Below are 72,089 nucleotides of genomic sequence, written 5' to 3'. Positions count from 1 at the left end.
ATTCTCATCCGAGCTAATAAAACACGTTTCACTCCTATTAGGCTACCAATGGAAATTCCACTGTGTCCGACATCCCGAGGCAGCAGGTCTCGTGGAGCGACATAATCAAACTCTGAAAATTAGACTGTCCAAAGTATGTAGAGAAAAAGGTGTCGACTGGATAGTAGCTTTACCGGTTGCGCTCTTTTACATGAGAATGGTAGCACACTCTCGAACAGGGCTATCCCCGTATGAGGTGATCTTCGGTAGACCACCAAATATGTGGGGGACGCCTATACCTCGTAAAATAACTGATGTTGATTGTAATATGCTGACAGATTACCTGGCTTCCTTGATGTCTGCACTACAATCTTGTCGTTCACAGGTAGCTGCAGCTTTTCCCGATAACACTGAGGTGAAGCCCCATGACGTGGTTCCGGGAGATATCGTATTTGTAAGGAATTTCGACAGAAGGAACCCGCTGGAGCCTCGCTGGCAGTCGCCTAAACTCGTCTTATTGACCACAAGGACAGCTGTGAAGATCGAGGGACGTAAAGGGTGGTTGCACTCGAGCCATATCAAAAAGTTTCATGGACTATCATCCGACTTGAATTATCAGCCCTGCATTCCCTCACAGACTGACTCAAAACTCCCCCTGGTTGATAACACCGAAAAACAAAACTATAAACTGAAACTAAGGTCTAGCAAGTCAGACAATTTGATTGTTTAAGTCCTCTCCAAGGTGAATCGGTTGAATTTGTCTCTGACATGTATCCTCTAGACCGAAATAGAGAGAGAAATAGACAGGAACAGCTCAAGAAACAGGCGTACTGTAAATCACTTCGTAGTCACTGCATAGTGACATTATTGATTATGTTTTTTCTAAGTCTTCTGATTATTAGTGTCAGTATATTTTTACACATGTATTACCCTATCTCCAAGCGTGCTTTCAATGCTACTGCCGAACATTCTTTTAGCGAATTACCCCCACATGAGTTGTCCTATAGATTTGCGCTGCGCAACAACACATTCATTAGTATGTTACATCATTCTCATCAGACCAGCAATGCTACAAATTGTTGGATATGTGGCCGACTCCCTCCCTATCAGAAATACAAGGGAGTTCTGCCCCTCTTTCCGTATCCGTTCACACACAATGGCTCCTGTGGAGCATGGTTTAGTTTGATTAATTCCCTAGATTCAATTTCAGTAGTTTATCAAGACAACTGGGTTTGGGGAAACCTGAACCTAGTTTTACTTAAGGTCTGCTACCCTAACAAGGAGGGATTTCCCAAAAGAACAGGAACTGATCTAGAAAATGAAGTATATGGACTAGGTAACTTTACACTTAATCTCATGATCCTGAATGTTGAATCCAAAGCTACACCAATCTTGCCCGCTATGTCAGTATTTCCAGTTAGAGGCGAATTATGTGTAAGAAAGAATGGTTCAATACCCATGGGCCATAGTAAATGTACCACTGTAATAGAATTCAGTGATAAAGGCAAGTCTACATTTAGAGCTTCTCATCACTCCTACTTCATCTGTGGTCACACCGCATACATACGCCTACCCCTAGATTGGGATGGTACCTGTTACATTGCATTCCTTCTGCCACCTGTTTTCCTAGCCCCGCCTGATTACCATAGGAATACCCATTTAGTACACAATAGACAGCAGAGAGATCTCCCGATTGTCGACTACACTGAAACAGCATGGGAGCAATACACAGATTTCAATAAAGGTTTCTTTCCCTACATAGGTACAGTCACTAATAGTAAGCTGATACGTAGATTAACTAGAACCCTTGAAGCAGTAGTGAATGAAACTACTTCCGCCTTAGGCAACTTAACAGAGGAGCAGTCTGCGATGCGGATTGTTGTTCTTCAAAATCGTCTTGTCCTTGACGTCATTCTGGCCGATAGGGGCGGAGCTTGTAGGGTCATCGGATCAAGTTGCTGTGTTTTCATACCAGAAAACGCGCCGTCAGTATATAAAGCCATAACTCGACTTCATAAAATCGTAAGCCAGATACACCAGAATCCAGGCACCTGGACTTGGTCCGGTTGGTTCTGGAGCGTGTTGTCAGCCTGGGGATGGAGGATCCTATCCTTCCTAGGTATTGGCTTTCTCATACTATTCAGTTGTTGCTTGTGTCTACAATGTGGGCCAGCGATTTGTGGTCTGTGTGCCACATCGTGTATCCCGCCTTCAAATTTTCATTCAAGATCCCGGAAGAAGAAAGAAGAACAAATGATGCTATATGAACAGATTGATGGATTGATGAAAATGGATATTTCATAAGGGTCCATAGGGGACAAGGAGGGAATGAGGAAATATGAATTTTATGACCAGTTATGTCCCCTATCTTAGACCCCAACGGCTCCATGTACATGCTACAAGTACGTGTATGTTCCCTCTAGTTCCAGCTATGAAGACGCAAATACATGTGCGTCCAACGCCAACATGTCCTCTTTCAGATCCGCCATGAATGGGTCAAATAGTCCATTCCTAAGTATGATTGGCCACCGACTTTATATGGTTCACTTTTCACGTTTTACAGTTCGGGCGAGTAGGCCCTGAATTCTGTCATCAAGCCTTTTCCTGCTTCTGCCTCTGAAATGCTCCAGCCTGGACCTGCATACGTGTCCATGAACTTTGTCTTACTCTCTGCGCGGCTAACGGTGCCTGACGCGGCCTGTTGCCTGCCAAAAACTGTATTCAGCCTTCAAGTTATCTGCTCCGCTCCTCACCCAATGCATTCCTGTCTAGTAGTTTAGGTAAACATCCTTCCAGCTACCGAGCAAAGGGCTCGGCCTTGCTGTCTTTATACAAGTAATTCATAGCCCCTGTTACCATGGAAGATTCCTGCCCCCTCGCATCTCGTGTAGACACATAGACGCTTGTACATGCACTAACAGTCAGTATAGAATAGATTCCGTCCGAGAGACCTTTCCTTTTGGATAAAACAGTTCCTTAAACAAAGATATTAGATATTATTTGGGATTAGGTTGACCTGACCCCCCAGACTTCTGTCTCCACATGTAGAGCTAAATGTCAATTCCCCTTCACCCTCTAGTTGCACGTCAATCACACGTCATGCGGCTGCGCGCGCATCTCTGCCAAATATTTCTGCTGACACTGCAGGATTCTCTTATGGATCCACCCACTTGTGACATCATTTTAAATGACGTTTCTAGTATACGCCTGTATTTACGCCTATTTTCATTACGTATGTGTATTCTTATCTGTATTATCAGCTGTTACGCCTCCTGCATCTGTCTTAATGCAATGCTTTCCCTATATATATTGTTACTTGTCAATAATGTATTGCCTATCCCTTCCTGAACCTTCGGGGTGATGGAATAAGATTGCCTAGTTCGAACTATAATTCCTTTGTAAGGAATAAAGCCCTTTTCAGAACCTCTAATACCACGGATCCTGCCTCTTATTTTGACTGAGTTATTCTTACTAGACTTTACCGCATAAAAAATAGTACAGGTAATTTAAATATTTGCCACCCTCTCCTACTCCACCAGTAGGTGATTTGCTGCCAGCGGGTTACATTACCTCCTGGAGCAAGCATAGAGCGCTTCGACCTCCGTATGCCTGCCAAGCATCCGGAGTGCTTTTTTTATGATTTTAAGGCTGGAACACAACGCACAACTCATGCCATTCCTATCATGGATTTTTTATGGCAAGAGGAACTCAAATTAATGAAGACACCAGCCTCCATTACTGCCATTGTTCCAAAGCTGGATAAAAAGTACAACGCACCTGAGAATTGCCCAACATGCCTCGTTGGTCATCCTTGACCTGACTGTCATCATACAGGCCTCTCAGAGGACAGCTAAGAATCCTTCCTCGCCATGTACAGCCCTGCCAGACAAAGATGGGACACCAGCTCAACAACATTTGTAAGAGGTTTTCTGCGCTGGTGGCTAAATCCATCAGAGCCTTCAATGCCATGGCTATTTTGGTTAGATATGACCAACAGATGTGGTCCAACATCACGTCTCTGTCGGAACTCCCTGAGGACAAGAAGAAAGAGGCAAAGGACATTCTATTGGAAGGTGAGAAGGCCTCTTTAGAGATAATGTCTATAGCTATGGATATTGAATCCACCACTTTCAGGCAGATGGCTGGAACGGCGGTGTTGAGGTGACAAGGTTGGTTTAAGGCAACCACATTCCACTCATTGATTACAGACCAAAGTGCTAGATAGTCTGTTGGACAGCAAATATCTTTTCGGAAACCATGTTGATGATGCACTACAGTCAATCAAAACAGATGCTGACACAGCTAAATCACTGGGGAGGAAGAAGACAATATCTCCACCACAAATGCAGCAGCTTTTTCAACCTTATTCCCAGCAGGGGTTTTGATCGCAGTATTCGGCTCACGTTTACCAACCAACCTCAATGCCCTCTTATTCTAGAGCATCATGACATTGATAACCAGCAGCAGAAGGAAGGTCTCAGGATACTAACAAGAGACAATGAGGAATCACAGGCCCCTGTCATCGCAGTCCTGCGTCAATTCAGTCCCACCTTATCCAAATTTTTCAATCAATGGAAGCTCATATCTTCCGACAAATGGGTGCTAAACATATTCCATTATGATCACACTTTGGAATTTGTTCAACAGCCTCCAAACTTTCCTTCACAGAAGATATCACATCATCATCTTCTGGTTCTCAGAAAAGAAATCTGATTACTCCATTCCAAAAGAACAATCAAAGAGGTACCACACAGTCTGGGTTTCTACTCCCACTTCTTTCTGATCAAGAAAAAGAAGGGAAAGTGGTGGCAAATAATGGACATCAGGTTACTGAACAAGTTAATCACAAATCATCCTTGCTGCCTCTCCAGAAGATTTTGCTACTCATGGATACGTGAGATTATCTATCCTCCCTTGATTGTCTGGATGCCAATAATAAACTTTATTCGGTGGTCAGACCATAAAAGTATAATACATATGCACAGCCCAATGAATTTTAAAAAGTTGAAAGCAGTTGTAGCATAAAAACAAAACAATTCATCATTATAAACATAAGCCTTAAAAACAATACAGCAGATACAATAAGAAGTGGTGACTAAACAATTCAAGATGCTTAGTGCATAATTGGAACAGCTATTTAGGACTGTATTGCTAAAAGGTGGTAGAGCTAAACTATTATAATTGTGCTTCCACTAGCATGGGTGAACATAAGATCAGTGTCCAATGATTCGCTCAATGATTTGATGCCATTGTGTTCAAACTCAGTTCTCCCACCATCAAGATCTGAACAAGTTAGGGTAGGATCAGGGTTCAGCTCATGGCCCTCCTTCGTATTCCCCACATGTGACCCAGGAACTTCGCAGTTGTGCACACCAATGATAATCTTGTATCTGATTTTAGAATGTGCAAGGCTGCTCGAGGAGACCAGGAGAGTGTCATCTGCAAAGGTCAGAGTTGCGATTTTCCATTTCCTTAGTGAAGGTATGTCTGCTGGGACTGCTGCTAGAAATTCGACCACTTGGTTGATATCTAACAAGAACAGAGTTGGGGCCAAGACGCAGCCCTGACGGACCACGTGCATGATTTTAACAGGATCTGTGACTTGTCCCTGGCCGCCCCATCTTACCCTGGCAAAGTTCTCTGCGTGGAGGTTTATAAGTAAAGACAGGATTTCTATGGGCATCCCCATCTCCTTAAGTACCTGCCAAAGCTTGCTCCTGGGCACAAAGTCAAAAGCCGATTTCAGATCTATAAATGCTATATAGAGACTTCTCTTGCCCAGTGGTACCACCTTCCAGTAAAGTAAAAGAAGGCAAAAGACCTGATCAATTGTTCTAATTTTCTGTCGGAACCCTGCTTGTAGGGGGGAGAGAATGTGGTTATCGGCCATCCAATCTTGGATCCTCACTAGGAGGGAGCGACAAAATAATTTTTGCACACAATCAAAAAAGCTAATGGGCCGATAGTTGGCCGAATTGCTCCTATCTCCCTTTTTGAAAATTGGGATCACTTTGGCTCTCTTCCAAGATGCAGGAATAGGACCCCACCAGCTATATCATTTGAAAGTGCTATTATGTACGAAGCCCAATTGTCCTTGTCTGAGCTGAAAAGATCTCCTGGAATCCCATCCGGTGCGGATGCGTTGGCAAGAACAATCGCCTCTTTGGAGGCCAAGATTTCCTCCTCAGAGAATGAAAGACTTGGTATGGAATGAGGTAAATCAAGAGGAGGTTGCCCTAAATCGTGGCAAAGAATATTCTTGTACAGCACACCAAAGTGCTCAAACCATGTATTGGCCGCAGTATTGTTGGCTAGTTTAAGAAGGTATCCGCCAGGAAACGACTCTCGGAAGCTACGGACACATCACCCAAGAGCTCGTCCAGTGCTGACTGCACTCCACTTACAAGCATAGCTGACTTACCATGTAGCAACAGATGTTCACCTCTTTCGGATCTAACGGAACTTCTGGTTGACACTACTTTGCCAGGGGATCAGGTGGCTAGGGAAGATAAAGAAGCGGACAGGGTAGATAACATGTCTCGGGGAAGGGCTGGAGGGTCGGTGGACCATGAAACTTCAACACCCAAAACAGACCTTTGCAGGGAAATCTTCACTTTGAAAAAGGTCGTAGGGACAGGAAGTCTCACCAGAGCATGCAGGCATGGCCCCAACAGCAACGAAGTGCCCGGTGCTGCAGGGCAGAGACTGCGCTATAAGCATGATGGCCACGCCTCCAAAACCGTCAGCGCCCACAGCAAGGAGCACCCTGTGACAGGAAGTCCCACCAGGTATGAAGGTATGGCCACAACAGCAACAAAGTGTCCTGCCCTGCGTGGGGAAAGGCAGCGCTATAGGCGCGGTGGCCATGCCTCCCTACATTGTCAGCGCCTTCAGCAAGGAGCACCCTGGGACAGGAAGGCCAGCCTGGGTATGCAGGTATGGCCCCAACAGCAACGAAGCATCCCGCGCTGCGGGGGGAGAGGCAGCGCTATAAGCGCAATGGCCATGCCTCCCCACACCATCAGCGCCCACAGCAACGAGCACCCTGGGACAGGAAGTCCCACCAGGGTATGAAGGTATGGCCCCAACAGCAATGACGCGTCTTCTGGATGCATATTTTCACATCCCAAGCACCGAAGGTTTCTTAGGTTCGAGGTGGCAGGGTGCCATTATCAATTCAAGGTGCTTTCCTTTGGGCTGAAGTCAGCACCCAGGGTCTTCACCAAGTGCATGGTGACTGTGGCGGCTTCTCTTTGACAGTCCGACCACCTGGTACTCCCCTACATGGACGACTGGTTAGTCAAAGCTCCATTCTTCTAGGTGGCCAAAAAAATCTACAGACGCCTATCTACAGTTTTTTTAATCCCTAGATCTCAGACTCAACAGGGAGAAATCATCTCTCATCCCTTTTAGGTCACTAGTGTTTATAGGAGCAACTGTGGATACACTGCTTTTAAAGGCTTTTGCCACAGAAGAAAGGATTTCATGCTTGCAAAAGATGACACAGTCACTGTCTTAAAAATGTTGATTTCTGTAAGGATATAAATATCCATGCTAGGGACGATGTCATCCTGCATCCCATTAATCCCCATTTGCCACCTAGGAATGAGGCCTCTCCAGGAGCAGCTCGATGCACAGTAGGCACAGTCTATGGGCTCTTTCGACGACATCATTTCAATAACCTCAGAAATGACTTTGACGATGTACTGGTGAATGGTAAAAGACAACATCTCTCAGGGCATCTCCTTCCTCCCTGCAAAACCAAAGGTGGTAATGCCATCAAACGCTTCCATGGAGGAATGGGAAGCCCACATACAGGATCTGCTAATCCACGGAAAGTAGTCCACACAGGAAGCATTGTGTCACATCAACCTACTGGAATTAAATTCAGTTTTTCCTGGTCTCGAGGCTTTCCTTCCTAGGGTCCAGGGACTGTAAATTTGTCAGAACGGACATCTCTCCCACCATGTTTTACCTGCTTCAACGGGCTGGGACAAGGTATTTAGCCCTCTCAGCCCAAGCACAACAAATATGGGAGTGGCTAATAGACAGCAGAATCCCATTAAAGGTAGAGCATGTACCAGGAGTCCAAAATGAGTGGGCCGACTCCCTTAGCAGGGACAAGAAGTAATGTCACGAGTAGTAGCTCGACCAGGGACAGTTGCAATTTTATTTCAGTCTTGGGGATTTCCAACCCTAGATCTATTCGCTTCATCCCTCAACAGAGAATGCAAACTCTTTGCCAGAAGATTTCCTCAGTCAAGCTCTTGGGGGAACGTCTTCCACATCTTGTTAGAAGGAATGTTTGCCTACGCGTTACCTCAATTTCCTCTTATCCCAAGAGTTCTACAGAAGCTGAAAGAAGCCGTGCCGGCTCAGCCTCATGGCTTCATAGGGGATCAGGCAATACTGGTACACCGATCTGCATCACCTATCAGAGTGCTCTCCAGTTCATTTCTGTCCGACAGGGAATCTCCTTTCTATGAACCAGGGCCAAGTGTTTTATCTGCAGATTAACACTCTCGATTTGTCAGCCTGGCTCCTCACCAAGCGGATTTCGGAGCTTTAACAATATCTGCTCAATGCAGGTCGATACTTCAGAAAGCAAAAGCTCATTCACAAATTGACAAACGCAGGCATCTGATAAGGACACTGGCTCTCGACCACGGGGAGAGCTAGTGTGGACCAGTGTCTGTGCCCAGATGTCCGGCATGAGGAGTGCGGGATTGCTATGTATGGTGTGCATGTCATGTCCTGATTGGTTGAGTGTTTCTGTCTACATGTGGTATCTAGCTTTGTGATATTTTGGGGAACACAAGCCCTTAACCAAACATATTTTATTGGGGCCAGTTTCCTCCGACCTGTTTGTGGTGCAAATATGTATCTGTTTCACTATTGTCTTTAGGTTTAGAGAGACTCAACCTGTGACCTGGTGTTCGATAGGCGTGGGTGTCTTATCATGTATCTCCAACTCTGGGTTGATGGGGAGGGCACCTTGAGTGAATCCAACAGCAATGATAAGAGTTCATTGGAACTCCTGAAAATAGTGTGGCAGTCACTGATACTTTTATTGACATACTTAACATTGGTCATATGGTTTTCATAGTATACATTGACATTGTTCTTACTGGTATTAACACAGTTAAGTTTGCTTAAGTCATAACTTCTATCAGAATTGTTATTACTGGTAACAGTATCATTATTTGAGCATAGATGAGGACAGACATTGATCTAGTCATTTGATCATAGATTATGACTAGGGCTCTCGGTTTTATGGTATTTATTTTTTTAACATTTCTGTCTGTATTTATCCATATTTCTTTTTTGCCCATCTTACTGGTATTTATCCATATTTATTTTGTGTTTTGCAAATATATAGAGTCATAAAATGGTATATTTCACATTTATTTAACTGATTTTAACTTCCCATCTACTCAGCTGTTGTCCTAGAAATCACTAAAAACAGCATAGAGGGTCACCCACAAGAAGCATACTTTTCTGCATTTTCCCACCTTTTAAAATAAATACAGACAGGAAACACTTTATTTTCTGTCCAATTATCTGTAAAAATCAGTAAAAACTGAAACCTGAGAGCCTTAATGATGACATACATTGATCTTGTCATTGTTGGTATCGGTGCTACTGTGTAGGTACAGGTTATGAAATACATTTACATTGCACTGACGGGCACTGGCATGGTCGTGCTGGCACAAGTGTTGGTATACATTGACATTGCATTTATTAGTATTGCCATTGTTGAGCTTTCACACATCACAGTAATTATTGACATCGTATTCACCCATTCCAACAGATGCATAAACATCTCTTCATTTGTATTTAATCCACAAGGGTCCTTTGTGCCCAACTCTAAAATATATTTACTTTCAAGTCTTAGTGCCTCTTCTCTGTCACCGCCCCTTACTGATCTTGGAATTCCACCCACTACACTATAACTCAGTATTGTTGCATTCCCAATATGATGGCTCCAAGAATGCCTAGCTACTGGGTAAGAGTTGTCTCTATTCTCAGTAGCTCGTAAATGCTGTAATATACGTTTATGTACCTGTAACTTGGCACTACTTGGGACATGTTAACATATATCCCACATACTCTGTCTTACATGTTTATCCTTTCAGTGGTTTACAACCCGGTGTTTTAGAATTCTACTATATTTTCAGATTTACTCCATGTCTACATGCTAGACATGTCTAGCATATATAAAAACCCCGTTCCTTCCTCAGCCATATCAACATGTCATCTTACTTTAATTCACTATGAATTAATCTACCTTTCATGGAGGTTGGTTTTATTATCATGTGTCTATTGTTGAGTATACTGCCTAAAATGGTGTCCCTCTTTAAAATAGGCCAATACTTCTGCAAGATCTTGTGGACTGAGTTATGATCAGAATTGTATGTTGTAATAAATGTCATATTCCCCTCCCCGGTTTGCTTTGTTACCTTTGGTTCCTTGAATAAAATATCCCCTCTTGTATTATTGACCCTTTTCGCTGCTCATTTGAGAGCATTTTCTTTGTATTAATATTTCCCCATAGGGAATACTTTCTTTCAGAGCATTTGGATCGAAACTGGGGGTTTGTAAAAGACTTTCGCCCGCTGTTGGCTTCATGAATAAGCTACTGCAGTTCTTATTGCCCTCAATTGTTATTTCCTCGTCCAAAAATACCACTGACTTTTCACTGATGGTACTGGTGAACTGTAAATTATGTTCATTTGATACAATTTATCTTGTCTACAAATTCCTCAGCCAAGGTTCTATAACCCCTCCATACACTAAATCATCAATAAACCTTAACCATAATATTACATATCAGCCATTCTTCCATCTCAGTGCTATGGACAATCCCCTATGCAAATTCACATAGCTTGGGGTGAAACAGGTGACCATAGCTGTCCTGCGTTTTTGTCAGAACCATTCCTTTCCAAAAACAAAGATATTTTCTTGCAAGCAAAACTATTGTTTTCAACAACACAAGTGCATGGTTATAATGCTTCAGTGGGCTTGATCTCATGTAGTGTTATGAAGCTCGCAGCTCTTGTATAGAGGGATGTTACATCCAGTGTCATTAACAGAAAGTTAGGTTCCCAAGAGGTATTAAATGTTTGTTTAAAGAAATCTGTTGTATCCTTTAAGTAAGAGGTTAAATTATGCACCAATGGTCTAAGGAAATTGTCTGTTTGCGGCATGTGTGGCTGTAGATACACATGCTTAGCATAATCCTGCCATCTAGTGTAGGGCTTGTATGTGTGCAAGTTGTTTTTCTTCAAAGAAATTCTTTCGAGTCATGAGGTATATTAACTCCTCCTCTTGCTAACAATGTGCATGGTCATCTACTCCATTGTTAGATTGTTATTCTTCCGCCATCTAGTTCGTACAATAGCTCCTCTGCTCCCGTGTGACAAAGTCGTTGTTTACTTTTTTTAAACGCTACAGTCGGGGGTCGTGGCCAAGATGGCGGCGAGGTAGGACGTGTTGTCAGGAGCTCCTGCCCGCCGTCCGCCGGATCCAGCATCTTTAAGCTTCCCCGGAGCCCAGAAACAGCCTAAGGAGATGCCGGGGGGCCCCCCGGTGGGATTCTCCCCTCGATTGTCCTGACGCTCCGCTGCAGGTGGCATCAACAGCGGCCCAGCAGGGTTCGCGAGTGGAGCGGCGCAGCCTCTTCCTGCCGGCGCCTGGGAACGGTACCAACAATGCGGCGGCCCGGGGCACGGGCCGTCAAGGCCAACATCACCGCCATCCACCTGCCCAGGCGCCCGGACGACACGCGGGCTGCTCGGCACACCATCTGGCTCCGTCCGGCCTCCAGCGCTTTCCGCCCCCGGGGCACTGGAGCCCTTCCTTCGCCTTGCAGCACCCAGCTGGGAGTGAGGTAAGATCCCTTCCCCTCCCACGCTGACAGCATCCGTCTTCATGAAGGACCCCTGCCGCGTGCACCACCCCGGACCGCCGGATCCTCGGCCTAGATTTTGGAGGCGGATGCCCACTGGCTTACCAGCGCTGGGAGAGGCGGAGCTAGCGGCGCGCCCCGCGGAGCGGCTGGCAGAGTGGTCGGAGACTAAACGTGGACCTCTGACGCCCCGGCGCCCGCCGGGGGTTCTTTCCTCCCCCGCATCGTCAGCTGCTGCCTCGCTGAAGGGGCATTACAAGGAGCAGACTGCTGGACTGTTGACCCACCGATCCTGGGATTGCGGTTGCGGAGAGGCCAGCTGCGCGGGGCGCCCTGCGCCCTGACCCTACCTCGTGGCCTTCCACCGGGCCCTCATCGCAGAGGCCCTGCTGTGCAGGCTTGTTGCCCGGGTCGGACATCACTCAGCTCTGCCCACCAAGGGACTGTTCGAGTAGCAGGAGGTGCCCCCACGCTCTGTGATGGAGCTACACCTGGCGCAGTGTGAACGCTGCACTCACAGGGACTGGCCCTGAAACGCACTGGCAGTCGTACACCTCGAACCCCATCACTCACTAGGCCCATCATACTGGTGACCGAGGCGGGGCCTAGCTCTGCACAGGCCACACAGGCCCCAGCCTGCGCCCTTCCATCACCAAGAGGTGCGCCCTCACCAATCTCACTGCTGCCCGTTGGCTGGTGCCCCACACGCTCCACATGCTCACCTGCACAGGTCTGACGCTTCAGCACCCCTTCCTTTGCTGTGGCCCAGCGGATGCCTGCTCCCTCTTGCTGTTTGGTCCACCGCTACCAGGGGAGTATGACCTTCTCCAGGACGAGGAAGGTGAAACCTCTAAAGGACATTTTCGGACGTGCACACTCCACCCCCAACATCGCTGCTGCGGCCCCCAAGATGGCATCCCCACAGCAGTCGGCTAACACCGGTGACGAACCCATCACTAAGGCGTTCCTGGAGTTGCTGTTTCACACCCTTAGAGAAGACCTGCAAGCCGTGAAAAACGATCTCACAGCTGAGATTAAGGAGATACGCAGAGATGTCGACGAGGTGGGGGAACGCGTTGCGACACTGGAGGAGAAGAGCGACACAGTGACGACCGAAGTGGCTATGCTACAACAGGAGATCATCCGCCTCCAAGATCAGCATATCGATGTCCAAACCCACCTGGAATATTTGGAGAACAGGTCACGCAGACATAACATTCGGATCCGGGGGTGCAGGCGTCCGATGACACCAAGGACCTCTTTGCATTTGTCACGGGCCTGTTTCGCCACATCCTAGGTGCCTCTCCTGACACCGAGATCACCCTAGACCACGCGCGCAGGGTTGGCCCGCCTCGCTTGCCCAACGCTCCCCCTGCAGACATCCTTGTGTGCGTCCAAGACTTTAAAAGTAAAGAGGCCATCCTTCAGAAGGCGAGATCTCTCCATCCCATCTCCTTCCAAGGGCACTCCCCAGTACTTTATCAAGACCTGGCTCTGATCACACTCCAGCGCCGCTGCCAATTTCGCCCTGTGACTGAACACCTTAGACAACAAGGAATTCCATACTCCTGGGGCCACCCATTCCGCCTAATTTTCCGATATAATGGCAAACTCCACCAGCTACGCTCCCTTGTCGACTCCTGTCAGCTACTGGGCCTGGCGGTGCCCAACGACCACCACAGCACCAGCTCAGGGCCTGAGACTTCTCGATCTGGGTTGCGGCGGCAGGATCGCAGATGACGCTTCCGAAAGCAGACCAAGGACATAGTAAGAGGCTGTTAGACTTGGGGGTCTCTAGTTGGCACAGATATGCACTTACAAATAGGGACCCTCGCTTCTAGTCAGGGTAAGGGGTTACACTCCTAAAATAACCCCTGCTCACCCCCTTGGTAGCTTGGCACGAGCAGACAGGCTTATCTCAGAGGCAGTGTGTAAAGCATTTGTGAACACATACAGTAATCAAGTGACAACACTACAGATGGACACCACACAGGTTTTATATAAAAAATAAGTCTTCTTTATATAGATTTACCACAAGTCCATTAAACGACAAAAATACACAATACTGCTACTTTAGATGGTAGAAGTTTGCTTAGTTCTCTTTAGTTCTTAAATGCGACACTTTAAGTCAGTGTACCTTTTAGATGCGACACGCAGGGCAACAAAAGTGTTGCACGATGTTGATGCATTGAAGATTTTGGTGCAAAGAAATAAAGAAGTGAAGATCTTACAGACTTGTCACCCTCCCGGTGCAGCCTTTGTCCGTATTGTTTCAAAGTGTATTTGTCGAGTTGGTCTCAAATGTCTGATATACACCCATGGACTTTGTGTTCCTCCCTGAGTTTTTTTTGGCACTAGTTGAGTGCGGTGTCAAGCAGAAGTTGCCTACGGACTCCACATGTCAGTCCCATGCATGTACCCCTCAGGACTACCTTAAGTGCCTCCCATTCTGTAGATCTACCCCCAGTGGAACCCCAATTTGTTACAAAGTAGTCTGTCAGTGAGAGCAATAGGGCCTCCCTCGCCCCTGGGTTCTCCAGGATATCCGTGGGCATCCGCCAAGACCAGGAGATCTACCTCTTAGCCCCAATTGTCACCATGCAACAACCTGACATGTGGTTGGACAGAAAGTGCCCCATATGTGCCGTGTACATCCTCTAGCCTGGGACACCCTGCCACCAGCACCCTATCCAGTCTACTGTGGGTGTTGTGTATTGCAGAGAAGCAAGTGTATATGCTCTGTATAGGGTATTTTTAGGCGATATGGATTTGTCTTTGTGAATATATATGCGTTGCAACACATATAGGCAGGTAATGTGGAGAGATTTCTCCAGAGCTGTGTAACTTTGAACGGCGCAACGATTAAGTGCCATTTTTTTTATAATATTGCATATTTTGCATTATTTCTGAGCATGCCTGCTTTTAGCGCACTCCGTAAGTGGTGCTGCTGCTTTGGACACCGGTTGAACCTCGAGGAATCTGCTCCGGCTCCCCCAGAGGGGACGCCTAATAGGGATATGTATGTGAAGCATGGTCTTTCTTCCATAATGTACAGCACAGTATGGAGGAAATACACGAAGAAAGATCCTGAGTTGCGATGGCCTTCGTATGGATCGTTTGATATACGTAAGATTGAGTATGTGGAACAGTGTATGTGTAAGCGACGTGCTCGTCAGGATATGTTTGAATGTGTGCGATTATGGGTGAAGGAAGTGCGTGAGCGAGAGAAGCGTGAGAAAGCGCTGTATGATAAAGACCAACGAAAGAATGATCATGTGCGAGCACAGGAAGCGAAGCGTCGGGAGGACAAAGAGCAGGCGGACAGACAAGAGAAAGAGCGTAGGCTCCAAGTTTCGGGTCAATATGTTGTTCGCCAGCCACTTTATCCTGTCCTTAATAATCCTGATGATGATTTTTATTTGCTAGATCGCTCTCCGCCCCCTTATGTTGGCGCATCCGCTCCGCGGCCGCAAGATTCTGGCCCGGCTTCGGGTAAGGTAGACACACGGTCCATGTTATCGGCCGAGCATATGGCTGAGCTTCGGAAACTTTCCCTCCGTGCACTTAGGGCAAGATGTCTAAGGAGGAGTTGTTCCATACTTGGGGGTCGTGGCAAGATAGAGAGAGGGTGTATTTTCTGTCTCATTTCGCGGATGAAGTAATTACTGCTTTCCGAAAATATTCTAGTGTCCTTGAGCCTGACGAAGTGTCTTCGGATGCCGGAGCATTACGTAATGGTGTTTTTTCTCCCCCTAAGGCTCCTGAGGCGGCTCGGCGGCTGTTCGCTTTGCGGGACGAGGTGCTGGCCCTTAGAGAGAAAGCACGCCAACAAACGGAGGAGGAGAAGCAGTCGGATTCGTTTGCAGCAGGGGGCCACTCATCCACCTCCCAGTCAGATAAGGATGACGTAGTGCATGCAAAACCAATGCGAGAGGCAGCGCCTTTGTATGTTCCTCCTAAAGGAGCAGGGACTAGCTCGGACATTACCTCCGCCGATGCTAAGGGATATTTCGTGTATAACTGGGTTTACACTCCGTGGCATAGGGCTGATGTTATGGCATTGAAGAATGCGCTGCCCGACCCTCGCAAGAATCCAGCGGCCTTCTATGAAGAAGTTGAGGGGGCCTTGAATTCTTGCGTTATGACTTTAGCAGATATAGACCTGTTCTTTGGCCTTATTCTACCACCGGATATGTGGCGATCTGTACGAAAGGTAGATGATATAGTTACCTTTAAGGCCCGGTGGTCTGAGCTTGAGGATGAAGACAGGGAGAGGAAGCCCGCGCAGAAACCACCGCAGAGTATTTTAGATCTCCCTGCTGCTATTGTGACTAAGCTGAAGACGATTATCCCCCCTAAGAAGATTGATTGGAATATGTTAGCCGCATGTAAACAGAAAGTTGACGAGTCAGTTGCAGATTTCTTCACGCGCTTTGAGGAAACGTTTCATGACTTCAGTGGCCAGTCGCTTACTGACGACACTGGCCGCCACCTTTTCGCGGACAAATATGTGGCTAATCTGCTACCGGCAGTTGCGGCCCGTTTAAAAGCGAGCGAGAGTTCCTGGTCCTCCGCGACGCCGACGGCCCTTCTGACTATCGCTCAGTACTATGAGCGTCAGGAGCACGAGGCGAAGGGCCAGGAGGAAAAGAAATCGAAAGATCTTAAGACTAAGGTAATGTTGGCACAAGTATATGGCCCGCCCCGACGGGGTAATAATAGAGGAAGGGGAGGATCTTATGGTCCCCCTTCGGGCCGATCTGATTTGAATAGGAACCAGTGCGCGTATTGTAAGCAATTGGGCCATTGGGCCAGGGATTGCCCAGTGTTGCGTGCCTCGCGTCAGGGGCATACTCCGGGTGGCCCGAGAGGTAGAGGGGGTTCCTCGAACTTTAGAGGGAATTCTACCGATCATGTTCGTTTCGATACTGCTGGGCAGCACCGAGATAGCTCAAATGTTTTCGATCGCCAGCATCAGTATCACGTATCGGAGATTGATCGGTCGGGATATCATGATTCGCAGCATGCATAGGAATGCGTTGGATGGGGGTCTGAATCAGTTGAGGTGCCGGTCGATCAGACGGGTCCTTATGTATCGGCTGAGGTTTTAGGTTCTACTGATCAGTTCCTAGTAGATACAGGAGCGACACGTAGTGCATTGTCTAGGTACTTGGTTCCGGGGGCTCCCCCATCCGGCTCAGTGGTTACATCGGTAGGGTTTGACGGTACACTCTCCCGAAGCCCTCTTTCACAGCCCCTTACATTTAAGGTTGATTCTTTTTCTGCGCCCTGTCCGTTTCTGCTTGCTCCGTATACACCGGATAACATTATGGGCCTTGATATGTTAAAGCATTTTAGGGCTACGATCCGCTGCTCCCCTGAGGGTGTGAGGGTGATCTTAAATGACAACTACCCCCGGTCTGAGCGGATGTGTACGATATCAGAGGATGCGTTGTTGGCCACCCTCCCTCGAGCTTTATGGGCAACTTCGGACACAGATGTGGGACAAATGGTGATTCCTCCGGTCCACATTAGTGTCCAGGAGGGGGCGGTGTTACCGCGCCTCCCGCAGTATCGTATTTCCCAGGAGGGCGAGGAGGCTCTCATACAGATTGTGCAAGATTTGATCGCAGTGGGAGTAGTGGAAGAAGTTCCCTATAATATCTGTAACAGTCCGATTCTCCCTATTCTGAAGAAGGACACGGATGCAAAGGTCTATCGGTTCATAATTGATTTGAGGGAGGTAAACAAGATCGTGATACCTCAGTACCCGGTGGTTTCCGATATCACGACGTTGCTTACCTTGGTCCCGCCTACGGCAACCATGTTCTCAGTGATTGATTTGAAAAATGCCTTCTTTTCTATTCCCATTCACCCCGATAGCCGATTTCTTTTTGGGTTCACATTAAACAATAGATCTTATCGTTTTTGTAGAATTCCCCAGGGCTACACAGAAAGCCCTAGTATTTACAGTCAGGCTTTGAAACGACAGTTGGATTCCTTTGTTTTACTCGAGGGGGTCGCCTTCATTCAATATGTCGATGACATCTTGTTGGCGGCTGACACCCTGGAGTTGTGTGAGAAAAGCACGTTATCCTTACTTTCCTTATTAGCATCCCACAATCATAAGGTATCTAGGAAGAAATTGCAATTCTGTAGACCAAAGGTGACTTATTTGGGTCACCTTTTGTCTAAGGAGGGACGTGCACTCACACCGGATCGTATCCAAGTAATTCTGGATACACCGAGACCATCCACACAGAAGGATGTGCGTGCATTTTTGGGCCTTGTTTCTTTTTGTAGACAGTGGATATTGGGGTTTTCACACATAGCTAAGCCATTACTAGCTCTTTTGACAAAAGACACGCCTATCCCAATCCCTTGGTCAGATGAGTGTGATGCTGCTTTTCAGCAACTGCGACAGGCCCTTTGTTCAGCACCAGTGTTAGGGACCCCTGATTATGCAAAACCCTTTTCGTTGTATGTGCATGAGAAAGATGGATGTGCATTGTCGGTTTTAGTGCAGATGCACGGCGACAAGCAGCGCCCTTGTGCATATTTCTCGGCTGTACTTGATCCTGTCGCCCGAGCATTGCCTGGTTGTTTTCGCTCGGTTGCGGCGACAGCTGTGTCAATACGCCAAAGCGAGGGAATTGTGTTATCTCACAAGCTGTTGGTATTAGTCCCCCATGCTGTTGATGCACTGCTTAATCAAACAAAGACGCAGCATTTGACCAGTGCCCGTTTGACGGGATATGAGTTGATGCTTTTGGCTCCTCATATCACGTTGAAAAGGTGCGTAACACTAAACCCGGCAACATTGTTGCCATACCCCGAAACTCAGCCTGAGGCGCGGAAAGCGCATGATTGTATTCTTGTGACTGAGGAACAAACAAAGGGTCGTATTGATCTCCAGGATACGCCCTTTCCAGATGTAGATGGAGAACTGTGGGTGGATGGATCCTGTCTGAAGCTACCAGATGGTACGACTTCAGCAGCGTATGCAATTACCACATTACAAACAATAGTGGAGACAGCACGCATACCGCAGAAATCAGCTCAAGCAGCGGAACTGATAGCATTAACACGAGCATGTGAGCTCAGTACAGGATTATGTATGAATGTTTACACAGATAGCCGCTATGCCTTCGGAGTAGCGCACGACTTCGGCCTACTCTGGAAGGAGAGAGGGTTTCTAACGTCACATGGGGTGCAGATAATGCATGGAGAGTCAGTTCACAATCTTTTAACCGCATTGACATACCCAAAGAAAATTGCCATTGTTAAGTGTAGGGCCCATAGGAAAATAGTTGATAAAGTTGGAGAAGGGAATGCGTTAGCAGATCGAGTAGCACGGGAGACTGCGATGCAGCCCGGTGCTACTGCCATGTATGTAGTAAAGTCACAGGTGGAAAGATGGCGTGATGCGAAGGAGGAAGTGCGAGAAATGCAAAGGACCGCTTCTGATAAAGAGCGGGAGCAATGGGCTAGCGAGGGAAAGTTGGATGATGAGGGTTGTTGGAGAAATAAGCAGATGGATAGATGGAAGTTACCCACGGCTTTCGTACAACCTATGGTTCAGATGGCACATGGGCTAGCACATGTTGGAGCTTCCGCAATTGTGAAATTGCTTACTCAAGTTTGGGAGCATCCAGAGATTGCTAGCACGGCAAAGAGGGTGGTGCAGACTTGTATGATCTGTCTGAAGTATAACCCAGGAAAGGGTACTCGAACTCCAGCAGGAGGATTTGCGACGCCCACTGCACCCTTTGAGGTTCTGCAGATGGATTACATCCAGCTTGAGCGCTGTAATAATCTGAAGTATGTTCTAGTAGTGGTCTGCGCTTTCAGCAAATGGGTTGAAGCGTACCCTACGAAAGACAATACTGCAATGACTACTGCAAAGCTGCTGCTGAAGGAGTTTTTCCCCCGATATGGCGTTTGTAGACTTCTGTGGAGTGATAATGGCCCTCACTTTGTAGCGGATGTTATAAAGTATGTCTTGAAGGGTCTAGGCATCACTCAGAAGTTCCACGCCGTGTTTCACCCTCAGTCTGCAGGCCTAGTCGAGAAGTATAATGGTACACTGAAGCTTAAAATAGCCAAAATTCAGGCTTCGACGTCTTTGACTTGGCCAGACGCCCTGCCACTGGCGTTATTGTCAATTAGATCAGTACCGCACTCTCGAACTGGCCTTACGCCGTATGAAGTGGTATTCGGACGCCCAATGAATATTTGGGGTCCACCAAGGCCTAAGGCTGTGTATGATGTACCTTGTGTAATGATGAGCGATTATCTGGCACAGTTAACGGATAACTTGGTTTCTATTCATCAACAGGTCCGAGAGGCGCTCCCTGATCGGTCTACCGGTGAAGGACATGGTCTCCGGCCTGGTGACCATGTGATGGTGAAAGTCTTTGACAGAACGAACAGCTTGGAACCGAGATGGGTGGGCCCTGAGCAAGTCCTCCTTGCAACGAGGACGGCTGTGCGAGTCTCGAACAGGAAGAATTGGATCCATTCCTTGCATTGTCGAAAGGTACCGCCCGGATTGGTGGAGTCTGCCGTGCTGACCGATCAACGAGAAATCCTTGCAGCAGAGACAGGCCGTGCTGCAGAGCCAAGTGACACTGAGGAGCTCTTTCCGGACCACGCGACTTCTGGAGGAAGGCGATATCATCTTCGACCGAGGAAGTGAGGTTTCCAGTACCGGGACATACTGTCAGAACGGCCCTTGGGTTAGTGAAACGGAGAGCCGATGAGGCAAGGGGGGGGGATCAGCCCTGCATTAGTGTAGCGACACCCGTCTTGGCCCGCTGGTGAAGAAATCAACCGCTGCCCAAGGGGAAGAGTTCTGACAGACTTTTTAGTTTCAGGAAGATATCAGGGTATTGTTTCTTTTGACATGGAGAAGAAGAAAATCCTTTGTGCGTTGGGGTTCATGCTAACAGTAGCTATTGTGGGGATAACCACATGGTTTGTAGAGGAGGTAACTCCTGCTCGGAAAACACTTGTGTTGACGACTCCGGTGCCTGCGGAGCACTACTTCTATACATTACCGTATCAAGAGTTGAAGCATCGACAATCTTACTTGAACAACACTTTCATTCAGATGCTGCATCATACCCACGTTGCTACAAACGCTACGAACTGTTGGATATGTGGGATGATGCCGGCCCATCAGAAGAAAGGAGGTACGCCATTCATACCACTTCCTTTCTCTCATAATGGCTCTTGTAGAGCATGGTACACCTTACTGTTTGCCACTAGGAAACCGACAGTGGGACGATTGCTTTTTAGACTTAATAAAGAATGCCATCAAGACAAGAATGGGTATCCACAAGCGAATGGGACAATTTGGGAGTGGGAAGAGTACCGACCAGACAATGAATCCATTCCCTACATCTTCACGAACACCAGAGACACTGTGGGGAAGGACAAATTCGTGATCCAAGTGGCACAGGCTCAAGCGGACCTGTGTGTTCAGAGTGTGGGTTTTATCCCTGTTGGTGTCAGTGATTGCTTAACTGTCTTGAACATTGATGGGTTGAACAACAGTACCTTCCTAGCGTCCCATAATACCTATTTTGTGTGCGGAAATAAAGGTTATTACCGTTTGCCGGCTGGGTGGTCTGGGGTATGTTATGTATCCTTCCTATTACCTCCTGTATTCCTAGCACCAGCATCTTACCATAAGGACTTGAAATTGTTGAATAATGTGACTGTAAATAGGTATAAACGTACTTTACCGATTGATGATGTGGATCAAACTGATACCAGCTTGCAGCAGTATATTGATTTTAACTTAGGACTGTTTTTCTTTGTTGGAGCCGCTTTGAATAGTAGGAAGATCCGAAGATTAACAAGAGTGGTAGAAGCTGTGACAAATCAGACTGCTGCTGCTCTTGGGAATCTTACGGAAGAGTTACAAATAACTAGGATTGTTGCATTGCAGAATCGTATGGTATTAGATGTAATGCTAGCTGATCGAGGTGGAGCCTGTAAAATTATTGGAAGCAGTTGCTGTGTGTTCATCCCTGATCATACGCCATCCGTTTATAACGCCATTAACAAGTTGCATAAAATAGCAGCTAAAATCCACACAGAAAACGGCACTTGGTCCTTTTCTGGATGGTTTTGGGCATTGGTTACTGCCTGGGGATGGAAGGTCTTAACTGGTCTCTGTATTATTATAGCAATTCTGTTCTTTTTCTGTATGTGTGTTCAATGTGGACCATTGTTCTGTTCTGTATGCATTTCATTCTGCATTCCAGATAAGAAAGCTATTGCCGATGTTGCTCATCAGAAGCGTCTAGCCAAAGAGGTTAAAGGAATGATGATAATTGACATATATGATGATTTTTGGAAACCGGATGTCTTCAGTAAATGCTGAAAGGGTCGTCTGTTGTAAATTAGAACAGCAATGTGATTAAGCATTTACTGACGACATTAATCCTTTTGCTTTAGATCATGTTTTCTCCGTTATGTTGACCGAAGTTTGGACTCCATTTTGTATTGTCATGCTGCCACGTGTTCGCCACGAGGAGAGTCCGACCTTTGTGTTAGTTGCTCTTGTAATCTGCCTAGTAACAGTCTATAAATAGCTCTCTCTTGTCCATTTGGCGCATGCCCAGACTTGACCACATCTGTTATAATTAGCCTTGCTTGACCATGTGTTTCGCGGGCTCAAGGAGTGTGTTGGCTCCGCCCATGTATTGATTCAGTATCGAGAATGACCATAAATGGTAATGTTCTTCGGCCTCATGTTGTATCCACCCACTTATGAGCCCCTCTGGTGTGTATAAAAGGGGACTGTGTACGCAAGTTCTTTGTGCTACTCTATGCAATACTGAAGGGTATTGTATGGATTGTAGGGACCACCCTTAAGGGTTAATAAACCTTGTCTTTGTACTTTGCAGTTTCCGTGCCAACTTCCTTATAGATTCCATTACAGGAGAGCGAACCCTTGTGCTTTGCGGGCCTAGCTGGGGCCTGTATTCATCAATATGTTGACCATGACCCCCCCAGAAAGTTGCCGTCATGTGAGATTTCGTGCCTGTCCTAGTTGAAGTCCTGTCTAAATTAGGGTCCAAAAGCAGTTTAAAGCCCCCAGCCACAGCAGGGGCAAGTGGACATCTTCGTGATCAGGCCTTTCACTTTTGAGAAAGAAATCAGAATCATCTGTATTGGGGGCAGTCACGTCCATCTAAAGCACCCTGAATCAGGACACACCTGCCTCCCCCATTAGCCTCCATAATATATGTAAGAGAGTAAGGTACACCCAAAGCCACCCTTTTCAAAGTGCTCCTAGCACATGAGTTTTTCCCAGGGCCAGAAAGTACAGTCTGTGGGGTGCCCAAGGGCTGCACTGATGCCAGCAGGGTGGCAATAGGATGTCTGGGTGGGTCAGGGATTATGTAAGGAGGTGTAAAAAAAAAAATGTGCAAGCTTTTATTTGCAACTAAACACCTTGTGCTGCTGTTCACCAGGGGGGCCATATATGAAGGTCAAGAGGGCTGCAAGTGGCCCTCAGGCCGTTCTTTGAGCATCATTGTCCTAGCATATGTGGAGAAAGAAGCATGATGCACTTTGCCCGCCATTTCTTGGCTAATCTGGTGGCGCCTCTTTCATCCAGGTAAGTTTCCTGTAGGCATGCAATGTCAATGTTATGACGTTTAAGGAAGGAGAGAACCCTGTATCTCTTCTTGCATGTTTCCAAATCCCAGATGTTCCATGTTAGGATTTTATAATCACCCCCATCCCAGGTTTGAATTTGTGACGTGTTCCCCCTCCCATCCTGCTCTACCCTTCTGCTGCTAAAGAAATAAGAACTCTTAAAAACTCTTAAAAACAAAAAAAGTAACAACTCCCCCACCCTCGGACAACAATAGTGCAACAATACGACTATCTGAACCCACCCCATGCATGGGACAGGACGTGAACTGCTTCCCCGCTGGTCCAACGGGGCTGGCTAGTGGGCAAAATCGAACAGCTTCCTGGCTAGTCATACTGATCTGAGTATATCAAGTGTTTCAAAACGTATTTGTCTATCCTTCCAATCAATACCACCTCATATGTCGACCAGCGCCCAAATATGACCACCTATATTTCCTCCCAGCTAGCAATCAACCCATTTCACACCTATTTCTGTGACATTGGCTCCTATACAACAACAAGGTCACCTCTACCATCATGTATGAAATGGACAACCACTCCTGGCCTCGCAAAATGTCGCTCCACCCAGATATGTCCCACTGGAACCCATTATTCAGTCACTGCTAGGCCCCATCTCCATAGCAATCATAGTGTTGGGCACAGAGTCCGGCTGGGGGCCCCTGTGTCAGCTCTAGCAGTAGGCGGCTACAAATCTGAGCACTCTTCGGTGGCGAGCAGTTCTACAGTGCTTAGCATCATGGTGCCATCCACGCTAGTTGTTACTTTTCGGGGGCCCAGGGGATGACAGTTAGGGCTGGTTGCCCTTGCTTGGTTCTGCCGTGAGGGTCTGCGAGTGTGTGTCCCCCAGGTCTGAGAACTACTGGCCCTCGACAAGGGGTCTGTAAGTTCGCCTTTGATTTTGAGCCATTCCCAAACATCATCTGGGCAGTCAAACAAATTAGCATTTTCCTGGTACAAGACTTTAAGCTTTGCAGGGTACAGGAGCATGTACCTAAGACCTATTGGGCAGTTTTCTCAAACATTTTGTGTTCTCAAACAAGGGGGCCAATCCCTGTCGCACTGGTCGGAGAATACAGTCTCTGTCACAGTAATTTAAGATCTTGTCGATGGTGGCTTGTGGAGGCCCACCGGGCGTGGAGGCGGCTCCTAGGCCCTGTGTGCCCTCTCTACCACGAACAGATCAGATAAGACCTTCTATTTAAATTTCATCCGGATCCAGTTCTCAAGGAATCGCTCCGCCAACGTCCCTTCTACTCGTTCCAGGAATCCCAGGACTCGTATATTACACCATCGAGAGAGACCTTTTGTGTCCTTGGCCCACCATTCCAGGTCTGCTGTGACAGTCGTCATCTGGCATTTGATGACTGCAACTTTTCCCTGTAGTTCAGTTCTGCTGCCCTCCAGGTCTCAGCAAGGCTCATGGATAATATCCACACCAGACAAGAAAGGGAGCTGGCGTGGAGGTGAGGCTGCGGCTCCTCCTGCTCCCACTGTGTTACAAGTGCCGGACTCGAGCGCACCATCCTGACAGTCAGAGCGTGACGTAATGCTTGGAACAAAGGCACCATCAGGGGAAGTACAACAACTCCCATGGGGCCTTGCGTGTCACGTACGGCGCAGCAAGGACAGCCCATATAGGAAGTTGCCGAACTCGGGTTGGTGTCGGAAATTCTTCCACCAAGATTTGTGCTGGGTGCAGTGACCTGATCCACGTCTGGTAAGGGTGCTTTTCGCACAAGACCTTCGTTCTTAGCTCTGTTTTTGTAGGCATCCCCTCCTCTGTTGGATGAGCAGCTGCTCGTGCGAAGGAGAAATACGCCCGCAGTATCTCGATCGGCATTGTCGGCCGTTTCTAAGTTGTTTCCTCCGTTGGAGAGCTTGCAGGCTTGTAGCTCGTGCGGAGGACGGTATTACACCTGTGTTCACTTCTGAGGTTACTTCGATCGGCATTGTCGGCCATTCCAAGTCGCGTCCTCCGTTGGAGAGCGTGCTGCTCGTGTGGAGGACGGTATTCAGTCTCGAGGTGCCTTCGCCCGGTATAGTCGGCCGGGGGCTCTTTCAACATTCCTAGATCAGTAACCTCTTTCCCTTTGGTTAGGTATAGTCTGGGTTGTTCATAGGGTGAATTAACCCTCTTTAGGAAGTCTTTTGTTTATGAGCACCTTCCTTTTCTGTTATGTTACACGACTGTTGAGTCTCATGGTAATTACTCTTGGGTTGTACAGACTCCCTTTTCAACAGGAGTTTTTACGAGTATTGTATCTCGGCTCTATCCCAGGGAAGTGCATTGGAGGAGAAGAAAGGGTAGGTCTTAGAAAGTCATATTTCCCCTATCATTGGTATGTTTAATCTGCATCATACATAAGGGTTTATATTCATGGTGTGTTCTCTATTGTGTTTGTTTCCCGCTGCAGCTATAGTACACACAGGGTGTTACCACACAGAAGGCACGACATGTATGGAAGTATCTTCTTCTACCAGTACGGTTCTTTTTTGTTACAGTTATAGGAGAGGACATTGCATTAGTCAATATTGTGTGGTAATGATGGAACTTTGAGGATAAGTTATATGATTCTCTTCTTTGTTGTTTCAGATCTCCCTCCCTGCTGTTCCCTTCCTCTCCCCGCTTGATCCTTCCACTGACCTGTGCCATTACGGCTATTTAGGCTTGGTTAGATCAAGAGGTGGACCATTTTAAGCATCAAACCGATCCTGAGGACCGACAAAGTAACAGAATTCCCGACCCACGAAATAGTGTCCTCCCGGTCGGGTTGTGCTGGGAATGGCCACTCGTGATGATGTTCTGGCTGCGCTTGCCACGATTCAGGTGGAGTTAACAGCGTCTAGGCAGGAAGCCGCAGATTTGAGAGCCAGGCTGGATGGTATTCAGAGGAATCCTTTCAGTGCAGGAGCGTCAGCCGCAGCACTGCCTAATGCGGTAGTGGTAGAGATGCCGGTTTTTATACCATTAGCTACCCCAGAACGGTATCATGGGGATTCTGGTACAGTACAGGTATTTTTGACGCAGGTCATGTTACACTTTTCGTGTAAACAAAAGTCGTTCCCCACTAACCAGGCAAGGGTAGCTTTTCTTATCTCTTATCTAGCAGGAGATGCGGCGCAATGGGCAGTACCACTGGTAAACCGTGATGACCTTCTCATACATGATTGGGAAGCATTTTGAGCTGAGTTTTTGAGGGTATTTGACAGGAGAGCTGAGTCTTACACGGCCGATAGGGAATTGTTGGAGCTCCGACATGGTAACAAGACCTGCTGGTGTACTTGAATTCCTTTTGGCGGCTTGTAGCAGAAACCAAGTGGCCTGAGTCCAAACAAGCCGCACTTTTCCATCAAGGGTTACGGGAAGACCTCAAGGATATAATTGCTCAGAATGATCCCCAACCTGCAACGTGCGAAGACCTGATCAATCTGGTACTACGCTTAGATCATAGACTAAGCGAGCGTAAGGGTGACCATAAAAGAAAAGAGAGAAACATACCTTCTTATGGACATCAGAAATCTACGGAATCCAACCACGCTTCAGGGTCTGAACCTATGGCGATAGGAACGATAATGGCTGCCTTTACCACTGCTGAAAAAGACCTCCGCCGTAAACAAGGGCTCTGCCTATATTGCGGCAAGAAAGGACACTTCGCCAGGGAATGTCCTGTAAAACCAAAGATGAATCGGTTCCGCAACGGCAGAATGACGACAGCTGCCTTAGACAAGGTCGCAGAAAACTAGATGACTCAAAGAAAGGTGAAGGGGTTTCTTGGAGTCATGCATACATCCCTTCTTTACTAAACAAGGATCCAGCAGGAGCCAGCCATCTATTCATCGACGTAATGTTGCTGATACGAACCAAATGGATTCATATGGCTGCCATGGTAGATTCTGGAGCCACGTGCATGTTTATGGATCTGGGAGAAGCTAAGCGTAAAGGCATATGTCTTGTATCTAAAGACACGACTGAAGAAGTATACGCAGTTGATGGGAGGAAACTGGTCACAGGACCCATTGGATATAATACAGAAGACATCAAAGTTCAATACGGATCCACACACAGGGAATTTATCACATTCAACATCATCCATGCCCCTCAATATTGGATCACATTGGGGTTACCATGGCTGCAAAGACATAACCCCGAAATCAATTGGGTTACCCGAACTGTGTTGATGAACTCACTTTATTGCTGGGAACATTGTTCCAGAATTCCAGAACACCCTGCTACAGCGTTGGCTTGTGGAATGAGTATTGCCACCACGGCGGAAAAGGAGGTACAGTTGCCCACTGTATATCAGAGGTATGAGAAGGTATTCAATGACGTCCAGGCAGAAGAACTTCCCCTCCATAGACAGTATGACTGTCAAATCGACCTTGTTCCTGGGGCAGTCGTACCAAGTGGGAGACTTTACGCCTTGACGGAACCAGAGAATCTCCATCTCAGAGCCTATTTGGATAAACACTTGGAATTAGGTTTTATCCGCCCATCCAAGTCCCCTGCCGCATCACCACTTTTTTTCATACCAAAGGCTAATGGCGAATTGCGAGCTTGTGTGGATTTTAGAGCACTGAATGCTATAACCATGAAGAACAGATACCCCTTACCGCTAATTAATGTGTTGCTTGAACAGGTAAGGAAGGCGAACATTTACACTAAGCTGGATTTAAAGGGGGCCTGCCACCTGGTTCGCATGAGGAGTGGTGACGAAAGGAAGATGGCCTTCAAGACCTGATATGGTTTATTCGAGTACTTGGTAATTCCGTTCAGGTTATGTAACGCCCCTGCAGCATTCCAATACTTTCTCAATGATGTACTCCGGGAGATTTTGGATCACTACGTGGTAGTCTATATTGATGACATTCTCATTTATTCAGAAACTGAGGAGGCACACATACAGCATGTGGAATCAGTGCTTTAAATCCTGCAGAAACACCATTTGTTCTGCAAATTGAGCAAATGTGACTTTCATGTGACCACTGTGGAATTCCTTGGAGTCATGCTGAGTCCATCAGGCCAAGAAATGGCGGAAAGAAAGATCACTGCTGTTAAGGATTGGCCGTCCCCTCGGAACGTTCGAGATGTGCAATGCTTTATTGGCTTCGCCAATTTCTACACACGATTCATCAACCAATTTTCCAAACTAGTTGCTCCAATAACCCAACCACTGAGGAAATTACAGAAATTTGAATGGAATCCCGAAGCCCATGAGCCTTTTCTTGCCTTAAAATCAGCTTTCGTGACAGCTCCATTCTTGTCACACCCAGATCCGGAGAAACCATATGTGGTAGAAGCTGACGCCTCCGAGGTGACATTGGGAGCCATACTATCACAAAGACACCCCTCCACGGGGCAATTGCATCCAGTGGCTTATATGTCTAGGAAGCTTAATGAAGCTGAAGGAAACTACCACATTGCTGAAAAATAACTTTTTGGCTATCAAGGATGCTTTTACAGATTGGAGACATTTTTTGATGGGAGCCAGACATGTGGTCACTGTGTATACTGACCACAGGAACCTTCAGTTCATGAGCGCCAAGGCATCTCACACCGCTGGATGCTTTTCTTTTCAGGGTTTAATTTCATCATAACCTACAGGCCAGGTTCGGAGAACAAAAAAGCTGACGCTCTTACTCGTCAGTCCTCTACCAGGAACCCTGGTATCACACCGGATAGTTCCATTATTAACCCATCCAGAGTGCTGTGTGTGATACAACCGGAGGCCTTCCTCCAAGATATACTGAAAGGAGTTCGCTCGTTCACTTGGAGGACCTGGCTTCAAAGCCATAAGGAATGGCAAATCACAGATGGTTTCCTGATGAATAATCGCCGTCTGTTGGTGCCTACGCTGCGGCTGAGGAAACAAGTATTCAGCGGGTGCCATGATTCTCCTAGTGCAGGACACATAGGGATGGAGAAGACAATTGAACGCATCAACAGACAGTTCTGGTGGGCCTCTCTTAGGGTGGATGTGAAGGAGTAGGTGTCTTCATGGGAGGTTTGTGCAACAATGAAATCTGATCACTGTCACCCGCAGGGGTTGCTGCAACCTCTCCCTACCCTACCAGCCCTTGGGAGAACATTCCATTGGACTTCATCGTCGGGTTGCCATTGGATCAAGGATGTACAACGATCCTAGTACTCATTGACTATCTAACGAAAATGGGACACTTTATAGCCTGCAAACAGGTGCCTACAGCTGGCCAGCTGGCAAGGTTGTTGATGGTACATGTGGTACGTTTGCACGGCTTACCGAGTATTATCGTGTCCGATAGAGGCTCACAATTCACGGCCCAGTTCTGGAAAACATGGTGTTCTTCTTAACATGTCACCTCGGCTTTGTTTACCAGTTTCCACCCTCAGATGGATGGACAGACGTAACTTCTCAACCAAACACTGAAACAGTATCTGAGATGTTACGTGGACAACAGCAAGGAAGAATGGGTGGATTATCTGTGGCTCGTAGAGATTGCCTATAACAACGCTACTCATGGCTCTACGTGGGCATCCCTGTTTTACTGCAATTATGGCTTCCATCCACGGTTTCTTCCTTTCCTCCATCCCATCAAGGACACTAACATACCTGAGGTGGCCAAGAGGGTGTCTCATATTAAGGAAACTCTTATGAAGACTCAGGAAAACCTAAAGGCAACCAAGATTGCCTACAAATCCACAGCGGATAAACACAGACGTCCTGGACCTTTGTACCAAAAAGGGGACTCCGTCTGGTTGTCCACCAGGAATATACACTATCGGAAACACAGCGTATTCAACCCTAGATACATTGGGCCTTACCAGATCATTAAATGCATTAGTCCAGTGACTATGAGACTAAAACTGCCTTCGCATTTACGTATCCATCCTGGGTTTCACGTATCTTTACTGAAGCCTTCATTGTCCCCTGTGAGGAAACTGCCTTTACCTCTCCTGGTCAATGAGGAGATGGAGTATGAAGTACGGGGTATACGTGACTCGAAATGGCGTGGCTGCAAATTGTGGTACTTGGTGGCATGGAAAGGGTATGGCCCGGAGGAGAACTCATGGGAGCCTGCATCCGGGTTGCACGCACCTAGACTGGTGTCTTCTTTCCACAAGAAATTTCCTCTGAGACCAGGTCCCTTGTTGTGCTCTCGTTAGGGAGGGGATTTACTGTTACAAGCGCCGGACTCTAGCGCACCATCCTGACAGTCAGAGCTTGACGTTATGCTCGGAACAACAGCACCATCCGGGGAAGTACGACAACTCCCATGGGGCCTTGCGTGTCACGTACGACACAGCAAAGACAGCCCACATAGGAAGTTGCCGAACCCGGGTTGGTGTCGAAAATTCTTCCACCAAGGTTCGTGCTGGTTGCAGTGACCTGATCCACATCTGGTAAGAGTGTCTTTCGCACCAAACCTTAATTCTTAGCTCTGTTTTGTAGGCGTCCCCTCCTCCGTTGGATGAGCGGCTGCTCGTGCGGAGGAAAAATACGCACGCAGTATCTCGATTGGCATTGTCGGTCATTTCTAAGTCGTGTCCTCCGTTGGAGAGCTTGGAGGCTTGTAGCTCGTGCGTACGGTTTTGTGTTTATATCGATCAGCATTATCGGCCGTTTCTAAGTCGTGTCCTCCGTTGGAGAGCTTGCAGGCTTGTAGCTAGTGCGGAGGACGGTATTACACCTGTGTTCATTTCTGAGGTTACTTTGATTGGCATAGTCGGCCATTCCAAGTCGCGTCCTCTGTTGGAGAGCATGCTGCTCGTGCGGAGGACGGTATTCAGTCTCGAGGTGCTTTCGCCCGGTATTGTCGGCCGGGGGCTCTTTCAACATTCCTTCCAAGATCATTAACCTCTTTACCTTTGGTTTGGGATAGTCTGGATTGTTCATAGGGTGAATTAACCCTCTTGAGGAAGTCTTTTGTTTATGAGCACCTTCCTTTTCTGTTATGTTACACGACTGTTGAGCCTCATGGTAATTACTCTTGGGTTGTACAGACTCCCTTTTCAACAGGGTTTTTTACGAGTAGTGTATCTAAGCTCTATCCCAGTGAAGTGCATTGGAGGAGAAGAAAGGGTAGGTCTTAGCAAGTCATATTTCCCCTATCATTGGTATGTTTAATCTGCATCATACATAAGTGTTTATATTCATGGTGTGTTCTCTATTGTGTTTGTTTCCCACTGCAGCTATAGTACACACAGGGTGTTACCACACAGAAGGTACGACATGTATGGAAGTATCTTCTTCTACCAGTGACGTTCTTTTTTGTTGCAGGTATAGGAGAGGACATTGCGTTAGTCAATATTGTGTGGTAATGATGGAACTTTGAGGATATGATTCTCTTCTTTGTTGTTTCAGATCTCCCTCCCTACTGTTCCCTTCCTTTCCTTCCCCCGCTTGATCCTTCCCCTGACCTGTGCCATTACGGCTATTTAGGCTTGGTTAGATCAAGAGGTGGACCATTTTAAGCATCAAACCGATCCTGAGGACCGACAAAGTAACACACTGACTCTACAGCTGTCGAATCCCAGCGAACGTCACATCAAGGGGACGTCAAGAGGGTCATACCGGGCCCAGGTCATTTTCTTCCTCACCAGCCCCTCTCTATCCTCGTGCTCAGGAGGAATACTTGACTTTTTGCGAGGATTCTGCACATACACAGGACAACAGAACCTCGGTGTATAGGGGTTGTACCTTCCTACCACCTTAGTATCCAAATCCCAAAACCGACTAGCTATAGTGTCTCATTCGTTCTCCTACATAATCACGAAGCTACAAATGATTGGACAACCCAGAACACAACACTCCCGACTCTCAGGAATCGCTGTGGCGACATTCCCTTTCGTTCACTCACTCGTACTTATCCACATTAAGAATGGTCAGAGTCACTGTATAGTTTAAAATGTTTATTTTAACTATCCTGCTCTATAGTGCAGTATACGGGCCACTACTAGCAGCAAAATGCATAAACCCAGTACAATTACCATTGTTACAATTCCAGAGAATATAAAGGGGACGTCATCATATATAGACAGTGGAAAAAGGACTATAAGGCCTAACCATCCTTCCCTTGGTAAGAAGAAGTTTATTATGTAAAGGATGATCTCTGGGCTTTGTCAGCAGACCCCATACCTTAGTGCCTAGATGGAAGCTTTACATCATAGCAACAGCATAGCTCTTCTCCCTGGAAAACTCTCTCTCCAAGTGTTTCTTTGAACAACATTCATCCACAAGTTTCAAGCATTGCAGCTGTGTTTTGCATGTTTTGTCTAGGTGCTAGGGACTGACCAGAGCAGAATAACAAGGGGCATTGTTTATCGACCTTGCCCATCGTGTTCAGACTAAACTCCAGGAACTAGCAGAGAACGTGAAAAGCAGACAGTTCTCATGTGAAATGCACAACCAGAGTCTTGCAAAATAAAGTCATGTAGTAACGTGCGCAAAAGCAGCATCTAACACCCTCCCCCTGGTAAGGTCATAGTACATAGATAAAGGACCAAAACAGAGTTCAAATGATAGGCTGAGTTCAGAAGCATTTGAAAAAATTCAAAGACAAACAAAGAAATTTGTATGTTGTTTTAAAAGATCATCGTATCATGGAAAACGTGGTTAACATGGAGGTGGCAAATCCATCAAAGTACGTGAACTTGAGAATGCAATTCCTTCCAAAAGGTCATCCCTATCATTAGTAGAAATAAGGGATGCCATCCAATCAAGTAGGTCGAAGGAACTGACATGCTCCTCGTAATCTGATGCTTCCAAGAGCATATCCGGAGAACTTGAGTGATATGAAACTCCGTTACAAGAGGTTCTACGCAGCCCCACAGATATCCCATTCAGCCAAGACTCCAAGTGCAGCCGCACGTGCCATATGGCAAATCCCAGAACAGGCCTGGTAATGGGACACTAAGGGACACTAAGGGACCCATTAACTGGTCAAAATCTGTGTCTGAGAATGACGTATTGGAGAGGCATAAATCCAAAGCCCATAGAAGGGGCACCACTGACAGCAGAACACTGGTTGGATGCGTGTGAAGTAGACAAAGCGAAAAGTTAGTCCATAACTCACGCTAAGCATTGCTATTGGCAAGCATCCAAAAAGTTGTGCATTCGATCATAGTACAGTTGCAATTGGCCTGGACTGTGCATTACCACAAGATGAGCAGCCATTGCGTAGCAGGAACAGAAGAAGCAGGATTCGACAAGCTAGTGCCAGTAACAAAGGGAACCCGCCGAATACGCTAGAAAAAATGGAAAAATAGAATGAGTAAAAGCCGGTATTACTCCGAATATCATCTGAAAAGATGTCACAAGGCCGGATCCCACAAGCTTGAAAAAATGTGCAAGGCCTTTGATGTCAGACGTATTAAATATTTGATGTATAAGCTCCCCAAAGTGAAGTGGGAAGTTTGTATTCAGAAGTGACTGAATCTCGCTAGATGTTCTTGCCACCTGCAATTCGAAGATCTCTCGAGCTGAAGTGAGAGCCACTTCTTTTTGAAAGAATAGCGCTTTGAGTATGTTTAAATCTGTTTTCAAAGTCGGAATGGAAGGCCAAATGGAACTATCTACTTTACCATGCGGGGGTGGAAGAAGCACATTGCTACAACAAGTAACACGTTGTGAAACCTTTACTATATACAGGATACCAGCCTGTAAACCACAGCAGTTGTGGATGTTCAAAAGAAGATAACTGCCGTTAGTAAGCAATGTAAAAGTGGGAATTATTGCCGGGACAGGAGTTCCTTTAAAAACAAGCAAGATTAGGTTCAGATACATTACAAGCGCCGTGCAACTTAACATGTTTACAAACCAGGGAATGTCCTACTGTGAAATCGCATTACTCCCCTTAGGAAAACATCCTTATCCTCCCTTTGACATCTGTAAGTGAAAGGTAGGGACCATAACTCATGGAGAAACGCACTACCCAGGGGGTTAAAGCGGCCTATGAGGAAACGTTACATACATGATTTAAATTGAACCGGGGAAGAAGGGAGAGCGAGAACCCCATGAATTAACCATACAGTTGAATCAGTTTCCGCCACAGAGAATGGCAAGTGTTCTAAACGTTCAATGTGTGATAGCATGTATGTAGCATCTTTCATGGACATAAATCTCTGTTTATCAGTCAGATTAAATGGTAAAAACAAAGCAGAAGCATTCAAATAATCCCAAGGGACTTTTCACATTTTGAGAGTCTGCAACGTCCATGCAAACTGCATAACTGATCGTAATTGATTTTGACCATGATATAACACAGATACATCATTCTGAACAATATCAATCACCGATGAAACAATATTATCCAAGGTATAAATGCATGAAGAAAGTGTATTGGTATCCACCCATGCACATAACAGCAAAGAACTCTTCAGCACCAAGGAGTTCGCCCAACCTACCAGCGAGTCCACCGACATCCCACCCTCACAAGACCTCTGCGACAAACTCAGCACATTTCTCCACCACAAAATCAAGAGCATCTGCGACAACTTCGACGAAGGCAACCAACACACTGAACCCTCACCAACCACCCCCGACACCATGAAGCCAACGATTGACAACTGGACAGCCCTCACCACCGAAGACACACTGAAGACGATGAACTCAATCCACTCCGGGGCCCCCATGGACCTCTGCCCCCACCACATTTTCAACAGAGCCGCGGACACCATCGCACCCATGCTCTGCCACACCATCAACCGCTCCCTGGCAATTGCATCGTTCTCCGACGACTGGAAATACGCCAATGGCATCTTTCCACTAATCATAACCCTGTATGGCCAATTTAGTTCTAAAGGAACTGGAATAGATCAATTTAGTGTGGGTCAGAATAAATTTGGGTCGGGATGACATTTGCAATTTAAAATAATTGGATTCTGGATTAGACGTGTCATCATCTATAAAATAGGTGAACTTATCTGTATGGGTTTTAGAACTCCTTTTTACAAGATAAGGGCAATGTTCCCATTGCGTGTAACTAAAAACAGGTCTTAACATGTTTGTTTTATGCAAGAAATGATGCCCATTGCGTTGATAACAGAATAAATCAGCATAATTGGCATAATTTAAATATAAATCCTCAGCATCAAAAGCAGCATAATATTTTAAATCAGAAAACAATGAATGCACCGCTTGTACGTCCCACTCATCAGAATGTATGGCCTGTGTTATCACATCTCCTAAGGAGACGCGAAATACGTATGGTATCTTGAGGACTTCCATCGGGCCGTGCAGTTCAAAAGCTACTTTGTCCCAAACTATGCTATCTGCAACTGGGAAGGCCGAAATGTTCACAAGAGTTTGATCACGTTTGATGATATGGGACGATGTATGAGGGGCCAGAATTCCATCGACCAATTCCACAGCAGAGCGTTCTGGCAAATAATGACCATTGATGAGCAAGAAAAATTGACATGAAGAGGAAAATCAGGATAAGGACCAACCAGATGTAGGTCCATGGGGGGACCAGGTAAGCCTTTTTGAACCAAAAGATGAAAATACGTATTTTTGTTGGTGAAAGTGTTGAAGTAGAAGATCTGGAGAATGAGTCATAAGAGAAGCTGGCATGGTCCCCAAAATAACCACTTGCACCTATGTCCATTGAAGAAGGTAGGGCAGCAGCAGCTTGATGTTGTCGAGGACTGTTCGGCACTTCACCGTGGGACTCATCCGCAGGGTAAGTTTATTCAGCCTCTGTGTTTGAAGAGGATGTAGGCAGAACAGGCAAAAGGTCAATAGTTGTTTCCACCTCACCTCCAGCAATATGTGGAGTAGAGATGAATTCACTGGATTCAAAGAGAGAGCGTTGCATGAGACTGCAGATGTTATACTACTCAGAATTGGCCAAACGGTAAAGCTTGACATTGTACTCTGAGATATATCTGTTGTCTTTGCGACCAGGTAAGGGTGGTAAAATGACTGTACGAGTACCCTTCAATCCAAGCACCGGAACTGGTGTACGATAAGTGGGACCAAATTCCTTTTTGTTCTCAAGCTTTTCTCGTATCAGATCTCCAATATTAGGAAGCCAGCCGGCAACTGGAGTCAGCAGTGCTGCATCATTGGAAGAGGGTAAATGTTCAGTTGCACAGCTGTCACAGGTCTTTTATAGGTCCTGTAACACAGTAGAATGATTATCTATGTCAAAGGTTGCGGCAGCCGCCACAACGTCTAGACCATCAAGGTCTGGCACAAATATCTTAATACCAAAGAACATTTTGTACGGGGGGGGCCTACCCAGAGATCTTCTCTGTAGATTATTAGGTGCACAATGAACGCCATACAAATAGGCCAGCCAGTTCCTGCCATTACCTAGGACCCTAGCTGTCAAAGATTGCTTTTAGTCACGGTACATTCTCTCCACTATAGAATTGCCCTCAGGCCTGTATGGAGATGAAAACTGCACCAGCACCCCCATCGACTTCATCGCGTCCTTGTACGCCTTAGAGGCAAATACTGGACCTTGGTCTGAGTGGTAGGTGCCAAAGGCAAACATCCCGACAAAGACACGCAAATCTCTAATGACATTTCGAGCGTCAGCACTGCGTTGTGGTCAAACCCAAAGGAATCCAGTGCACGAATCAACTGCAACAAAAATATATTTATATGCAGGATCAGAAGAGAATGGACCACAGTGATCAAGATATACACAGCCAAACGGCTGATTGGAAATACATAGCTGTGTTTGTGGCAGATGTGAGACCGTAGACGGTTTTATTTGCTGACAAATGTAACATGAGAGTATATAACTATGGGTCTGTTTATATAAACCACGCCACCAGTAACGTTGCTATAAAATAGAGACAGTCTCAGATTCCCCGGAATGTGCAGAAGCCATGCCTTCGTGTGCGGCAATGATCAACGCAAGTCTGCTTTCCATTTTGGGAATCTGCCAATCCCCAACTGATGGTACCTTGGCATAAGGGACTTGTTCGGGAGATAAATGATAAGAATACTTCAAAGGAAATCCCTGTGGATAAGCCGTTCCATCCTTCGTAGCAGCAATAGCTGCCAAAATGGCATTATCTATCTTAGTCATGGACCTTGTAACTGCTGCAACAGATCACGTGGCTACTGCGATTTGGCTGCTTCGTCAGCCAGAGAATTTCCAGCAGCATGTGCTCCCACACGCTGATGGCCAACAGTATGTATGTATAACCTGTATGAGTAGCAGACGTTCTTTAAGTTCCGCCACTCAAACCTATAGCATTTTATGCTTTATTGCGCTGCCTTTAGAGTCTTGATAGTCATTCTGAGATCAAAAGAATAAGTTGTCATTAAAAGACTGAACACAGTAGTACGAATCGCATACAAATAGAGTATTCACATTAGGATTAGCAAACTCAAGAGCTAGAACAAGAGCACGCAAATCCACCCATTGCGCTGGACAGTCGCCAAGTGCCTGTGTATGCACTATGGAAGACTTAAATTCTCCATTAACAATTTTACCAGTCACAATTGCGCAAGCCCCTGAATAAGAATGTTTGTAACCGATGGCCAGTTGAGCCGAGCCATAGGTATAAATGATACATTCTTACGCATCCAAAGGAAGCAACAACAATGGAGGAGGATGAACATAAAAACTCCTGTGTCTGAAGGGCAGGAACAAAGATAAACGTGACATCGGAAAACGTCAAAGAAGTAGCCCATTGTATCAATGGGGATGTAGTGACTTAGAGTTTGGTACACTCGCCTTAGTCACTGCTTCTAAAGCAGGGAAAGTTGTGACCATAAGAATGCTTTTTCCCTGCACCAGGATGCTTTCCTTAAGAATCGCCATCTGGACTGCCGTCAAAACTTTCTCAACATTCAAAAATTGCATTTCAGACACCGTATACAAATTTGATTTGTATGCAATAGGTACTGTGTCTCCCTCATTGAACGTCAAGTACGTGAAACCCACTGTCCCAGGCCCTATACGTATCACCAGGTTTGTGGAATTATCATGCATCAACAAGTAGTTAGTAGCAAGCAAATCTGATTGCAAAGATTGTAGTATAGAGGTATATTCCGGAAACCAGCTGGCAGAAAAATATGTTCGTTGTATCAAAGCATAAAGCGGTTTGATAGGCTGGGCATAATCGGGGATGTAAGTCCCCCCGAAATTCAAAAATCCCAGCAAAGACTGAAGTTTCTCCAGCGTAGACAGTGGTCGCAATTGTGCACACTTCTCTAGAAAGTGGGGGGCCAAGCCCCTACCTTCAATTTTGAGCTTGTAGCCCAAAAAGAGCACCCCAAAATAAGCAGTGTGATTTTGCAAAATTAAATTTGTATCCATAGTCGGCAAACAATAGAATAATTCGGTCGACTCGGACAAGATGCAGCATCAGCTCATCGTCCATCAGATAAATATCAACGTACGAGAACGCATCAGGGTCTATGCTGTCCAACAAAGAGACAACACGTGCTGCGAAAGCCCCGGGGCTGTTTTATACCCCATTGGCAAACGTCTAAATTTTTTCTGATTTCCAACGGCGGTAAATGTTGTCAAGTCACGGCTCTCAGGAGCCAATTTGTGACTATAGAAACCATTGGATATATCCAGTGTAGGTTTGTATTTCTTACGAATAAGACTGTTCAGTAGCGCAGAGCTATGTGTGTTTTGTACCGCAAATGTACGACAATGACTATTCAAATTTCGATAATCTAATACAATGCGATGTGACCCATCGGGTTTTGATACCGTAAAAAGAGGATTATTCATCGGTGATATACACATGATTCAATCACTCCTTGATACTGCAACTGTGTTAGAATATCAGAAACGGGAGCCTTAGCTTCTCATCTGATTGGATATTGGGACTGTGTCTGTGGCATAGACCGTAATGGTATCTTATGTGCCATTGAATCCCTATCCCAGCCCACCTGATTACGGTACACCGCCGGGGCAATGGCCAAAACCCACTCAGATGCTTAGGCCTTTGCATGTTCCTCAGGGACGTAACGTGAAAAACTCAGAAGTATCACGTCTTCCCTCTAGAAGCTGCTAACACAAATGTTGGAGGCCAATCTGCCTCTGCTAACAAAATGTTGTGTAAAGAGGGGAGACTTTCCCAAAAAAAACCTGTGATTGTACATGGTATATCACCTTCAATTTGGAAGACAATCTCATAGAGCCTATCAGGGGGTGCAACTCGTGTATCTGCTGTTTCTACTGTAATAAATGTATCAGTTGCTCTCGCCTCCAGACAAGGATGCAGTGCCTCCTGCATTATGGTTACCTCCGCTGCGCTTTCGAGCAGAGTCACCGACCAAGGCCAATCTAGAAGCCGCGTTCTCACCATCTGAGGCTCACTGTTAAAGCTGCAACTTTCTTCTTCTGATACGGGGGTCCAAAATGAGGTAGATCCTCTTGTTTGGCTTGTCAAGGTTGATCCCATCCCTGTTGTGTGGTCGGACCTTTACCATCATCCTGGCGTTCCACTCCACCGGCTTGAGAGTCCGATGTGTCCTGCAAAGAACGAGGAGAGCGCTGATCAGAATCTTCATTTTCGCGTGGTCCCGCAAGTCATAAGTACGCTCAGTAGACTCGGGTGTTGGTGAACCAACACTCGAACCCTGCTTCTGGTTCTGCTGTCCATGTTTTTTATTTTTCCAGTTCTTTATAGGAAAGAACAGGCACCCATCTTTTTCAGTCTGGGTTTATTGTTGCGTTTGAGCTTGAGTTTGCATTTGCGTAAAAGGCTTAATTCCCAGACCATTATGCCCTAAGGTCTTATATGCTTTAGCAATAATCTTTGGCAATTTGCGAGGCTTGTCCGTGTCAGCAACAGCCTCCAAGCGTTGCGTCACCTGCAAGCTTACTGCATCACCCTTAGCATTAGCAAGGATCATATCGTAAACAATATCAAACACTCCCACCAGTCTCATTCCCAACTCCAGGGCTGCCTCGGCCCCATGGTCATCCTGAACACGTCTAATGGCGGACGGGAGTACAATCACTGAGGGGGTGTCGAAACACATCGAATACACCACTGCAAACACTTTACCCTAAGTATTACAATCAGCTATTTCGGGAACTAGGCCTTTAGGCAAGCTCACGGTCAAAATCCTGTGCTTCTCCACAGGTGTCGTGTTCGGATAAACAGCTTCGAGTTGTCCAAACTTTTCAGTAAGCCAATAAGAAAGTTCATCCTTATTTTGCATACGGGTGCCCATCACAGAAATGATCATTAAGGGACTGATTATCACACCACCAGATGCAGGTGGTTGCACAGCAACACCAGGTGGTCCCACCTGGAAGTTGTGCGACATGAACTGAATAACAGCTCTATGTGCTCGTATTAATGAAGTATGCAATACGCGAAGCTCTGCGATCGTAGCAGTTAGATAACGTGGGTGTGGGGTATACCCAGACAAAATGGGCCATGTGGCCCCATCTATCAATAAGGAACCTAAACAGACCGGCGTGATCGGGTGAGGAAGGGCACCATTAAACCATATTTGATGTTGTCAAGCCGTTAGCGGAACTTCAAGAGACCTATCAGGACGATAATTCTGAGGAAGGGCCGAAGCAGTTTATCCGTGAAACAAATTGTCTGTCCCATCAACTGCCGGAAAGGTGACCCAAGAATAAAACACCTAGAAGCGGTAGGCTGCATCTGCTTCTACAACAAAAATGAGCGCAATACCAGCATTTGGGACTCCATTTTGAGTCAAATAAGCCGTGACTGCTGCCCTATAAGGCGGCGTCATAACCGTCAACATAATCAATAGTAAGAGAATATTAACCTATGCATGGCACCACAATAAGGAGTCAAACAGAAAAAGAAATACCTTTTAAAATTCAAGCTTGAAAAACCTATACAATTTCAAAATATATTGGAGGCTACACCGTCACAACCGTCTCCCGAAACAGAAGTGAGGGGATTGTGGACAAGCACAATCACTACTCAGGAGTCTTGCAAATAAGAAAAAGACCAAACGTTGGCGGCGCCATGTTGCTGGGATTCTGCACATACACAGAACTATGCGCAGGAAAACATGACCTGGGTGTATAGGGGTTGTACCTTCCTACCACCTTAGTACCCAAAATCCCAAAACCGACTAGCTATAGTGTCTCATTCGTTCTCCTACATAATCACAAAGCTACAAATGATTAGACAACCCAGAATACAACAGCCCACTCTCTCAGGAATCATGGTAGCAAGACATTCCCTTTTCGCTCACTCATTCATACTGGTCCACAATAAGAATGGTCAGTGTCACTGTATAATTTAAAATGTTTATTGTATCTATTGTGCAGTATACAAGCCACTACCAGCAGCAAAATGCATATACCCGGTACAATTAGCATTGTTACAATTCCATAGAAAATAAAGGGGGATGACGTCATATACAGACAGTGGAAAAAGGACTGTAAGGCCTAACCACCCTCCCCTTGGTAAGAAGTTTATTATATAAAGGAAGATCTCCGGGCTTTGTCAGCAGACCCCATACCTTAGTGCCTAGATGAAAGCTTTATATCATAGGAACAGTATAGCTCTTCTCCCTGAAAAACTCTCTTTCCAAGTGTTTCTTTGAACAACATGCATCCCCGTAATATCAAAGCACGTTTCCAGCAGTGCAGCTGTGTTTAGCAAGTTTTGTCTAGGTGCTAGGGACAGACTGAAACAGAATAACCAGGGGCATTGTTTATCGACCTTGCATATTATGTTCAGACTAAATTCCAGGAACTAGCAGAGAACGTGAAAAGCAGACAGTTCTCATGTGAAATGCACAACCGGAGTCTTGCGAAATATAACCCTGTAGTAACGTGCGCAAAAGCAGCATCATGGCAGCAAAGCTCATGCTAACTTAGCAATGACCCTAACAGCCATATAACAGACTGACCTTGGGAGCTAAGTGATAAGCCCCCAGCTGGATCTGCCTGGGGGGGAGGACTGGAGGATCAGACCAGATCTGGGCTACGAAGAACAAACCTATATACCCGATCTGTCGGGGCACGTGTACTGATCAAGCCAAGGCTCCAGGTATTGGGCTTCTCAAGATGGCGACTGTGCTGCTCTGACCACCAAGGGTGTCTCCTTGCCCAACGAATGCCTAGAGACTGCAAGTCCAACTAGAAAACCACACGTCCACTCCGGAGAGGTGGCTCTCCTCCTGAAGTGTAGGATCATTAGCGGATTTGTCCATGACACTGCCTCGGCGACGGTGAACTGGGCGCCCGTCTGGCAGGCCGCTGGGGCATTCTTGTGCAGCATGGCCAGTCAATAGGTGCACAAAGATACCATCCACACCATGGAGCGAATACTGTCGGTCTAGACTTGAACAGAGCATCTATTTGCGACAGACAGCTAAATACTCCCTCTCAGCATCACAGTCTGGTGCATCACATCAACTGCCCCACGATGCCCAACGCAGAGCAACTAGCCATGGGCCTCCTCTGTTTTGCCACCCAGCAGGTGGGGACACCTCGAGACTCAGGGAAAGGATCATTCTTTAGGACAGATAAGCTCATAGAACCTCAGCGCCCTGATCTCTCAACTAGAATCAACTCTGTACTAGCGGCAGTGGAGAAGATTGGCACTCGCTGGACCAGACGTGTGCATCTCTTGAGACCAGTATAGATAAAGTGGTATTGGACTTTACACTTTTGAGGGCTGATCACCAGAAATTATCTGAAAGAGTGCACAAGGCTGAACTCAAGCTTTCCGACCTACAACCCAAAACCCGCAATCACACAGCTTCTCTACAGGATCTACTGGACCGTGTCTGTATCCTTGAAGATAAACTAGACGACGCAGAAGGCCAGTCCTTTCGTTATAATGTGCGTGCGATTGACCTCCCAGAGGACGGGAAGAAAGGAAAAACCAGGTTGAGTATGGAGAATTGGCTGAAGAAATTGCTTATGGCTGGGTACTTTCTTCTCAATTTGTGGTGGAATGTGCTCATAGAATACCAGCCCACCGACCACCACCTAGAGCTAACACACGACCATTCCTGTCCTGAACTTTCTGGAAAGAAACACAATACTGAGGGAGGTTCGGAAGCACCCAGGGCCCATAGTACAAAATGCAACGGTCCTAGGCAGTGAAGCGTCAGCTGCAAGTACCTAGACCTGCGTTACACTTTGCTATTTCCGGCTTGACTACCGGTGGTCAGAACCTACCACTTTTTTGACCCACTGTCTAACGCTTGGGACTTGCTGTAAGAAACGGGCTAGTTGCCATGTTTCGGCCCGTCTGTTTGGGTCAACCCCCGTTAGGGTTTTGCTCTGATGCAGTTCCACACCTTAGCTGTAGATATTTGGTTTTCCCCGAACAGTTTTTGATATCTCTTGTGAAACACTGCTGCACCATGCACTCTTACATTTTGCGACTGCTCTGAGGTCAAAATCTCATCACTACAACCCTTCCTCATGGTGCGTGTTAGCATCATCACCTGGAATGTGAAAGGGATTCATACCCCCCTCGCACAGGTATTCCATATATGCATATCTTCAGCACGGATCCACTGGTATCGCCTTACTCCAGGAAACACATCTGACAAATATAGAAGCAGCTCGGTTGCGACTCCGCTGACGGGGTCAGGTATACAATACTAAACTTTCTTCCATAGCACGGGGCGCACCGATCTGGGTGAAGGCTGGGATCCCTTGGGATGAAGAGGTGGTAGTAGATGCCAGCGGGCGCTATGTATTCATCAGGGGTAAACTCAATTGGCAGTCCATTTTATTGGGTTCCATATACACCCCCAATGTAGACCAGAACACCTTTCTTTGTGGCCTGTCTACAGTCCTATCTCAATGGAGCGATATCCCCTGGCTCTTAGGGGGTGACTTCAATTCAGTCCTAAATATCTCACTGGGCCGCTCTTTCCCACCCCTCATGCGAACAGCAGCATCATCTAATGCACATGCTTTATGTAATTAGTTAGGGCATTGGTCAGTGGCGGCTGGTGGCATTTGAAAGTGGTGTGGCATAAACTTATTGTGGTACTGCACTGCAGTGAGCCAGCGTAGCGAGCGAGCCAGAAGAACCTACAGGGGGTTGTGGGGGTTCTCCCCCGAGAAAATTTTGAAAAAAGAGTGGACAAATAGTGCATTTTCAAGCAAATTTGAAGAAGCAGGAAGGTTAATAAAGCAATATAATTGAATTATTTATCATTTAAGAAATTGCCAATTTTTATGAGTTATGGAGGACAATCTTTGCGGATGCTGATGTTATCATTTGCCCATATTAACTTTTAAACACACTGATACACTTGTAATGGTTTTGTGCAATATAAAAAACATTTGCTCATGCAATGCAAGCAAAAACACTCATAGGGAGCATGAAGGATTATGCCCAGAACCGGCGTCTTATGCACACACGGTCACACTTTCCACTTTGGAGTGGCATTGCACCTTTCCGCACAGTGGAGTCTAGAGCAGAGATAGAGCTTCTTTGGGATAGGCGCCGCTCCTTTGTCTATAGTACACACTCAGTCCCTCGAGGAGAGAAAGAGCTCCCTTTTGCACATACATTGACACCTTAGATGTAAAATATCGCTCTTTTGTACGCTGAGACCCTGTCAAAAAGATAGATTTATGTTGTGACAAATTTACTGACATCATGGAGAAGAAGGAACTGCTTCCTTGTGCATACCAAGAACACCCAGGAGGAGTGGCAAAAATGTTCTGTGCACCCAGGAGGAGAGCTAGAATTCCCCCTGTAGACACTCAGTGCGAGGCCCATTTTTTAAGCTTACACAAATATTACGACTCCGAATAAACTCTGTGGTCACACTTCACATGCACCCCACGAACACTGTCAGCATGATACACACATCCAGCCATCGTAACTGTGAAACATAATGGCCAAGTACTGTAAAAACGACTTTGTATAAACAGCTTGTTCGAGACAGGCCACAAGAACACTGTGAAACACAGTAAGTGGTTACTTTCGCCCTGCTCTATAAAAACTAATTGTGCATGCGTTGAAGCCATCTCTACCTAGTCTGACTACAATAACATTTTATCTTACCACTGAGCACGCACAGCAGCAAGCATTGCATGATGCACACAATTGTACATTGTAAATTTTAAATGTATTTATATAGCACGTACGACCCCTGATGAGGCTAATTCACGCTTTTTAGGCGAGTAGCTCACAATTCCGGAACACCAATCATGCAAGCTGTTTGCAAATGCACAAAGTACGTTGCAGACAAGTTACGAACCAACAATTAAATATGCAGACGGTAGATGTGCGTCACTCACAGACTGACGGACTCAGAAAAACACACAAAAGCATGCCTACACTCAGTAAAGGTATGCAACACAAGTGCACATGCAAAGCACATAATGTACACATTGCAAGCATGCACATTACAGAAGTAATTAAGACATATGAGGGGCCTACAATGATTAAAAATATAAAGCAAATTCCCCAAGCAGGACAGAATGAATTACGGGTTCCCTGCAGCCGGGATGAAAAACGATACCGACAACCTGACCGCCACCTGGAAACACAGAGACCAATCATGCTCCAAGTGAAAATGGAGAACTGGATAATGTATTGAGGAGACAGAACATTATATGGGGATAAACTGTAATGTATTTGAGACAACACATCTGTAACATTTATTGAAGAATGGAAGAGAGAACGAGGTAATTCCCAGTTATACAACAGTCAACAGACCACGTTGGAAAATCCCTGGTATTGTACTTCAGCCATCTTGTTGCTGTATTTGCAGTTATCAGAGTAGTATCTGGGATTGTCTACCTTACAGTAAAATAATCTGTTTCTGACGTCGATATTAGAACATTAGAGTGTTGGTAGCTCGGCTGTCCCCAGAAGGGTGGTGGAGGAAGGGAACTATTCTGCTAGATAGGTTATGTTTACCTCAAATATCTATGAATACATACAACTTTCCTTAAAAAAAAAGTCTTGTTCGCGCTATATAAAACAAAACAAAAATAACAACAACAAAAACATATAACTTTAAAAAATGCCCGCCTGGGCCTTACCTGGGCTGGTGAAATGCTGACTCCTGAGTTCACTTTATATTATTTATTTATATGCTCTTTCTAATAACCTTTAACCTCAAAATAAAACAACACCCCAGTGTCCAATTTTTTTCAGCTATTATTCAACCTTTATTTAGCACTTTCGATAGTAGTGTATCTACTCCATGGGTAGGCAGATGACCATTTTATTACTCTCACAAAACACTTTGGCATCCCCGTGTATTTGCCAAAGGTTAATAAAACAGTGCCAGCCCCTGCACCCTCTTTTACACCCCCCCTCATTCTTATTGATATAAACTGCGGCCTTTTGGTAGTTCAGTTCATTGGGACCTGAGGAAGGGTCATGTGAGCCTACGAAAGACTACATAGCCATCTGTAACATCGATGCACACTCCTTGCATTGGTGCAATTAAAGCGACAACTTCTGCAGGCTACGCTAATGTTACCAGGTGACAACAACATGCTTCATTAAAAGAGCAGAAATGTAAAGTAGGTTTACAAATGGCAGAGCCATAACAAACCTTTCCTCGCAATACTGGGTTACTCACACAAAACAATGTACCAGCCATGAAAAATGAGGCTCGTTAATGTAACCAGTGGATGTCTCTAGTACCTAATTTGGACAAAAACATGATGTTCCGGCTCCGTAATGAAAGACATCTTTTCTGGGTGTCCCGCCATAATGTTGCGTTGTGGCGCCCGGGGATTCCATAAAGATATATGGCGTGTTTTGCCGCTTGTTAAAGTAATCAGATGCAATTATCAATAATGCAAGTGAAATGGGGACTGAAGAATCAGTGCAGGCCACAGAGAAAATAAATTAGCTCGGAGCGCAGCGTCCGCTCCCTCTCTTCCTTGCGGTACCATGAGGTATGGAATCTGCATTAAGGCGGGTGGCCACAACGGGTTTGAATGATACCCGTCAATTGCTGAGGGTTGCCCCCATCCAGTTCCCTGTCCTCAGGAAGATCAGCGTGGCTGAGGTTGAAAATTTCCTCTCTTTGCCGACAAGTCGGATTGAAACGTCGATGCTATCTCCCATTTAACCTGGACCATCAATCCCCTTTTTGCCTCATTTCTAATCACAGGAGATATGTCCCTTGACCTTTTTGAGAACTATATGAATTAAGTGTACATATTTTGGGTCTGGCCAGGTTATGAAGACTGTTTATTTAGTATCAGTCCTTCATAGAGTTTTGTACATATATGCCCCTCAAACCTTCTTGGGAATTCTTCCCCTTTTTTGAATTTCCTTTCAACTCTTTACACACTTGAACACCCTTCCTGCACGTTCCCCCTTGGGAGCAACCCCCTTTTCTGAATCTATCTGGTTTCAAAAATTGAGTTTTGTATAACGAAATAAACACATATTGTCATTTTGAAATAATTGGTTGTTGCACATCTTATATTGTCGAATGAAAATGGTTTCTTGTAACCGCGAGCTAAGTTTCTTATGCTCCAAATGTTTAGCGACAAGGAAAATAATTATTACTAATTCAGAGCAGCAGATGGGATAAGAGAGAAGCAAGACTCAGCTTTTTAGAGTAAGTTAAATATATGTCAGCAGCAAGGAAAGCAGGGAAACGAGGCCTCCAGAGAAATACTTTTCTGGCTAGCCATGTTGTCGGAACAACCGACAAGTATACATGGAAGATACTTTGATTCTTAACAAGTGGGCTTTACCTGGGCTGGTGAACTGCCGACTACTGAGTTCACTTTAGTCCGGACATAAACCTGCTTCCATCAAATGGCTTCCTTCCAGTAAGTTCCACCATCACCGTGGAGAGTGCAGACTCACACGGGAAAGCAGTCTGAGGTTGAGTCTGCACAGACTCGATTCCTCGGCTTCCCGCCTGCCACACCCCTTTCCTAACTCGACACAGAGTGGGTCCCACCACGCCCTGTAATGAGTTGGGAAAGGGTGGGGTGACAAGCTCTCCACTCTCTGATTGACGTGGAGGGTTAGCAATACCGGGCTTGTTTTTAAAACGCCTGGGTCTATCTTTGCCTCCACGCCATCAGGGGTGGAGACTGGGCCCTTAAGCTAGGTCTTTGCTGAGCTGATGACATCACTGCCTACAGGGCTGTGAGGTTGTCAGCCCAGCAAACACTTAGACTTCTTTGGGCCCGCCCGGGGAGCATGTAAGGAGAGTCTGTCACGTCACATGACATGTATCCAGACTCCACAACGGCCACTGTCACAGCAGCGGTATTGGTGAGTGGGGCAGACAGTGCCCTGTGTTCACTACTGGCAGTGTATGTATTATTTAGAAGACTACCAAAAATGGGTATTTTTTTATTAAATAAAATATGAGCATTGAGCACTTTTGTTGAATGTAACGGGGCGGACCACCGACGCCCTCGGGGAGAAACCACCACCGGCATTGGTCCCTGTGTGATGTATGGCGAGCCCGTAATCTGGACTCCCGTATATATTCCTTCTCTGACCAGTCCACAACCTACATGTGCAACTGGACCGCATACTGGCTTCAGCTGCACTGCTCCCCTTAATCCAAGATACCAAAAATATTGGCCGCACACATTCGGATAACAATCCCCAGATCATGATGATCATCTGGGAGAGGAGACCTCCCCAGATCCCTAACCACTAGGCTGCAACCGGCAGTACTTCAAGATCAGGCTTTATGGAACGTCACTGCTAGACTTTTTCAAATGCAATGTCGACTCCACTGGCTCCCTGACATTATAGAGAGAGGCTTTCAAAGTCACGACTCGGGGGCACTGCCTGGGCCTAACATGGAACATTCACAAACAACTTGACACTTCCCTAGATGTTCTGGAATTAAAATTCTTATGACATGGATCCATTTCGGTTACTCACCCTGAAGCCAAAGCAAAACTCAATACAATGCAAGCAGACCGGCTTAAACTCTTGGAGAGGTTATGCTGTCATAACTTCTTAGCTCTCTCCACACGTACACATGCCGCATCTGACAGGGCAGGTAGATTGCTTGCTTATCTCATACGGCAAGAACTCCTCCAACACCCAATTCACGCTATACGCAACGATTCGGGACATATGCGATAAACGCAGTTGGATATCCACACAGCCATGACTTGCCACTATTCTACTCTCTATGCATCGCAAGCGCATGGGAACCCCCAGCAACTCAGTGCCTTTTTGGACACAATTGAGTTACCCACGCAATCCCTCAAACAACACCTGGCATTGGACTTCCCCATCACAATAGACGAGGTGCGGGAGGCACTAATGTCATTGGCGTCGGGGAAGGCGCCAGGGCCGGATGGGCTCCCCGCTAGTTTTTTAAGACATATGCTGATACATTTATTCCACACTTACATGCCCTCTTGTTCTGCAATAGACCGCTCCACGCTGCCGCTTTCCTTATACATGGCCAATGCAGGCTCCCTACTGAAACCGGGTAAAGACCCCACAACCTTGGGTTCCTACAGGCCCTTAGCTATCTTAAACACTGACTATAAAATTATTGCAAACATTTTAGCTAATGGAGTCGCGCCCTGTATGCCCACCTTGGTCCATTATGACCAAAATGGGTTCCTCCCTGTCTGTAACACCTCCCTTATTCCTTGCCGCTGTTTTAGATTTGCGGAATATGCTTTGTTTTAGATCTAGAGAGAGCATTTAACTTTTGAGTGGATTATCTGTTTGCTACCTTACCCAGATTCGGCATCTGGACGTGCTGTACAGACATCCAATCATCCAGGTTAAACCCATCCCTTACATTTCTGACACCAAAGGGGTAGGTCGCGTGACCCGGCTAGGCTCCCCCTATTCCCCCTTCTTTTCTCCTTAGCAGTGGAACCTCTTGCGGCATGTGCCCGTGCTCGTGGGAATTCCCCTCGGGGATGACCCACACACAATTTCTCTATATGCAGACAACATTCTGCTATATGTTTGGGACTTTCACTCCATCTCTCCATCGCTGGATTTGACGCTGTCATCATTTGTTACAATATCTGTGTTGCGGATCAATGCGCCAAAGTCCACCCTTTTCCCCTTCTCTTTGACTACCCCAGTCCCGGTATACTCCCTGAGCGGTGTCCGGTGCCGTGGTGTGTTGACACCTTCTGCTATTTAGGTATCCATATCTATCGGTGCAAAACCGATCTTTTTGATGGCAACATCACCAGAGCTGTGACTGCTATCCGATCCCAGATATCCTTCTGGGGGACTCTTCCGCTATCCATCTCTGGCAGAATGGCCCTCGCTAAAATGGTGATCCTGCCTCGTCTTCTTTATTATTTTTATGAACCTACCTCTCTACCTACCTCCTGTCTTCTTCAGCAAATTTAAGAAAACAACTAGAGACTTTATTTGGGGGACATCTAGACACAGAGTTTCCATGAAACAGCTCTACCTACCTACCAGACAGGGTGGCCTGGCCACGCCTAATTTTGAGCACTATTATCTGCCCGCTCAGATACAGTGGATTGCCAGGTGGCTGACATCCCGTCATCTTTCAAGCATGGCCACTCTATGCCCCTGTGCTTCGCACTTCTCTCCTACATCTGTTTCATCCATGTTCGCAGCCCAGAGGCTTAGACTCCCTGCTACTCTCAGTGGCCAATAAATGCTTCCGAAGAAGCATATTTATCACCCGCGCTACAAAACTGTACACCCCCACTATACCCCTTCTGGGGAAGCCCAGGGAACAAAAAATCACCACGGCACCCGAGACATTGATACTTACTCCAGGAAGGTGCCCTTATCCCATACACCGAGCTCATGGCAGAAGAGGGTCTCCATCCAGGGACTTCTTGTTGCATCGTTCAATTATCACATCCTTATCATCCAGATGGGGTGGTCTATCCACATGGCCTCCCATGCACCATACAATCCAATACTTACATATCATGGGTGAAGGGGGTCCCTTGATCAGATGGTTCACAAAGTCACTCAGTCAGCATTCTGCAACTTCCCTAATCCACTTAAAGCTACAGTGAGAGGAAGATTTGAGATGTTCCTTCTCGGAGTCCGACTGGACAGCCACCCTGGAAAGCCCCCACTTGCATCTCCCGCAACCAGCGTTTCCGACAGAGTCAGTTTTTTATTCTACACTGAGTATACTTCAACCCAGCCAAAATTAATAAGTACTTTCACTGCACAGACATTGCCTGCCCCAGATGCTACTTAGTCAATGCAGACATCCTACACATGCTATTGCACTGCCCCGACCTCACTGAGTACTTGAAGTGGCCACCACACTATACCGCTGCATTCCTTTCCAATGGGAGGCCTATCTCGTACACTTGTTCAAAAGGGGCAGGAAACACAGGGCTACCTCCAGCTTCCTGGACCTAGGCCTAGCCACCGCTAAACGCCTAATCACAAAACGCTGGAAAGCACCAGTTGCTCTGCATGCAGTAGTGTGGTACCACTCTTTGCTTAACTGGGCCAGGGCTGAGAGTGTTGCCTTCTGCAGGTAGGACTTTCTAGGCCTCCGCAAATTCCCCCTGGGCGTCGAATGGGGGACCATTGTAGCTGACCTGCAGAAGATAGATGCAACATCTGTGGATTCCTCCACAAGGGAAGGGGATCAGACTGCTGCAGCAATATAATTAGCAAGGCCCATCAGTCACTTCACCTTCAGAGATATATTTAGGACAGCTCCCTACCTGGGTCAATTAATGGGATAATACATACCTACGAGAACTTTCCCGCACATATCATACGCATGTTGACTGGTACTTAGAGGAGAGCAAGCAGCGGCGTTTCATTAACAGTTCATTTCCTTTCCTTCAACTTACTTTGTCCTCATTTTGTTGCATCCCACTCCCACTGTTCAGATTTGTGACATAACACTCTTGGACTTCATGCCATCCCATGTACCACCCTACAGAATTTGTGTTACAATTGATGCTAACAAATAACCCTCCAATGTATGTGCTTTGATTCTCATTTCTAGACACACCATATGCTTAATAGAATTGGAGTTGCTCTGGGGTTGGGGGTTGGTCTTCTGACTATTATGTGTGCACTACTGTTGTTTTACTCTTGCTGTGCTACTATGAAATGTCAATAAACAGATTTAACAAAAAAAACCTATGGAATCGATGACCATGTGCATTACCAGCAAGAGAAGCTATACCATGTGACTCTAAAGATTTTCTTTGCAGAAAAACAACTTGCACACATCCGAGCTCAACACTAGATGACGGGATAATGCTACGCATGTGAATCTACAGCTCTACATGCCACAAACCGATACCTACTGGGTAAGTAACATTTTCCATATACTTTGATGTTGGCACTAACAGGCTTCCTTGTGCTGATATTATTGGTCTTCCTGGGAGGTTTGTTTTGTTTTTGTGTATCTTCAAAATTAAATTAAAAGTAGGTGCCTGTGGATGTTTTGCCTTCAAGTATTTATATTTTTCTTAACTTAGCAACTCCCTCCACCTCCAAGCGGCTAATTTTTCATGATATGTGGAATTGGTAGCTATGAATTATGGTGCAGGTATTAAAATGTTTAGTACCTTCAGATCTTGGTTATTTTTAGTGAATAGTGTCTTTTTGGCAGCTGTTGCATGGAGTGTGCACTCTTATTAGTAGATATTTTTAGTGTATCTTATGAAAGTTTCAGTGTTTACAAACAGTGTGATATAAAGCTGTAGAGTAAGCACTGTTGACAGTACTCAGTTCTCTACTGATATCAACTTCATTTCTCAATCTAGGTTCGGTGTGTGTCAGGTTTGATACAGATAAAAGCTGTCCATGGTAGAGCATTTGTTTTGGATTTGGCATTCACTATTTTGGCTTTCTGTGAACAGTTGTATACAGATTCAACACCGTACTCTTTGAGGGTTTCTCATATATCTGTGGGTGATTGTTAATGTGAATTATGCTACGTATAAAGCCATATCCATTTATTCAGCAATATGCAGAAAAACTAAGCTTCGATGATGTCATCACTGATGCAATAAATATTGTCATAGACCATGCCATGAACAATGTCATATGTGAGGTCATAAGCAGTGCATGGTGGGGGCACAAGTTATAGTTAGCGCTGGTAACCATAACTGATGAATTTCTGTGGTTTTTTTTAGTTCAAAACATTAATGTGCACTCTGATTAATTCACCTAACTATAACGTTACTTTAACCTTTGGATTTTCAGTGAATTTCTAGGGTTGTGTTTTAAACAAAAACATATCTTTTTCTTACACCTTACTATAACATTATGTTAACCTTTGTTTTTTTCAGTGAATATCTGTGGTATTTTTAAAGTAAATTCATTATTTTTTGAGTTTATGAATAGTAGAATGACTTTATCATATATGTTGTGTTTTGACATTATTTTAGTAAAAGAATGTTTTTTTTTATTGTAGCAAAACAAGATACGGTTCACAGTTTGCAAAATCTTTGTAAAATGTGTTTGAGTATTAAATAGATATTCAGTAGAAATTGTTTATTTGCTCAGTTATTGCAACTCTGATGTTAAGAAATGTCACAAGCTATTTTTCTTTTAGATGTCATTACTCTCGCAATAACATGTGTGCATAGTTGGGTGTGTAGAGAGACTAGCCTCTGTGCTGGGACCTCTCTCTGTAAATATGGGTGTGCATAGTAGGGTGTGGTGAGGGACTGGCCTCTCCTTTCAGACTCTCTCTGAGATGACGGGTGTGCGTAGTAGGGTGTGTGGAGGGATTGGCCTCTCTGCTGAGACCTCTCTCTGTAATGATCGGTGTGTGTAATAGGGTGTGGGAATAAACTGCCATCTCCTTTTGGACCTCTCTCTCAGATGGCAGGCATGCATTGTAGGGTCTGCAGAGGGACTGGCCTATCTGCTGGAACCTCTCTCTGTAATGATAGGTGTCTGTAATAGGGTGTGGGGAGGGACTGGGCTCTCCTTTCAGGCCTCTCTCTCAGATGACGGTGTGCATAGTAGGGTGTGTAGGGGGACTGGCCTCTCTGCTGAAATCTCTCTCTGTAATGATGGTTGTGCTGAGTAGCGTGTGCAGAGGGACTGCCCTCTCCTTTCAGACCTCTCTCTCAGATGAAGGGTGTGTGGAGGGTCTGGCCTTACTGCTGAGACCTCTCTCTGTAATGATAGGGGTACATAGTAGGGTGTGGAGAGGTACTGGGCTCTCATTTCAGACCTCTCGCTCAGATGACGGGTGTGCATAGTAGGGTGGAACTGTTCTCTCATTTCAGACCTCTCTCTCAGATGACAAGTGTGTGTCATAGGGTGTGCAGAGAAACCACAAGGAGATGATGGACGAAGTGCTGAAACTTTTCAGACACTCACCCCCAGTCACAGATCTGTGTTGAATCCATCACCATTCTTTAGCTTACTTTGCCACCTCAGTTCAGACCCAGCTATATGCAAATCAGTCTTGACCCTGTGCGTCATGGGAACAGTCCAGCCCGAACTGCCAAGCCAGGTCTTCCCCGATCCGGAAGCAAGCATCCTGGGACCGGTTTCTGGGTAACATCCTTCATCAGCCAGGCTAGCTTGAATCCAGTGGCAAAGTGAGCAAGGACCCACGTCTGGGCATACCCTGCCAACTTAGGGAGAACAAAGCAAACACAAGAAGATGATGGACGGAGCACTGAAACTTTTCAGACACTCTCCCCCAGTCACAGATCTGTGTTGAATCCATCACCATTCTTTAGCTCACTTCGCCACCTCAGTTCAGACCCAGCTATATGCAAATCAGTCTTGACCCTGTGCCTCATGGGAACAGTCCAGCCCGAACTGCCAAGCCAGGTCTTCCCTGAACCGAAAACAAGCATCCTGGGACCGCTTTCTGGGTAACACTCTTCATCAGCCAGGCTAGCTTGAATCCAGTGGCAAAGTGAACAAGGGACCCACGTCTGGGCATACCCTGCCAACTTAGGGCTAGCAAAACAAATTCAAGGAGATGATGAACTGCCCTCTCTTTTTGGACCTCTCTCTCAGATGACAGGTGTGCATAATAGGGTGTGTGAAGGGACTGGCTTCTCTGCTGAGACCACTCTCTGAAGTGATAGGTTAATGTAGTAGGGTGTGGGGAGGGACTGGGCTCTCCTTTCAGGCCTCTCTCTCAGATGACAGTGTGCATAGTAGGGTGTTTAGGGGGACTGGCCTCTCTGCTGAAATCTCTCTCTGTAATGATGGGTGTGCGAAGTAGCGTGTGCAGAGGGACTGCCCTCTCCTTTCAGACCTCTCTCTCAGATGAAGGGTGTGTGGAGGGTCTGGCCTTACTGCAGACACCTCTCTCTGTAATGATAGGTGTACGTAGTAGGGTGTGGGGATGTACTGGGCTCTCATTTCAGACCTCTCGCTCAGATGACGGGTGTGCATAGTAGGGTGGAACTGCCCTCTCCTTTTAGACTTCTCTCTCAGATGACAAGTGTGTGTTGTAGGGTGTGTAGAAAGACTGGCTTCTTTGCTGGGACCTCCCGCTGTGATGATAGTTGTGTGTACTAGGGTGTGGGGAGGGACTGAACTCTCCTTTCAGACCTATCTCTCAGATGAATGGGTGTGCGTAAGGACTGGTCTCTCTAGTGAGACCGCTCTCTGTAATGATGGGTGTGCATAGTATGGTGTGAAGAGGGGCTGGCCTCTACTTTTAGACCTCTCTCTCAGGTGATGGGTGTGCATTGTAGGATGTGGGGAGGGACTGCCCTCTCCTTTCAGACCTCTCTCTCTCAGATGACAGGTGTGCATAGTAGGGTGCTGGAGGGACTAGCCTCTCTGCTGAGACCTCTCTCTGGGGTGATAGGTGTCCATAGTAGGGTGTGGGGAGGGACTGGATTCTCCTTTCAGACCTCCATATTAGATGATGGGTGTGCACAGTAGGCTGTTTGGATGAACCTTAACTCTACTCACAACTCTTCTCAAACCAATGAGCATATCTAGTAGAGTCTGATAAATGCCATCTCCATAAGACTGCTTCATACAGTAACAAGTGGGCATAGCAGAGTGTGTTAAAACATCACCTACTCCTTCCTACTTTTGATGATCTCACGAGATTGTAAAATTTTTCTAAACAAAAGATTTAACCTTCTAATCATCGTAGTACTTAACAACCACAATTTGCATTCCTGCTAAAGGAGTGTGTTGACAACTCCTTTTTAGGTCGAGCCTTTGCAGCGCATGCTGTATTCAGGCATTGACTTGAATCTCTGCCCTCTCTCCACCCATATTTTTCATTGGATTGTGTCATCGTCCTTTGTAAACTGTGACTTTTCATTGGTCAATAGGCTTAGTAGTCCCTCCTTAATACTGCCTTGTCTCATCTTGTAACCTCCCATAAGGACTGGTCCTCTTACATGTGTTGTTTCTCGGTAGGCTTTAATTACAACCTCCGAGCACTATTTTGTTAAATGTTTTTTTACCTACCTGCTATTGTAGGCAAGACACTCTCTCGTAATGCTTTTTTTTAATAGCAGGGCACACCACAGTGGCCGCTGCGCCTTTAGTTTATTTGCGGCGCCGAACGCTGCCGCATGTTTTTTCTTCTCCTATATATTCACTTTTTTTGTTGGTTTACAAGCTCTCCATACTGGCTTTCATGTTAATGGAAGCTGCACCCCTTTCCTTAGACGAGCTGCATCTATAGAAAGGCCTGGGGCCGCTATTAATGTGAAACCGCGGCAAGGAGCGCTTTTACAAAAAAAAGCATTTGTCAACTTGACAGATACATGCTTTTTTTAATAAAAGCACCCCCTACTGCCTTTGCACGGTAATGGCAGCCCCGCCCCTTTCTTTACATGCGGCTCGTCTAACGAAAGGGGCGTGGCCTCAGTTAACGTGAAATCGCGGCATGGGGCACTTTTACAAAAGAAAGCATTTGCAATGCAATAGGTCTCGCATTTGCAAGACTTTAAGCTATTGTCATTTATAATACCAGTAGCTCAGTCTCGTAAATGTGAGACCTATTGCATTGCAAATGCTTGTTACTATTGTTACTATTCTCACAGGAGTCCAGCAAGAATGCAAAACTTACTTTAAAACAATTTACATTTATAATATTCACAGTAGCTATCCCTTAGACACCCCCTCTATACATTTAGGAGGACAGCATGCCTTACTGATGCCCCCTTATACAGCTCTTTTATTTAATTTCCACAACACCTCCAATTTTTCACAGTAAACGGTAATGGTGGCCATTTAGTTTCTAACATTCCAACAGCCAGCCAATCAGAGAGCTCATACTTGCGAGACTCATGGGAGCCTCTCACTTCCATGAGAGCGTGAAGGCTCAGGTTAAAATTTGCCTCTGTACCAATCAAAGGGCTCCAAATTTGATGTCATTCTCTCACAGGAGGCTCATAGGCCTCTTGGGTGCCCAAGAGACAAAAAATACATTACTTTTTTACCCTTAATATCTCAAAATCTACTAAACATATTTAGACCAAATCGGAAAAAGCACAATCTATGTACCAAGAGCTAGCTTCCTGCTGAATGTGTTTTAATTCTGTTCAGCAATTCTTGCTAAAACCTGTCTTAGAAAAGTCTATGGAAAATGCATGGAGGTTTTACGTTTATCTCGACCCCCACTGTATGGATTACCCTGAAACTTTCCAGAAAGCAGCTGAAGTGAATGAGCTTTTGTTTTGGAAAGTTTCAGGAAGATTCATCAAACGGGCCAAAGTTATCAAAACAAAAATTGTCAGTCTATGAAAAAGTAGACCTAGCTATAACTACCTACTGGTGACCACCAGTAGGTTACTTACACAAACATACCACCACCCACCTAACCACCCATACACACACAATAAAATACCTGTTATAATGAGGACCGGCCATTGACCGTAATGAAGTGTGTAGTTACTATTCTAACTCAACGCGCGCTTTGATAGTAGGGTAGGTTAGAAAGTGGACTGAAGAAAATACAAACGACACTTTTCGTTTTTTGATACACTCACTCGAAAGTACCTAAACCACTATAGGGACCGGTCCTTCTAACACACAGGTCTCCACAAAGATAGTGTATGTCTGGTTCAGTCAAGGTCTACCCACACTACAAGGACTGATCTGATCTGGTACTCACAGCGTGGGTTATACATGCACACACACACACACACACCCACACGCACACACACACACTTGTAGTTAGGAGCTAAAGCATTTTTAGTTTTTGCTGAAAATGTTGGCACCATTTGACAAACCTTCACAAAAGTTTCAAACTATCATGGCACTCACTTCAACTGCTGTTTGGAAAGTTTTGGGGTGGTTTGTCAAGTAAGGGGTCTTTAAATCCATTTTCCCTGTGCAATTTCCCATAGGGATTTTAGTCACAACTGCAGCTCAAACCGCTGAACGGAATTACACAAATCTTGGCAGAAAACTAGATCTTGGTCCAGAAAGAGTGCTTTTTGTAATTTAGTATAAATCTATTCAGTAGTTTTGGAGTAATTAAAAAAAAGATTTCTGTATATCTAGAGACAAGGAGGGTCTGTGGATTCGACAGATCTCATGCTGATCTGATTGGCTGCCACCACTTCAACCACGGGACTCAGACTCAGCCAAGTTCCTAGAAAAAAGGCCCCAAAAAACACAACAGTCAGTGTAGGAATACCTTAACACCCTAAGCTTTGTGGTGGTGTCCCACAAAAATCCCGCCTGTGGGCAAAAATGTTTTAAAAAATATATATATTTTGCAGCAGATTTCTGAAGGATCTGCCCCAGCAAAATAAAAACAAAAGCAGTCTTATGCACATTTTCTTTTTACTCGGCTGGGTGGACCAGGTCCCGGGGGGAAGGGGCAATAGATATATTTTCGGGCGAGGGGGACCCCAGGGACCCCATCTTTTGGGGTCCAGCTGTCATTAAAAAGCATTGCTATATACATTGTTTTTCCTATTTGATAAATTATAAGCTGTTTTTGTTGGAAGTTGTAGCTTGGTGAATAGCTGTGCAATATAATACTGAAAGTTTGTTCACGTTTTAGGACTTGTTTTTTAAGAAAGGCAATATATTGTGCTGTTACTGGTGTTATTTAACCCCTTCGATGCTCATGACGGAGCGGTTCCGTCATGAGCATCGGTTGGGCTGTGCTCATGACGGAACCGCTCCGTCATGAGCACAGCCCCTGGGGGAAGCGCTGGCGCTCCCCCCCTGGGGGCTCGATCTTCGCACCAATTGGGGGGTTGGCAGCGGAAGAGTTTCCGCTGCCACCCCCGAGCCCCCCCACGCTTCCTGATGACGTCAGCGCGCACAGCGCGCGCCGACGTCATCAGGAAGCGTTGGACGCGCTGGAATTAATTTCTTCCAGCGCGTCCAACGGAGCAGGTAGGTGTTTGGCTCCGGTGTGGCGGGGGGGGCGGAATTGGGAGGCCTTGAGGCATCGGGGGAGAGGAAAGAGTATTTCCTCTCCCCTGATGTCTCAATGCTGGGCATTCCTGTCCCACGATCGTGCACAGCGTTGCGATCGTGGAGCAGGGATGCCCCACTCGACACCAGGGATGTGTTTTTCTTCATTTAGGAAGCGACCCCTTGGGCAAGGGTCGCTTCCTTGGGGGCATAATTTACAGTAAGACTTTTCTGCCCCCCCTGGGGGCAGATCGGTCGACTTTCGGTCCGTTTCTGCCCCCAGGGGGCAGAAAAGCCCACTAGACACCAGGGATGTCTTGTTCTTCATTTAGGGAGCGACCCCTTGGGCAAGGGTCGCTTCCTTGGGGGCATAATTTACTGGAAGACTTTTCTGCCCCCCCCTGGGGGCAGATCGGTCGACTTTCGGTCCGTTTCTGCCCCCAGGGGGCAGAAAAGCCCACTAGACACCAGGGATGCATTTTTTTGCATGAGGAAGCGACCCCTTGGGCAAGGGTCGCTTCCTTGGCGGCATAAATTATGGGAAGACTTTTCTGCCCCCCCTGGGGGCAGATCGGTCGACTTTCGGTCGGGGGCAGAAAAGCCCACTAGACACCAGGGATGTCTTGTTCTTCATTTAGGGAGCGACCCCTTGGGCAAGGGTCGCTTCCTTGGGGGCATAATTTACTGGAAGACTTTTCTGCCCCCCCTGGGGGCAGATCGGTCGACTTTCGGTCCGTTTCTGCCCCCAGGGGGCAGAAAAGCCCACTAGACACCAGGGATGCATTTTTTTGCATGAGGAAGCGACCCCTTGGGCAAGGGTCGCTTCCTTGGCGGCATAAATTATGGGAAGACTTTTCTGCTCGGTTGTCTTTCAGTCTGTTTCTGCTCCCAGGGGGGGCAGAAAAGCCCACTAGACACCAGGGATGTGTTTTTTTGAGTAAAGGAAGCGGCCCCTTGGGCAAGGGTCGCTTCCTGGGGGCCCAAATATTTTTCAAGACTTTTCTGCCCCCCCTAGGGGCAGATCGGTTTTTTGTGTAGCCGTTTCTGGCCCGGGGGGGCAGAAAAGCCCACTAGACACCAGGGAATTAGTGTAAATAAAAATGGAAGTGACCCCTTTGGCAAGTGTCGCTTCCAGGGTGCAATTTTCATAACATGTATTTGGCCCACCCGCCCCGGGACAGAGTAGCCTTGTTTTTTTTCCTGCTGTTTTCTGCCCCACCTGGCACACAACCCGATTGACCATTTGGGTAGTAACATAGCATGTTATAATGTTTATTGTTATATTTTTTGTGAATTGCAATAGTAATTTTTTTTTTTTTACTTTTTTGTTCTAGGTGAAGGCTTTTGCTCTTTTCAGTTTGCCGTGTTGTTACTGGTGGTTCTGCTGTTTGTGTAGTTTGGTAAGAGACTTTTTTTTGTACAATGTAAATGTGTTTGATTTCTCTGCATGAATTCTTTTTGCAAATGGTATAATAATAGCAGTATGTTTGTTTTTTGAGTGTCAAAAGCTTTTTGCATTGGTGCTCGATGTGTATTTTGTTGTCTTGTGAGTAATTTGTTTTTATTTCTTCTTTCTAGTTGGATATCGTCGGTTTTTGCTGTGTCACTGCAGAGTTGGTTTCTGGTGAGTGCAGCTGTCTCTTGTAATTGAATTGTATAGTTTTTGAGTACATTGATCTTTGTGATAAAGGTACACATTTCTTTATTTACTTGGTTTGCACATTGTTGGTTGTTGTTGACTTGTTTGTGCAGTCTTCTATCTTAGTAAGTATAATGGCTAGCCGCAGGATTACTGCTCAGCAGGTTGTTGGTTTGCTGTTTGAGTCTTCCTCTGACCATGGTTCAGAGACTGACTCTGCATCTGAGGGAGAGGAGGCAGGGGACGATTCTGGCAGTGAGTTTTCTCTCCGTATGGAGTCATCGGATGATGAAGATACTCTTAGTGCGGATGAAGTGCCTGTGTTAGAGGAGGAGACTGATGTGCCGATAGTGCGGCAAGAGGCATCTGGGCTGCAGCCTGGGGCTGCAAGGCTTCCCGTTGGTGTAGTGCGGCAAGAGGCTTCTGGGCTGCAGCCTGCGGCTGCAAGGCTTCCCGTTGGTGTAGTGCGACAAGAGGCATCTGGGCTGCAGGCTGGGGCTGCAAGGCTTCCCTTTGAAAGTGATGACCTCTGGGTTGCCCCTGGCATGGTGCAGTCGGCATTGCCAGAGTTTACTGGTGTTCCAGGGTCTAGAGTGAGTACTGAAAACTTTTTGCCGGTAAATTTATTTCAGTTGTTTATGGACGATGTGTTTTTGGCAGAGATTGTTGAGCAGACTAATTTGTATGCCGAACAGTTTTTGAGGGGCAACAGTGCCAGTCTTAAGCCACACTCTAGAGCTACCCGGTGGACTCCCACAAATGTTGAAGAGATGAAGAAGTTCTTGGGTTTAACTTTTTTGATGGGCTTGCTAAGGAAGCCATCAATGTCTTCATATTGGTCTAGCAGTCCCTTGATGGCAACGTCTATTTTTCCGGCAGTCATGAGTCGTGACAGGTATTTGCTTCTGCTTCGGATGATGCATTTTGTTGATAATGGTTTAGCGTTGCCACGAGATCACCCTGAGTGTGACCGTCTTTTCAAGATTAGGCCTGTCCTTGATCACTTTGTTGATCGATTTTCTGAGATTTATGCCCCTGGGAAAGAAATTGCAGTGGATGAGTCTTTGGTGTTGTTCAAGGGCCGCTTGGTTTTTAGGCAATACATTCCTAGTAAGAGGGCACGCTATGGAATAAAGCTGTATATGCTGTGTGACAGTAGGACTGGATATGTCTCTAATTTCAGGGTGTACACCGGTAAGAAATCTAGGATTAACCTCCCTGGTTGTCCGTCCACTTTTGAAGTGACTGAGAAAATTGTTTGGGAACTTGGTAGAGGATTTTTTAACAAAGGCCACCATTTATATGTAGATAACTTCTACACTGGTGTGCGGTTATTCAGGGAATTGGCCAAAGTGGACACTGTTGCTTGTGGCACAATCCGCTCTAACCGTAAAGGTTTCCCGAAAGAACTTGTTTGTCAAAAGCTTGTGCGGGGACAGTGCAGTGCGTTGCGTTGCCAGGAGCTTCTTGCTGTGAAGTTTTCAGACAGGAGAGATGTCTACATGCTGACTACCATCCATGATGAAAGCACGCACCTGTGACTGTTTGCGGTCAGGTCGCTGAAGCGCGCAAACCTGTGTGCATTTTAGACTATAATAGGCACATGGGTGGTGTTGACAGAGTAGATCAGAGGTTGGAACCTTACACTGCTCTTAGTAAGGCTTACATTTGGTACAAGAAGTTGGCTATCCATCTTTTCCACTTGGCAATGTTTAATGCTTTTGTTGTGTTCCAGGATTCTTGCCCTGAGTCAAAGATGACTTTTGCTAAGTTTCAGGAGTCTGTAATAGGCAGCCTTGTTGTAGTGGAACAGGCAAGTGTTCCTAGAGTTGGAGTGGTGGAGGATGTTGCTAGATTGAAAGATCGCCACTTTCCAGATCACATTCCTCCCACACCCTCAAAAGATTTTCCCAGTAGGAGATGTAGAGTCTGTTGGCGAAGAGATACGCGGAAGGAGAGTCGTATGTACTGCCCCATCTGTCCTTCTCAACCTGCACTGTGTGTCCCTGCTTGTTTTAGAGCGTACCACACGCGGCAAAAATTTTGGGAGCATTCATGAGTGGTAAAGTGAACTGCCTGGTCTGTATTCTTTGGATAATTTGATTCTGTTTCAAGGTTGGTGTTAGTGCAATGTATTTAGTTGCTGATTTTGTGTTTGAAGATTTGTATCTATTTGCGATTTGTTTGTGTTTTTATTTTTTTCTAAAAAAATCCTAAATGTGATGGCGGTGTGTGTAGGCTTGCGCTTGGCTGTTGGTGTGTGTGGACTGGCACTTGGTTGGTGGTGTGCGTGGAATGGTGCTTGGCTGGCGGTGTGCGTGGACTGGCGGTGTGCATGGACTGGCGGTGTGCGTGGACTGGTGCATGGCTGGTGGTGTGCGTGGACTGGAGCTTGGCTGGCGGTGTGTGTGGAATGGTGCTTGGCTGGCGGTGTGCGTGGACTGGTACTTGGCAGGCGGTGTGCGTGGACAGGTGGTGTGTGCGGACTGGTGCTTGGCTGGTGGTGTCCGTGGACTGGAGCTTGGCTGGCGGTGTGCGTGGATTGGCGATTGGCTGCCGGTGTGCCTGGACTGGCGATTGGCTGGCGGTGTGCCTGGACTGGCGCTTGGCTAGTGGTGTGCGTGGACTGGTGTTTGGCTAGCGGTGTGCGTGGACTGGCGCTCTGCTTGCGGTGTGTGTGGACTGGTGCTCGGCTGACTGTGTGTGAGTAGTGACTTTCTGCTGGTCACTACACACACTGCTAGCTGAGTGCCACTCCACGCAATCCATCAGCCTGTGTAGTTGCTGTGTCTGGATTGTGGGCGTGTGAAAGTGATGGGCCCTTGAATGACGCTGTGTGCTGGTGTGAGTTTTGTTATGTGATGGGCCCGCGGCTGGCGGTGTGAATGGTTTTGTATGTTTCACACGTATGAAAGGTGTATGAATGGCCTGTAAAGAGGTTGGTGCCTTGTCGTGGCTTTACAGCTCACGAGCTGTGAGTCAATGGTTCAGTTTCTCGCCCTTTCAATTATTACCAGTGCATTTCATTTTTGTGAAATCACTTGCTAATACAATTGTATCTACTGAACCATCACTCACCCTCGTGCCAAATCCAACCAGTATGTGTGTGTGCTTGCGGATTAGATGGCTGTGCAGTAATATTTGCCTTTCTGAAGCAGGGTGTACCTTGTCCCTTTTTGGTGAATTTTGTAATGTGTTGCTTTTGTGCCTGGTGGTGCGAATGGTCTTGTTTGTATCACGTATGAAAGGTGTGTGAATGGCCTGTAAAGTGGTTGGTGCCTTGACGTGGCTTTACAGCTCACGAGCTGCGAGTCATTGGTTTGGTTTTTTGTGAATTTAATTATTGACAGTGCATTTCATTTTTGTGAAATCTCTTGTTAATAAAATTTAATACACTGAAAAATGACTCGCCCTCGTGCCAAATCCAACCAGTATGTGTGTGTGTTTGAGGAATAGATGGTTGTGCAGGAATCTTTGTCTTTAGTTTCTCTGCCAAGGTACACTTTCCATGTAAGAATAACCCACCAACTGTAGATATTGTCGAAAACCCATGGGAGTTCATGGTGATGTCTCTCTTGTGAAATCAAAAAGTTTTTTTATCCCCAATGTCCTGCAAACTTCAAAATGTCTGCCACATTTTCTTTGCAATATTATTCCAAAATTCTCACGCTGTAGGAACAATAGTTAATCTGGTTTTGCAAGGGGGTCACTTTGGTTTTTGGCCCGGTACTCAGCGGCCATCTAGGGAAACCTACCAAACCCACACATTTCTGAAAACTAGACACCCGGCGGCTTCCAGGGAGGTATGGCTTGCATGGATCCCCCAACGTTTCCTTACCCAGAATCCCCTGCACACCTCAATTTTTGCTGAAAAAATCACTTTTTTCACACATTTTGGTGTGGGAAAGTTGTGGCATCACCGGGCTCACACAAATTTACCACCACCCAGCGTTCCCCCAGGTCTCCCAGTAAAAATGGTGCCTCACTTGTGTGGGAGGACCAAGTACCCGCGGCAGGCAAGGGCCCAAAACGTAGTGAGGCGACATCAAAATGGCCTATCGCAAAACCACCTGGTTTTGCAAGGGTGGGTCACTTTGGTTTTTGACCCGGTGCTCGGCGGCCATCTAGGGAAACCTACCAAACCCACACATTTCTGAAAACTAGACACCCGGCGGCTTTCAAATGTGCAAATATGCACTGTTTCTAAACTCTGTAATTTATTCCCATTTCAGAAATACATAGGTGTCTTTCATACCGATTTGTCCATGTATACATTTTCCCACAATAATTGCTATATACCCGGAACAAAAAAAAAAAACATTACAAAATGCTGCTCAGTTTTTTACTCTGGGTACGTTGGGCTCTTGGTGAACCTACAAGTCCTATATATCCCCACAACCAGGAATGTGCACCGGATGTAATGGTACATTGCTTTCAAAGAGATGTCATTATTAGAAGAAGTTACAGGTGAAAACGTTAACTCAAAAGGCTGCTTTTTTCAACAAATTGTTTAATTTTTCCTATATTTAACTGTTAGTTTCTATAGAGAAACCTTGATGGATCTACACAAATGACCCCTTGCTGAATTCAGAATTTTGTCTACGTTTCAAAAATGTATAGCTTTCCAGGATCCATTATTGCTTTTCTACCCATTTCAACCATTATCTGGAAGGAGGTTGAAAGCACAAAAAATAGCAAAAATAGGGTATGTCCCAGAAAAATGTCAAAACTGTGTAAAAAATGTTGGATTTCTGACAAAAATCTGTCATTCCCTAAAAGCTGGAGAAATGGTGATTTCAGCCCCAGAAACCCTTTTTTGATATCATTTGCAGAGAAAAACCCAGACGCTTTCATTTGCAGCCACTTTTCCCCATTTTTCACAAAAAAAACAAAATTTTGCTGTATTTTGACTAATTTCTGGGAACCCTCTAGGAGAATCCACAAACCCTTGGTACCTTTAGAATCCCCATGATGTTGGAAGAAAAAGACGCAAATTTGGCGTGGATACCTGCTGTGGTCAAAAAGTTACAGGGGCCTAAGCGCGCACTACCCCAAATAGCCCAAAAAAGGCTTAGCACAGGAGGGGAAAAGGCCTAGCAGCGAAGGGGTTAAAAGTGGGAAGATTAGTTAAATGGGTTAGTACTATGATAAAAAAAATATGTACCTGATAATAACAAAATATAAAAAAACACCGAGATTTACACATGGAAGAGAAGTAAGGCGAAGCGAGACTTTAGTAAGAGCGAGGAGCAAACAGCTGAACTGAGACATAGGAATAATGTTACTGTCTGTGTGGACTGTGCTCATGATATTGACCTCGGAAAGATGATTATCCGAGTAGACCCTACCACAAGTTGGATGCTCAGCTCACTGAGATATCTTATCTATTACTACGAGTGGGATATAAAAGCACAGCCTGTGACTATGAGGTAAAGGCTGATCCATGGCGTGGAAGTGTTAATAGACTGAGCCACAAGTCCCAACTTCAAAAGCAATATTGTCCCTTTGGAGTGCTCTGCCATACGGCTGAATCACAAAAACAAGCTCGTATGAGTTGTGATCCACTGCACCTTTTGACACACCTCGCATAGGCCCACATGGGTCGTAAGCCACTGCACTTCTTGCCCTGTTCTACACTTGGCAATGTGAGTTCTGAGTCGCTGCACTTTTTTAGATACCTCACGCAGGCCCACGACGGTTGAGCACTTTGTTCTGTCCAGATGTCCTAGTCCTGAGGCGTACCTGCTTGGGATTTTCACACAACCAAAAGATGAATTATAAATATGGACAAAAAATTGTTGGTGACAAGGATCCAATAGAGGCTAGTAGTACATGCAAGTCACATCTTTACGTCTGCACGGAGTGATACGTCACGGATGGAGCAGGCCCATCACCAATGTGAATACAACGTGCTATTGGAAGAAACACAATAAAAGTAAGATACATTTGCATATCAGTGATCAATCGAGAGTACTGGTGCCAGATATGTGTGCTTTTTATTGCAGTCACAACAGCCCATTGTTTTTCTTAACACAAACACTGGCAGAACCGATAACATTGGGTATGCCACCGCATTTTTTTTTAAAAGCTGCATACTATTTTAGCATGTGTATAGCGTCACAACCTGTATCGAGGAGCTATGCAAAAGCTACAATCCTCCAGATTGCCATGAAGAGCTGCAAGCACATTTAAGTATATTGGTTATAACAAAATCGTTTCGTAGTATCCCACTCGGCCTTGAACATGTGTGCCATGTATACAAAGTACACATGCTAAAGGTATGTTATTATAAGATTAAACAAGCAACTGTCCTTGGTCCAGCAATACCGCCCTGTCAAAGGAAATAGCCTAACATGTGGCTGACTCTGCTCTCGCACTATGCTGCAATTAGAAACATTACTGGTTTAAATAGGCAGGTACTGTGTGTTTGCACTTAGTTAATTTGGAAGGGAGAGCTCCGCACAATACTTCTAATTGGACATCACAAGCATCTGCTAGTACTAAACAAGCATTTGCAATGCAATCGGTCTCGCCTTTGGGACCTTATAAGTATTTAGCTATGCAGCACATTAGCCTGGGTGCTGAAACATCTACTGTTCTTTAACATGGAGGGAAAGTAAGCACCAAACTGCGTGACACACCAGGTATGGGAACACATGGAGAGAGATATCACCTTTCAGTGGGAAATGGTATATTCCAAAGCTCTGTTTTTTTAAAATAAAATCAGGGCCTTCGGTGGTCATATCACTGAAAATGCAAGATTTGAAAAAAATACTATTGTCTACAGGTGCTTGTGGAAGACAATTTCTATGGACTGTAATCTAGAAAATGCTAAAGTGATTCTTGTATTTTACTGACCTCTGCTGGTCATTTTTCTATCAAGAAAGTTAAATAGAGGCAGTTGCCAGAAAAATTTAAAAAAGTAGGTTCCTCAGTAGAAAGCAATTCTGGTATTTTACTGACCTCTGCTGCTCGTTTTCTATCAAGACGGTTAAATAGAGGCAGTTGAACAGAAAAAAAAGTCGCTAAGCGGAAGCAGACTAGTCCTAGGGCTGATTTCCAGAGCCCACAAAGTACATATACATATAAGTATATGATAAGATATACTAAAGTATATACAAGAGGTCTAGAATGCTCGACCTGACAGGTACTCTGGGACAGTGAGTACCTGCACTTCTTTATTGCCATTGCAAACGCTGGTGCCAAGAATTTTTGCTATTGTTGCTCATCAAAAACGATCACAAGGCTGGATGGAGCTCTGCGGCGTGCACTTTAAGTGTTTAGCAAAATCTATAGCGTTAACAAGTTATCATCAAACCCAAGCCCGCGCTAACCACTATGTACAGTATGTACAGTATGTCCAGGGGTTAGTTCAATCAGTGATGCAACTGAATAAACTAACCTCGCTGGTCGGTCTTGAACATGATTAGACCCGGCGCCATAATAAAATTGGCCCTATAACAGAATGAGATAGCTGCCAAGTGTGTCCCTCGGAGGGAAAGTAAGCACCAAACTGCGTGACACACCAGGTACGGGAACACATGGAGAGATATATTGCCTTTCAGCAGGAAATGGTATAGTCCAAAGCTCTGTTTTTAATATAAAATCAGGGCCTTCGTGGTCATATCACTCAATATACTAGTTTTGAAAAACATATTCTTGTCTATGGGTGCTGGTGGAAGACAATTTCCGTGGACTGGAATCTAGAGAATGCTAAAGTGATTCTGGTATGTTACTGACCTCTGCTGGTCGTTTTCTATCATGAAAGTTAAATAGAGGCAGTTGCAAGAAAAATAAAAAAATGAATGTCCCTCAGCAGAAAGGAATTCAGGTATTTTACTGACCTCTACTGGTCGGTTTCTATCAAGACAATTAAGTAGAGGCAGTTAAGCAATCAGAAAGCAATTCTGCTATTTTACTGACATCTACTGGTTGTTTTCTATCAAGACAGTTAAATAGACGCAGTTGAACAGAAAAAAAAGTCCCTAAGTGGAAGCAGACAAATCCTAGGGCTGATCTCCAGAGCCCTACATACACATATAAGTATATACTAAAGTATTACAAGAGGTCTTGAATGCTCTACCTAAAAACAAGATCACATTCATTTTGTTTTGTCCATGATAGGCACCATTAATACTCTGCACAAGGTTATGGTCTAGCTACGATATGGGATGGGTAATGATCAATTACATTTCCGGCCTGTATACTGCATAGGGTCTCCGGCGAATTGGATAAAATAATGTTTAATTTACCATACGTCATGTGTGAAAGTCCCTTATTGCTGAAACAGATGTTTGCTTCCTGGGAAGAGATGCCCACCTCGTACTGGGATCCCAGAGGAATCTGTCCACATCCATCGGCAAGGAGAATTTTACAAATGAAAGAAAGATTTGGGCGATTGAAGATTTTAAGAAATGTTTCATGCTAACATTTCCAATGCACAAAATAAAAAAATCCCTTTTGAATGGAGGTTTGTTAGAGGAGAAAAGAAGCTGCAATTTGTTTGTTGAGGCTTTGAAAACCATTTTTGTTTTCACTCTAAGATTGGAGGTTTCTCCCTTTCATTGTTTACACTCTGAGAGGTGTGTGGAGGCATGGATGACTCAAGGGCTGCACTGGCCGTAGCGGGCACCGGGCATCTCCTCGGTGGGCCACAAGGGTGGGGGCCGGTTTTGGGCCCCTGGGAGGCAGTTTTTGTTATTGGGGGCCAGCAATATCGGCCCCCTGTAACAAAATCATCCGAAACCGGCCTTAGCAATCAGCTCAACCGCGCCCCCTCCACTCCCCCCAGGGGCCAGCCGAGCAGTTTGTCAGGGCCAGTTTCGGTTCCCAGTCCGGCACTGGATGACTCCCGGCCCAGGCATATGTTTTACATATTAGCAATGCGGGCTGCTTCCCGTTGTTGTGTGTTTAGATTCCACGGGCTTGGTGGAATTTCTACACTGATTCCCATTAGCAGTGACGTAAAACACATCCATGCAAGCCTCCCTTAGCCTGCCTCTGCTCCGCTTCTTTCATTTAGCCTGATGTTAATCTCCTGCTGCCCAACACTGGTCACAAAATGGAGCTAATTAAGCAACAGCCCACAAGCCGGGTGAGACCTTCGTGAAAAGTTAAATCAAATGGCTGATGAGAGATTCAGAGGCGAGGAGTCACTTTGGTCTTCAACCTCCAATGGAATTGCATTTTAACAAACCATACAACTCGGAAATAATACATTTGTAACTCAATTATCCGTGAAAAGAGGGCTTGTGCTAAAATAACCGTCTTCCATAAGTCTTCACATTCAGGTGATATAGCCCTTTGTTGAAACTTAAGTTAAGTGCTCTGAAGCGACTGTTGGGCAGCTACTAACACTATAAACTTCAAAAAAAGAAATATACAGGGGCAGATTTACAAGCCCTTTGCGCCACCGGTGCGTCACTTTTTGTGATGCACCGGTGGCACATTTTACTGCCACGTATTTACAAGGACAGGAAAATCCACCCTGCGTGACTTTCCCTATCCTTGCAAATATGGCCCCTTTGCATGCAGCACTTTGCGTGAAAGGGGTGTTTCATGGGTGTTGCTGTGGGTGTTCCCACGCAACACCCGTGGAACCAGACACATTTTCAAATTTATAAGAAATTGTAAATCTGGAAATGCTTCTATATGCTACGCCTCCCCAGGGGAGGCTTAGGGAGCAGCAACAAGGAGAAATGTATTCATTTCTCCTCATTGTTTTTCTCTTTCTCTGCGTGCTGCATTCTGCAGCATGCATAGAAAGAGGAAATCATCTCTGGTGATTGTTTATGTACAGGAAGGTATCCCTTCATGCACATAAACAATCAGTAAAACAATGACATTTTGCAAGTTCTATGTGTGCTAATGCAGCACACATAGAAATTGAAAAACGCCATTTCTGATTGTTTATGGGCAGGAAGGGAACCCTTCCTGCACATAAACAATCTCCCCACGACGCAGGCATCCTTGCAATGGTGCATGGCAGCAGTTTGTGCGCCAGCACAGGGGGAAGCACAAAGATGCGACATATTGTTGGAAATATGTCACATCCCTGTGCTTTGAAAGCGAATCAGTGCAAAGAAACAGGAAGAGAAACTGTTATGTAATTCCTATAAACCTATATAGGATCTGTGCGTTTAGACAGCATAGACTGTTGGATTGGTGTCCAGACTAATTTTAGATACCCCCACCGGGCCTGTCCGCCTGTATACCAGCTAGCTCACAGTGCCACTAAAAACCCCTCTTACCAAGGAGAGAATAGTTCTTGGCAATTATTGAACATGACAACCCTGATCCCTCAGGATCATGGAAACAGTGCGATACTTTTCGCTCAGTAACTAGTGCTCTCAGAGAGAGAGATACACAGAATAAACAGTTTTTTGTTTTTTTTTGCAGAATTTTATATAGTGCAAACTTGACCCGAATCCAATCAGGTATCAGAGCGCTTTACATAGCACCAGTTACGTTACATTAGAACACACATTCATTCTTTGTTAGGCACGGGGAGATTAAGTGATTTGCCCAGAATCACAGGATGTTCAGCGTCATTACCGAGACTCGAACCCAGTTCCCCAGGTCTGAGGTCGAGCGTCCTAGCCGTTAGGCCAACTCCTCTCCCCGTTGTGGGGATGTTTTTCAATAACCATTTATTGAACCAACGTCATTCTAGTGTAAAATAGACAGTAACAGATATACATGATTATAAG

Source organism: Triturus cristatus, chromosome 9 (assembly GCF_964204655.1).
Source record: "Triturus cristatus chromosome 9, aTriCri1.1, whole genome shotgun sequence".
Lineage (NCBI taxonomy): Eukaryota > Metazoa > Chordata > Amphibia > Caudata > Salamandridae > Triturus > Triturus cristatus.
The sequence above is the reverse complement of the archived record's forward strand: the minus strand, read 5'-3'. Positions refer to the sequence as shown.